General features: G+C 33.9%; 9 protein-coding genes across 12 annotated transcripts; 5 read left to right on the forward strand and 4 right to left on the reverse strand.

Moving 5' to 3' along the window:
* Positions 1-6,031: 6,031 nt before the first annotated feature.
* On the reverse strand, positions 6,032-10,556 carry LOC140981982 (phosphatidylinositol 4-phosphate 5-kinase 1-like). The gene is made up of 8 exons (XM_073448394.1): positions 8,960-10,556; positions 8,672-8,836; positions 8,293-8,458; positions 8,066-8,176; positions 7,790-7,983; positions 7,569-7,699; positions 7,364-7,454; positions 6,032-6,846 (listed from the first exon to the last, which is right to left on the reverse strand). The coding sequence occupies exons 1-8, from the start codon at positions 10,216-10,218 to the stop codon at positions 6,537-6,539; spliced, it is 2,427 nt and encodes an 808-aa protein (XP_073304495.1). The 5' UTR covers positions 10,219-10,556; the 3' UTR covers positions 6,032-6,536.
* A 4,401-nt stretch (positions 10,557-14,957) lies between these two features.
* LOC140981985 (ubiquitin-related modifier 1 homolog 1) lies at positions 14,958-17,136 on the reverse strand. The gene is made up of 4 exons (XM_073448396.1): positions 17,016-17,136; positions 15,963-16,038; positions 15,771-15,856; positions 14,958-15,244 (listed from the first exon to the last, which is right to left on the reverse strand). Exons 1-4 carry the CDS (start codon positions 17,036-17,038, stop codon positions 15,127-15,129), a joined length of 303 nt encoding a protein of 100 aa, XP_073304497.1. The 5' UTR covers positions 17,039-17,136; the 3' UTR covers positions 14,958-15,126.
* Positions 17,137-17,349: 213 nt separating this feature from the next.
* On the forward strand, positions 17,350-18,866 carry LOC140981983 (multifunctional methyltransferase subunit TRM112 homolog A-like). Its single transcript, XM_073448395.1, has 2 exons — positions 17,350-17,502; positions 18,306-18,866. The coding sequence occupies exon 2, from the start codon at positions 18,367-18,369 to the stop codon at positions 18,733-18,735; it is 369 nt and encodes a 122-aa protein (XP_073304496.1). The 5' UTR covers positions 17,350-17,502; positions 18,306-18,366; the 3' UTR covers positions 18,736-18,866.
* A 533-nt stretch (positions 18,867-19,399) lies between these two features.
* LOC140982251 (synaptonemal complex protein 1-like) lies at positions 19,400-26,957 on the forward strand. The gene is made up of 19 exons (XM_073448695.1): positions 19,400-19,915; positions 19,992-20,041; positions 20,514-20,721; positions 20,799-20,924; positions 21,053-21,151; positions 22,073-22,749; positions 22,853-23,101; positions 23,183-23,311; positions 23,403-23,471; positions 23,547-23,657; positions 24,278-24,385; positions 24,465-24,575; positions 24,646-24,732; positions 25,146-25,211; positions 25,303-25,410; positions 25,571-25,657; positions 25,750-25,812; positions 26,239-26,342; positions 26,862-26,957. Exons 1-18 carry the CDS (start codon positions 19,762-19,764, stop codon positions 26,338-26,340), a joined length of 2,604 nt encoding a protein of 867 aa, XP_073304796.1. The 5' UTR covers positions 19,400-19,761; the 3' UTR covers positions 26,341-26,342; positions 26,862-26,957.
* A 1,859-nt stretch (positions 26,958-28,816) lies between these two features.
* On the forward strand, positions 28,817-30,876 carry LOC140982318 (uncharacterized). The gene is made up of 3 exons (XM_073448794.1): positions 28,817-29,793; positions 30,005-30,370; positions 30,514-30,876. The coding sequence occupies exons 1-3, from the start codon at positions 29,028-29,030 to the stop codon at positions 30,768-30,770; spliced, it is 1,389 nt and encodes a 462-aa protein (XP_073304895.1). The 5' UTR covers positions 28,817-29,027; the 3' UTR covers positions 30,771-30,876.
* A 3,735-nt stretch (positions 30,877-34,611) lies between these two features.
* Positions 34,612-36,100, reverse strand: LOC140983638 (uncharacterized). The gene is made up of 5 exons (XM_073450764.1): positions 35,852-36,100; positions 35,559-35,633; positions 35,344-35,426; positions 35,000-35,199; positions 34,612-34,879 (listed from the first exon to the last, which is right to left on the reverse strand). The coding sequence occupies exons 1-5, from the start codon at positions 36,004-36,006 to the stop codon at positions 34,787-34,789; spliced, it is 606 nt and encodes a 201-aa protein (XP_073306865.1). The 5' UTR covers positions 36,007-36,100; the 3' UTR covers positions 34,612-34,786.
* Positions 36,101-37,110: 1,010 nt separating this feature from the next.
* On the reverse strand, positions 37,111-50,244 carry LOC140983637 (alanine--tRNA ligase-like). Of its 3 annotated transcripts, none has more exons than XM_073450762.1 (24): positions 50,127-50,244; positions 49,281-49,522; positions 48,934-49,172; positions 48,686-48,826; positions 46,183-46,329; positions 45,912-46,064; positions 45,439-45,568; positions 44,959-45,055; positions 43,763-43,883; positions 43,165-43,224; positions 42,832-42,882; positions 42,663-42,758; positions 42,361-42,462; positions 40,721-40,843; positions 40,187-40,330; positions 40,027-40,098; positions 39,856-39,931; positions 39,645-39,787; positions 39,424-39,532; positions 39,158-39,345; positions 38,846-38,935; positions 38,217-38,399; positions 37,931-38,110; positions 37,111-37,385 (listed from the first exon to the last, which is right to left on the reverse strand). In XM_073450762.1, exons 2-24 carry the CDS (start codon positions 49,426-49,428, stop codon positions 37,314-37,316), a joined length of 2,865 nt encoding a protein of 954 aa, XP_073306863.1. In that variant the 5' UTR covers positions 49,429-49,522; positions 50,127-50,244; the 3' UTR covers positions 37,111-37,313. The 3 variants fall into 3 exon arrangements, with proteins under 3 accessions (XP_073306863.1, XP_073306864.1, XP_073306862.1); XM_073450763.1 differs by having other exon boundaries at positions 50,131-50,242; XM_073450761.1 differs by lacking the exon at positions 50,127-50,244 and adding an exon at positions 49,719-49,756.
* A 1,310-nt stretch (positions 50,245-51,554) lies between these two features.
* LOC140983636 (DIS3-like exonuclease 2) lies at positions 51,555-57,039 on the forward strand. Of its 2 annotated transcripts, XM_073450759.1 has the most exons (8): positions 51,555-51,898; positions 52,300-52,656; positions 52,755-52,804; positions 52,897-52,965; positions 53,407-53,545; positions 53,660-55,632; positions 56,061-56,132; positions 56,227-57,039. In XM_073450759.1, the coding sequence occupies exons 1-8, from the start codon at positions 51,763-51,765 to the stop codon at positions 56,614-56,616; spliced, it is 3,186 nt and encodes a 1,061-aa protein (XP_073306860.1). In that variant the 5' UTR covers positions 51,555-51,762; the 3' UTR covers positions 56,617-57,039. The 2 variants fall into 2 exon arrangements, with proteins under 2 accessions (XP_073306860.1, XP_073306859.1); XM_073450758.1 differs by having other exon boundaries at positions 53,407-55,632.
* A 4,748-nt stretch (positions 57,040-61,787) lies between these two features.
* Positions 61,788-63,936, forward strand: LOC140983412 (uncharacterized). Its single transcript, XM_073450461.1, has 3 exons — positions 61,788-62,914; positions 63,293-63,521; positions 63,612-63,936. The coding sequence occupies exons 1-3, from the start codon at positions 62,013-62,015 to the stop codon at positions 63,774-63,776; spliced, it is 1,296 nt and encodes a 431-aa protein (XP_073306562.1). The 5' UTR covers positions 61,788-62,012; the 3' UTR covers positions 63,777-63,936.
* Positions 63,937-70,293: the final 6,357 nt, after the last annotated feature.

Genomic DNA, 70,293 nt, shown 5'->3' on the forward strand with positions numbered 1-70,293 from the left:
TGTTGCGGGTTTCGGTTGAAAATGCATTGGCACATCCATACTCGAGCCTCTCTACATGACATCAATGACGAGCCTGTTTGCTGATCGAATCCCTTTAATGACAACTTTGAGCAGAAAGACTTGACTGGAGAGCGATTGCAAGCAATCTGGAGTATCAGAACATCTGAACAAACAACTATTCCTTGCAAAAAATCCGTGATTTACATGCTTCGTAAGTAATGCCAACGCCATTCTTGCGATATCAGTGAATTTCACATATGCATATCAGTTCATCCAAAGCTTCGATGGTTTGAGTACAGATAACTCATTAGCAATAAATACATTTGAGGAATAATTAAACTCGGATGTATTTGAAAGTCCTATAAACTTCTCTGGGATTACTAGGTTGCCCGCCTTTTTAAACAATTCCTGATGAATGGCATTTATTAATTGTTCTCATGCACATGCAGATATCGGGTTTTATTTTTCTATTTTCACCTAACTTTATTTTTGCCCCACGTCTTCATAAAATACCAACTTTATAAATTGGCGCTTCTGTCATATATGATGGAGAATATGTTAAAAGATTGGAACTTTGAATTAACTCAATTCCAAAAGTTGGCTCAAGAGGGGGAGGATTGTCCAAGTCCATATATGCAACTCTCATGTTAGATGACAACTAACACACTCTCTCACGCCCAGGAATTAACATCTGGAGCGTGAAGTTTACAAATGACCCAATTATGGACAGAACGGGTGTCCCAACTATGGGCAATCCAACGCATAACTGTAGAACCTGAGCTCTGATACTATGTTAAGATTGGAATTTGGACCTAACTTAGCCCCAAAAGCTAGCTCAAGAGGGGAGGATTGTCCAAATCTATATATGCAACTCTCAGAGATTTTATCTAACCGACGAGGGACAACTAACAGAATAGTGTACAAAAGATTATGGAAAAACCATAAAATTGATTTATATGTTTCTTTTCTAATTTTAATTATCTTTATACCATCCAGCTATGGATATTTAAAATTTTCAAACTTTTATTATTTTTTATTATAAATGTTGACATGATCTAAAAAATGAAAAATAACAAATTAAATTAAATTTGACAATATAAACAATAAAAAACAAAAAAAAAAAACTGAAGAAGTAGTTTTCATCGAGTTTTTTTAGGTAAAAGCATCTCAAAACTGAATCTTTAATGAGATGATAATAATCAATGCACAACATATAACTAAGCCCATGTTTCCATTTCACCCCGGTTTGTCAAGAAATCATAAACCCTAGGGAGAGAATGAAAACACAGGGACAGCAGCAACTCCCCAACCCACACGCAAAATATCCAGATTAACTGCATATGTGCAGTAATCTTGAGATGTAAAACAGTAAAAGAAAACCTAGAATTCTTAGACCTAATCATGGAACTAATGTACATCGTACAACCCACAGCACCTAAAATACACAACATGGTACAGAATTATCAGTCTTTTTTGCTGGAAAAGCGGCGTTGAGGCTGTACGCTTCCAAGAACCAATGGCGGGCAAGGATTTGGGTCGGATCCATTTCGAGGTGGATCTAGAACTACAGGCAGGAAATCCCATTCGTCACAAGCAAATTCGGAGTCTTTAAATCTTCTCGTATAGACTTCTTTGCCCTAAAAAATAAAAAAAAATCAGAAAGAAAGAAAGAAAAACAAGAAGATAACTTTCTAGGAAAGCAGAAATTTTACCTGGATTCTTGTGGATTTTACCCACTTATTAAAACCTTACTTGTCTAATATTTCATTCAAATGAACAAACTCAACAAATCAAAATGCTGTAAGTCCAACAGGTTCAAAGATTTCCAATCCCGAGAAACAAAAAATGATAGAATTTCAATCAACAGTATCATATAATTTTATGGAAATGTATGTATATAAATATCTATACATGTATTATCCAGTGTGTGTACAATTTTTTACCATTATCGAGTACCTTACCGACCTTTCAATCTGTAAAAATCAATGACATGACACTCAATGCATGCTTCATAAATAGGCACGAATTTGAATAAATTAAATTTTTACAAACATCATACATAGGCACGAATTTGAATAAAATGGTATATAGTAATCTGTACCAACCCTTGGGCGGGAAATTTGGGGAGAAGGGAGTGCATTGTGAAATATTTAAAAAAAAAGATCCATAACTCAATTTACTTAAATGTCCTTGTGTTTTAAGTATAAATACATCATTAAATTTGATTACATATATACATTTATTTTAAGAAGAAAATTTCGACCACGTTTTGGTTGACACAAACATGAATCGACTATTGTTTGGTCGACCGATGATCGACCAGACCACAGCAATTTGGTCGACCAACAATTGTTTGGTCGACCAAACAAAGACCAAAACTGGTCGACCAACAATTTTTGGTCGACCAGACCAAAGCAATTTGGTCAAAGACCAAAGCAATTTGGTCGACCAACAATATGGTCGACCAAAGTGCTTTGGTCTACCATGCATGGTAGCCCAAAGCACTTTGGTCGACCATATTGTTGGTCGACCAAATTGTCAACCAAACAATGGACGATCATTTGAGGGTCGACCATTGTTGATTGTTGTGTTACTCAATATCTCAATTTGGAGAATCGTAAATTTTAATTGAGGTAAGATGTGTGTAGGCTGAGAAGAAAAAAAAAGAGAGAATTAATTAAGTTAAAAAATTTAATCGTAGTTAATGTAATAATCAAAAGCCAACTCCTTTTTTCTTAAAAAAAAAAGTCAGAGTCCTTATTTTTTAAATACTTTATATCTCACTCCTACTTTTTTAACTGACCCCTCTTGGGCTCAGTGGGCTGACAAATATGAGTTGGCACTAAACAATAATACCATTTCACGAAGAAAAAACCCTATTATTTTAAGTTAAAATAATTTTATAAATATGCCAAATTCTTCAAAAAATCGATGGTCTAGGATGATACACTCCATGTGTGATGCCATAAATCCAAGAAAATTCTTGAGTAGCTTAACATGTACGTACACGAACGAAGTGTTAATCTATACTACATTGGGAGTGTTTCTCCTCCTATTCCAATATCATTAGACGAAATAGATCATTCACATTTTTATGAAAGTTGACATATGTGTTGATGATCCAAGAACTAACGTTTGACTACATTATAGGAGAAAAAAAATACTCCAAATATAACATAGATGAGAAAGATATTACTATTATCATTTCATTTTTTTTCACGTTTAGTTGTGAATAATATAATTACTTCATGATACGAAAATATAGTAAAAATATAAAAAAAATCAAGAAAATATAATCAAATTATAGATATGTGGAATAGGAGTGGACACCAAAATTTACAAGATGTCCCGATCAGTATCTTCATGAAAAAGTCAAAACAATGCACTTCCACAAGACACAAATGCGATATATGGCACCCCATAATTCTCATTCTAAACCTCAAATTCTAAGTCATTTAGGCGTAAGATAAGTCTCTTTCACCATTTTATATGAAGGATTTAGTGGTCCAATATCTACCTATTCAAATTCCATTTATAATAACAAAATTGTAAAGAAAAGAAATACAATACTAATACATGGCGTGGATCTGATCTATGTCAAAAGGTTAGGGGGAGATGAATCAAATTTAGGATCCACATGATATTTTTCTTCTTCCAAAAATAAACATGCATATTTTCAAGGGGGTACATCCCTAAAGCATAATATCAAATTGTTAAATTTTAAAATACTATGTGATCAAAATATCTTCAAAATAAAAAAAGTTGACCTGTTTGAATCATCCTTGTAAAAAAAAATTGACGGGTTATACTCAATTTAGTTATCTAAGTTGTTATATTTTATGTTCTTGTCATCTAACTTGTCAAAATCGTGTCTTAGTATTATAACTTTGTTTTTTTTGTTGGTTTTTAGCCATATCTGTCACAATGCCGACACGAGATCATCCACGTCAGTAATTTTCCGTTTCATGTCAATATTTTTTCAACGTAACATTAGCTCTTCGACTAAATAAGATTTAAAACTTGAAAAAATCATACAACTTTTGGTTTCAAATGTTGATGGTGGCTTTGTCCACCATTGGCCGGATAAGCCTTATGTTGGACATTTTAATAAATTCTCCCAGCACATTGGCCACACATCATTCAACTCTGTAGGGTTAGCCTGGCTCCATTGAAAAAGAATCTTGAATAGTGTTTTTGTATATTTTCTGGATCACACTTTAAAAATCAAGGAAGTTGCACATAGAAGAGCCAAATTCCAAGTTGAAAGAGTTCGTTCGATTGGCTCTTTCAAAAAAATTACAAATTGGACCCAAACTAATGAATCGATTTTCATCATTAATTTAACATAATGCAATAATTAAATATATTATTGAATTGTGAATTGTCTTAGTCCGATGGAATTGGTCCTAGATAATCTAAGCCCGTATCGTTTTGATCAGAATAAAACAATTTCGAGTAATTTTACGGGTAGACATTATAATACTTGAAAATTAAATATAAAAAAGGATTAGGTTTTTTTTTTTTAAAAAAAAAAAAAACGATAGTTAGAGTTGCTGTAAAATAAGTGGTCCAAAGTATTAAAGGTTAGGGTATTTGCTATTTATATAATATTAATTTCCCTTTCAGAAATGAAGAAAGCGTACCATTATTACAAAAAAATATACTGGTTTTTCCCCTTTCAAAAGGATATATATCATGCACAGAAAATTTCATTTCCCACAAGCAATCAAAAAATAAAATTTTGACCCAGACGAGTGCCAAAATCTGCTATATTAGTACAATGTCAGAAGTCCAACGAGGCCACATTTCCAAAAGGAAAAGAAAGTAAATGAGTCAGGGTATGGTGAAATTTTAATCATAAAATTTCGAAAAATATGATCTTTAAATATTACAAGTGAGGACGGATAATGAAATGTCCGAGACTCGCGTCTTTTAAAGTTTAAGTCAAGGACCAAAGATTCAGCACCATGCATTTGGTAAATAATAAAAATAACATTTATGACAATAAAACTTGCTAATATTTTATCGGTACAAACAAAATAAATATATATTTATATGAAACTTGTTGGCCTAAGTAAGAAAGTGCGTGTCACTTTACACTAATAGTTTGTTTCCACTATATTATTTTNAGACGATGTATTTCTAAATTATATATTCAATATATGTGTGTCATTTCATCGATTTTTTCTATGTATAGAACATATTAAAATTGTAAATATATAAGAGTCCTCTAAATTATATATTCAATATATGTGTATCATTTCATCAATTTTTTCTATGTATAGAACATATTAAAATTGTAAATATATACGAGTCCTGATATGCATATTATATATTATTAAAATGAAATGTATCCATGATGTAATGAATGATGTTGCTTCAGTTAGTTCTCTGAGGGGTAATAATGATCCCAAAAGGCCATCATGAATATGATGAAGATTTAAAGTGCGCAACATAATGTTTATAATATAATTATTGACAAATTATTTTTTATTACAGTACTTGGGGAGTTGTGCAAGAAAAAAAAAAGGCTGTGGGTAGTGAGTGAGACAGAAGGATCTGAAGTAAAAGCAGATCCCCTGAGAAAAGAGCACCAAAGGTCAAAAACAAAATTGGGTACGCCTCACCCCAACCTTGACCACTGCAAGAACTTTGACCTCGAATCAAACACCAATCAATATTTTATATATATATATATATACTCACATTATTAAATTTAAAAAATCAAGTACGGTAAAAAGGAGGGGGGGCTATCAATGGGTTTCTTTTAACATTTGCTTTCTCTTCTTTTTATGCGTTTACAACTCTTCCTCTGTCCTATTAAAAAAGAAAAGCAAAGGCGCAACAAAAGCTTAGTAGTAGTTAGTACACAAACTTGAATTTCTATACAATTTAGATTGGATCAGTAATTAGTGTATTCTAAAATGTCAAATTTCTCAATTAACCAATTTCTTGTCGGAACAAAGCATTTCCACAATTCAAGTAAAACACTCGGATATATTTGTACAATTTAAAAAAGAAATGGCAAGTTCAATCATAAAATTTTTCAAAAGCAAAAAAAAATAAATAAATAAAGAGACCAAGACAAAGAGACCAGAGAGGGTGGGGGTGGGGACTCTCATAACAAGAGGAGCTTGGAAATCTCACCAAAATATCTAATAATTTCCAGCACTTTTTTTTCTGTGTTTATAAACTGTACACTTTAATTTATTCAAATCCCCCCTCTTCCGATGATTTGAATCTTTTTCTTTGGGGTAAGAACTTGCTCTGTTCACTATACCTTATCTTTTATGACAACACCCACAAAAAAAAAGGGAAAAATACCAATTTCCCTTGCGAGAATTTTGATGCACAAAACAGATTTACTTCCAATAACGGCTGATCCACAAAATTCAGCCAAATTAGAAACTGGGTTCTTCTTCCTCCGATCCCGGAATCGATGGCGAAAAACCCCGATAAGTGGGTACTCTTTTTCCCGGAGATTCAACCAAGAATCTTTAGATATCCCTCTTGGTATTGTATTGCCTGAAGTAGTGTCACCTATCTTTAATGAATATTCTCCCAATAAAATCTCGAAATCTCTTGGAATATAGTTTTGGGTCAACTGCTGAAATTGAAGTAGAGTTGACTTGTAAGGATTTGTACATGTGCTCGAGTTTCTTGCTGATATCGTAGTCTTGTAAAATGTCAATGATTCCAAAATAGAGGACCACTTCATAGATTTCACCGCTCCGGGAAGGTCTCAAATCGTTGAATCCACCCGGTGTATACTGATCAAAATCACTCCTCCGAACCACTCGTTCTGCCCGTGCTGGCATGTTGGCTCCAAGTCTGATCAATGGCTTCCTAATCAAGAACAAAATCAACCATAACCTCAGAATTCGATCATGATAAACAGAATGCAGAAACAAGAAAATATGTAAATTTGCCCCCAGAAGATGCAGAATAGCCACCCCCAACCAATATCGTGGGTCATTTCCATCAATATGTGCTATAAATGGTGTAAAACAAAATCAAAAGGACTGGACTGAGATCTTGCTCTTATCACAAAAGGCAATAATAAGGTGCCCCCACAAACAACTGTCTACTAATAAAATGACTAAACAATATTGCCACCACAGCAACATGACCTTCCAATTATTCCAACTGCCAAGCCAAAATAATTGAAAGAAAATTAAATGACTAGGAATATTGCTAATTAAAGCATTCATATCTACAGTTTTCTCGATTATATTAGAAGAAAATAATTTGGGAGGTCACAGTAGAGAGAAATATCCCTGATAAAAAATATCTAAGTCCTCGTGACAAATTTAAATACACAATTAAGACCTCAATATGTATTTAAATATGTTGAACTGCAGACCTGCCGGCTAAAACCCGATCCATGTCTTGAAGTTCTGCTTCAAGGAATCGACAGCCACGAATGAATTTCTCATTTTGATAAGAACCATTACCTGAGGAGCACGGAAACTGATATGAGCAATCTTTAAATCCCAGAAATGGTGAATAGTAACTAGTAACTACCAAAACATTAACAAGTCATAGCCAAAAAAATTATGAAAATATACCTGTTCGCAAGAAAAAAGGTGACAAACCAATTTTTTCTGCAGTATTATTGTCACGGAAATGAAGACCAACTAAAAGACTGTAATCCATGATCCCCTCAGCCTCCAAGAATTCACAATCACATTCGATTTGTCTGGAGCAATCGATTATATTGATAAAAAAAATGCCCAACTTTGTGAGATAGAGAATAATATTGTGGTAACAAGAGATGCACTATACTCACTTGATAACTTCTTGATACCAGTTGGTCTGAAGCCTAAATACAAAATTCAGGTCAAGATCTTTGAGAGTTGTGGTTTCATCTCTCTCACCCTCAGGCTTCTCGGTTGAGCGTCCATGGGATGATCCTTTCAAGTCGAACCTTCTATGTATTCGATACTCGGAACAGAACAAGTTTCCCATCACAATGAACCGAGTCTGATTCACCGATATTTGAGATAAGCTGTTTGGCAAAACACTAGTAAAGAAAACAGAATTTTTTTCATAAAAGTAAATGTACCTTGACGCCACCAACTGGTTTTACGCAATGGACACCAAAGAACTTTGTGACCAGGGAATTTTCATAGCGACATACATGCTGATAATAATTAGGAAGCATCTTAACAAGCACCTAAATAAAAAATAACCCAACATCAAATTTGCAGTGATGATTAACCAAGACATGGGTGTAATAAAAAACAATTTTAATGCTGAAAAAATAACAAGCCGAGGGGATAGGAAACTAACCTTGACTTCTGATTTTTTCACTGTTTTGATCATAAACCTATCATCTTGCGTCAGGTAAAAGAAACTTCCACTTTTCCCTGGAGAAGAAAGCTCCCTTAGAGCATCATTCCCACAAATGGCTAACATGTAATCCGCGGGATCTACTTGGAACAATCCTCTTAAATGTCTGATAATTCAAAAAAAGAATTCACAATCTTAGCATGCGGAAACAGCAAAATGTTCCAGAATCACCATAATTAGATAGAGCAACATTATTATGCAAATGAAATGAGAGCATAAAGAATATGCAAATGAGGGATACATTGAACATCTGATGGAAATAGCAAGAACTGCAATTTAAGCACGAATCCAACAACTAAATTTAAAGAGGAGCGAATACCTAAACACCACAGGACAATAATCTTTCCAACGGAACTCTACAGACTGATGGGGCGGAGTCACTTTGGACCCTTCGGAAGGGAACCTAGTCCAAAACTTCTCCTTAGGATCAAAATCACTCAGCTTAAGATCACGCACAGAGGAAGCATGCTTTCCCACAGAATATCTACCAATATAATAATAATAACAAATCATCAAAAAGTTAAATAAACCCAAGCAATTGCCTCAATATTGATAGACCAGCAGCCAAACACAAAAGACTTTCATTAATTATTAGCCTAATTCTTACCTTATGCCCACCTGGAGATTGAGCATCAAGTCATAATTCTTATGCCCTTTGGAAATTGTATGTCCGGGCTTCTTCACTTCCCCACCCCCAAAACATGGATTCTTGCGAAACTGTTTTATCAAATCTCGATCCAACGCAAACCCTTCTCTATACAACATCGATGCCTCCACGTCATCCATGATATCACAAGTTATATCCCCAGCTTCGCCATCCGATTCCCAGATACAAATCCTCGGAAAAGCTCTCTCCGTCATAACACCACCGTCCACAGACGACCTCTTCTTTCCACATCCGCCCCCGATCACCACATTTACACTCTCATCCCCCACCATCAGCAAAGGAGTGGATATCTTACTGCAAAAATACCCTTGTAAACCTTCTTCGCTCCTATTCCTGTTCTTGGAATTGTGAGCTGGGTAAAAAGTACCGTTCAAAATCTGTGCTCTGTTAGTATTTTTACTATAATCAGTAGACCAGCATCCAATGTAACAACTTCCATCAGGCCAAGTGAAAACTCCATGCCCTTTTGGAATCCCATTTTCCCAATTTCCGTCATACCTATTCCCATTGTTCCATACTAAAACGCCTCTCCCGTTAATCATCCCATTCTTCCATTCCCCAATATACTCATTCCCGTTCCTCCAAACATACCTCCCTTGGCCGTCTTGCAGATTCTTCTTCCACTGCCCTTCGTAATAATCCCCATTACTGTAATGCTTCACCCCGAAGCCATGCTTCCGATCCCCGGACCAAGAGCCTTTATACATATCTCCGTCGGATCCGATAAAAGTTCCAGTACCCTCCATCCGACCCGACTTGAATTCACCTTCAAAGTTCGCTCCAGAAGGCCAGGAAAACTTCCCCTTCCCACTCGCTTTTCCCTTCTTCCACTCGCCTTCATACATACACCCGTCTTTCCACAAGTACTTCCCGGATCCATGTGGCGTATTGTTCGAGAATGTTCCAATATATAGATCTCCATTTGGGAGATGTTTCTCGACGATATTAGCTGCGTTATTCTCTGAAATGGAGGTGGGTGTTACCCTACGGCAGGTGCCTTGTGACTTGCTTCGAGGAATAATGACAACTGATCTCGGCGTAAAAGTTGTGCTAGTATTATCAAGGAATTTCTCCGAGTCTGTATCTAAAGACTCTCCATTCATCTTCTTCTTGTCATTCTCTATAAGCTTTATGCATAACAGTGAGTCTGGCATTCTTTTCTTCTCTTCTGGAAAGCAAAATAAGAAGGTTTCCTGCATGATACTAAGAAACTCTATGTTGGGTCGTTGCACTCAGCTTCATGAACGAGAAATTTGACAAATAGCTAGGAAAGCCAGCTCCAGTAGCATTTTCCGGCCTATATCACGCTTTTTCCTCAACTCCAGAAAGAATCCAAGAGACGAACAAGATTAGTGTCAGTATTAACTTGTGATGGTAGAATAAGCTGAGAATCCAGTAAACAGTAGTGTAGAGGAGAGGTTTGGAGAGAGAGGCAGAAGAAATGAATAACAGGAATCTGAAAAGGCCGACGGAGGGAAGAAAAAGATTGGTGAGAAATAGAAATGTGTGAATAAACGACAGTGCGTGAATGCAAACAGACACGACAGCGTTTGAGGGTTGGTGTTTTTTTTTTTTTGGGGTAAAAAAATAACTTGAATGAATATGAATATTATTATTTTTTATAAGCAGGATCAAACTCGTTAGAAGTCTTCAGAAACCAATCAAAACTAAAATAAAACCAAATTGCATGATTTAGTTTGGTTTCCAAATAATCATGCTTGAATTTATTTTAAAATCCATCAAATCTTATGGATTAGTTTAAAAATAAATTCAAACTCACTACATTGATAAAAAAAATCATGTAATAAATTTTGTTAATTTAACGTGATTTTCTTGGATATATGTATATATATATTTTTTATTCTCAATTATATTATTATTGAAGTTTGTAATAGGACAATTGCAATGAAAGTTTGGTACAAATGACCAAGAGCATCTACAATCCATCTTTATTTAAGAAGAAATTTCCAAATTAGAGCATGGGTTGCTGCTCCAACCCAACTCCAAATGCAATCTCCATTTTGGAGATTGCAATAGTGATCTTCCATTTTTTGAGGGTCATTATTCATCTGAAGATCAATAAGGAGATTCCATTAAATTACTGAAATGATATCATAACAATTGCAAAATAGTCCTTTTAAATTTTTATGTATTTGTTTTGCTCCATTTTATATTTTTATATTTCAAATTATTTAATTAATTAATTTTAATGTTAAATAATTTTTATACTTAGTTAATTTATTTTAATTGTTTTATTATTTTCATGAATTAATTATAAGTCTATTGTTTATAATAATCATGAAATAGAAATAATAAACAAGATAATGATCACAAAAGTTAATAACATAATTTATTAGAAACACTTATTGTCACAATACACAAGATCCAAAGAAGAAATACTTTGCAGCACGACAAGAAAGTTGTATAAAAGATGTTGAGCGAGCATTTGTTGTACTACAATCAAAATGGGCGATAATCACTGGACCTGCACGAGTTTGGAGCAAACGAGTGCTACATGATACCATGACAACATGCATTATAATGCATAATATGATTATCGAAGATGAAATAGATGAGAATGTGTCAGTCATAGATTATCGCGAATCACCCATAGTAAATGTTGAAATGGCAAGTGATGAGCATGCCCGATTTCAAGATTTTATTGCACGTCATCGTCAAATAAAAGATAAGTCGGCTCACTATGCACTTCGAGATGTTTTTATTGACCATTTGTGGGATGAGTACAGTACTTCGGAGTATTATTATTTTTAATGATCAATTTATGTGTTGTTCTTTAAACCATATGTGTCGTTTATGTTTGTCGTGCTCTGTATTTTATGTTTATATTAAGAATGTTGTATCTTGTCGTTTATGTTTGTCGTGTCAAAAATAATGTATTATTTTAAATAAATTGAGTTTAATACATGTTTTATTGTATTATAGTTATCGAATTAATTAATTTTGGTTATATGATACATTATGTAATTATATAATTATATGTGTGTGTTTTTGATGATGAAAAAATGGAGTATTTTGTAATATTTTTAGAGGATATGGGTTTGAGAATATTTTTAAAAATAGAGATCACAGATCTCTATTTTAGAAGATAGAGAATGAAAAATAGAAGATATGAGTTGGAGATGACCTAACGTTTCCGGTTGTTTTAGGGTGGTGGTCCATCCCAAGGGTGACATTTATTTTACTGCTTTGGTGCGAACCCTTGTTCTAGTTTGTACATTAATATGCCACATTAATTATGGTAAACACTAATAAATCTCCATTTTATTTCAATTTTCACGTATCTTTGTTCTTGAAACGAATCAATCATATTCATATTTATAATAAAAACAATATTTTTGACATAAAATTAATAATTTTTTTACGTGTGACACAAATAAAATACATGTTTCACGAAATTGACACGTCAGTCTGTCTCACAAGAGTTTTTGTGATGATTTAATACTAATCGTAGACCCGACTCTAATTAATTTGGTAAATAAAGTAAAAATTCTTAGTAATTTAAGCTCTAAGTAAAAATTCTTAGTAATCTAAGCTCTAAACTAGGCTTCTTTGTTTTCTCCCTTGATTTTTGTGTGTGTCGGATATAATTTTATTTCATGTGATCCTCATAATGGATAATAACATAATTTCAGACTATTTAATTTAACTAGGCTAAAATTAGAAACATGTAAATTTATAGTTAACTTAATCAAGGAATGAGAAAGCTCAATTAGTGATTATAAATATTAAATCGAGATGATTGCTGATTGAGTGTCGAAGAGTTTTCGTCAGATAACGTTGTTTGTAACGTAAGTAATAACCCTGAATACTATCTCATCAGGAGGACCGAAAAAATGTGTGTCCACCTGTATCCACTCGTTCCACATCACATACATTTGGCAATGGTGCGATTACATAGATATAAAAACGGGCTAGCACGACCTAATTATCCCAATCTATTTTAGATTGCCATCAAATGGGCGGACTGCCAATTTGGCGAGTTGGAAAATTTGTTTGAAATCAGGGACGTTGGTGACAGATAAGTCATCGATTATTTGATATGTTTATATATTCCGAAACATTAGCATTGGCAAAACGAGCCAATTGGACAAGCCAGCCCGGGTCAATCTTGTCATTTTAACGTGTCCCAAAAATACAATCTCAACCCATCCATTTTTTATATGAAAAGTCAGACTGGTACAGCGGACCAAACCAATTTTGTACAGAATTTGGTGGAGCATGGCGTGCTAACTCCGTAACCCACCACAACCCATTATTAGACGAGATGGGGTGGACCGTCGACTGGCTCGCATTTTGACAGATTCAAATATTGTCAATCTAACCACATATTTTATGCGATGGAGCTAATCTATTTAGACAGCAAATAACTAAGTCAACAGCTACGTCGACCGTTAACATGCGTTACCCTTGTTGGTGAGTAAGTGTGGGCCTGATGGGCCCAATTACGTAATGGGTTGCGTTGTTGAAGGCCCATTATGTTAAAGCTCATAATTAGAACTGGGACAACTTACTGTAACGTCAGTATTCGTCATTTTCCATATCAAATATCATTTATTAAACAATGTGATAATAATTAATAAAAAAAGCCAATATTACTTAGTAAAACATAAATACAAAAAAATAGAATTTTAGAACCTAAATGGCAATTAACATTTAACACCACACCGATTTAACGTTTTGTGACGAATAATAGGATAAAATATATTACATTACAAAAAAATTTGAGATAAAAATTGGTTGTGGTATCAATTTTTGTTTCAGATCGAACTTTATAAATCCAGTTGGGAACTTTTAGTAAAAATGTCGGCGGGTTATCAAATCATAGTAGTTGATAAAATGTCTTCTTCTTGATTATATTATAGCAACATGAATTATATAGCAAGACTATTGTATCTAATATTTTACAATTAATCAATTTTAAGATTTTCTTTTACCACAATTATTTTATCTAATAAATGTAAATTTTCACATGATATAAATTTGTTATATGCTTAAAACTTACATCTAAAGTAATATTATATTATATTATATGAGATTTATTGTAATTAAATTGAATGAGTAATATTACTGTGATCCAATTCCAGATATGAACCACCAGTCTTCTATTGAGCTGTCTATTTTCCTGATAGATACACACTGCAGGTGGTGGATAATAGATACAAATTTAAATTTTTCCCTTTATATTTCATTAATTGCGAATGACCCCTTGCGTTTTATTAACTGGGTCAGCATTTTTAATGACTGCAACGGAAGCCNTATGAATGAACTCGGAAATCCATCAATCCAAACAAAAGAAATGCGATGCAATGGGCGTACGGAGACGAACTCATTGGGCGAAAAAAATGACCCACCATACATGTGAGCTATGGCACTACGGACATCACAAGAAATATCAATTTCATGGTAACAAAAAACTTTAGGGTTCTATACTCTACATACATAGTACCTTGTCTCGTATTTGGTTGAAGCAAGCAAGAGCTCATCCTCATGCAATCACGTGTTGGTGGCCCTCGTGGATATTTCATTGTCGTTTCGATTTCGATTTTAATTTTATCCCCTTTCTATTAGATTTTTAATTTCTGTTAATAAGAAAAATTGAATTAACCCTATCTGATACATACAAAAATCAATGTATAAACTCACGCATTAAGAATCTTGATACTGAATGCATTTCATCAAGAGTCCTAATTTGAAAGTACTTTTTTTCTTTTAATCCCATTATCTGGACGCAGAATTAATCCTTGTGAAGTAATGTTAAAAACTCATTTATTCAAAAGATAATAATTAAAAAAAAAACTCTTCTTTACTACTATATGTCTATATCCCATTACGTTGTTTCTAGCTGTCAATAAATTTTTAAATTGTAGCACCTGAATAGTAAAGTCGATAACTGTGGAATTAAAGAAAAGAAAACAAGAAAATTAACACCAAACTCGTGCATTTGGTGGGATAATATTCATGTAGGATACACCATACATCAGTGTTTGTGCCACAAGTCAATAGTGAAGATGAGTGATGAGACAATCCAAAATATTTGTATCACCTTCCTATAATAAATCACTATATTTGTAGTTGCACATACAAAATTATCCTCCGTGCAATGTTGAGATGAAAACGACGACGTCTTTCTCCTCCAAGATTGTATCAAGCTGTCCGCTGAGTTCCCAATCACAGTCATTCACGAGGACCAAAACTCCAGGTCTTCTGCATGTTCATCAGATATGAAACCAATGCATCAAATTCCAGTTATGCTTAAAAGTCATTCTAGGGAAGGTTACAAGCAATGGATAATTTTTTTCTTTGGATGAAAATGTCGAAGACATATAATCATTCTCGACCCACCTCCATGAACTCAAACTTTTGAGACAAAAGTAATTCCTTACATGAACATAGAACTAAGAGTTCAAAAGTCTAAGATTTGAATTTCACAAAAGTCGATCTTGAGTAGTTATAACTGAGACTCTACTGCCCAATACCTGATCAATATATATACAGCACCTACATATTAATTTCAGGCATATTTCTTACGTCCCTAACTCACAAGTGATGGGCATATTCAAACGTAAAATTATTGTTGGGCCACACGGATGAGCTCAAAATTTTGGGAAAAAAAATTTCTAACCGAACATTGCTTGAAAATTGAATCATCAAGGCACGACATATAAGAACTCTAAAGAAAGGACTCCTTTTTACTTTTTAGATAAACGGTTATAATGAATGAGTTACTTACACAGTATCCCCTTTCATAAACATTTCAGGCCTTTCCTTAATCAAATTGGTGCGAACCCAAGAGAGCAAGTGTTTCATAGTTAGTTGCTGAAAATCAAACAAAATACACCATAACTTCATATGGTCAACAAGCGAGAGCAAAAATTACAGATTACTGGTGAGGAAAAAGAACTCTAATTCAGAAGAGATTCACCTGGTTTTCTTCAGCCTTTAGGTCGACATTTACTTCATGAATCTTCACAGAATTGCAGAGAAGTTCCAGTCCACCACTGTTTTTCCGAGGAACGGACTTCAAAATATCAGCAAACAAGGAAGAAAAGAAAACTGTGGCAGTAAATTATAAAGTTTATATACACAGACAAGCAGTCAAAAGATCAAGCCCATTATATATTCCATATAGCATGAATCATTATCAGTTAAATAGGTCTGAAGTGAAAACGAATTAGCCAAACTTCACGTCTTCAAGCAGCTGAACAATGCCATGGCCAAATTCCAACAATAACTAAAACACGGTAATTAGTGCGTTCACGTGGTCACGTATAACTAAGAGCATTACCATAAGCAAAACATGGTATAGTTAAAAGAATTTCTATGAACATACACACATAAAAAAAAAAAGTGTGGTTTAACTACATTCCTGGACATATATATATAATTTCCAACTACCCTTTTCAAGAAGGCACTAAGGGTAAGTGTGGTTTAACTACATTCCTGGACATATATCTATATTTTCCAACTTCCCTTTTCATGAAGGCCCTAAGGGTGGCAAGGGCGAAAGAAACTTAAAAGACTGATATAGTACGTGAACAGCAAACATGAACTACCAGATTGAAACACTCCCATTATAGCATCATCTTTTGTGCTCAAAACGCAGTAAAATAAGGATCCGATACTTATGTAGCTCCTCAAATCAAGGTTTGTTTTCAAAATCCCATTTTTAGAACAAAAGGGTTGCGAACCTGCTTTCTTCAGCTGCCCATTTGATTTATAATCTTATTTTAGATCAGAATAGCAAACGAAAATGAAAAAAGCAAAGTTAAAACTCCAGTAAAGAGAACATAAGCTAGATCAAATTCAAAGCTAATTAAAGGGTCCAAATTCGTGCCCTGCTGGTAAATTACATGCGCTCACGGCTTGCAAATTTCTTCAAATGGGTTCGCAATTCTTACTCAATTTTCCAGTAACACCAACACTAACATGCAAAAAGAAATAATAGAAATTAATTTTTTTTAAAGAGAGAAATTACCCAAATTCGAGCGTGAGCTGCATAGCTTAGGAAACCCGGGAACTTGATTTGCAGAAATCCCGATTGAGGGTTTCGACTTTAGAAAACGTTCAAGCGAATCAAAACAAAATTCTGGGTTAAGTGCGATTTTAAATGATAAACGTTATGGTTAACGATTTTCAGGCCGGCAGTGCACGGAGCTTTGGTCTTGGTCTTGGTCTTGGGCTTGGTCTTGGTCTTGGGCTTAAGCTTGGGCTTGGGCTTGGTCTTGGTCTTGTGTTTGGTCTTGGACTTGGTCTTTGGACTGGGCTTCGACTTGCTCATTGGCTTGGGCTTTTTAACAAAATATAAAATAAAAACCTTATCCAAATCCAATTATTCGTAGCCCATAAAAGAAACCCTCCAAACCGAAGCTCTGCGCCAATCAAGAAAGAAACGAGGAGAAGAGAACTCGACGCTGCTGCTCTACATTCTCTCTTCAGCACCTTTCCTATTACAATAAACCGAGGTTAGTTTATCTTTTCCGTTAATAACGGTGGAACGAACTTTTTTCCGTCAAGGAACGGCCGATTTACCCTCAATTCTAATTTCCCGACGACGCCGAGCTGTGTGTGGATGCAGAAGAAGCATGTCTTAGTAGAGAGAAAATGAAATCAGTAATGGTTATGAAATTATAGAAAACTGTGTACAAAAGTTAGGATGAATTCATCTAATAAAAAACACCATGTCTTTGTGCGAATAGTTTGATAAATTCATACTTTACATATGTGATTCGAGTGCGGTAATTCAGGCGCTACATTTTGTATCAGAGCTAGACTTCATAATCTCTCATGGATTTTAGAACTAAATTATGATTGTCGAGCATATGTGCTGTCGGGGTGTAACAGTATGCATTGTTAGAGGTGGTACCCTAAGGGATAATATGGTAGCAGACCTAAGGGATATAACCTTGTAGAAACTAATTATCCGATGAGATTTCGTCATATGTAACTATATGCGTTATAGAAACTTTTGAGCAACAATAAAACAAATGTTTATCAGTCATCTTGTATTTTCGCATTACATTTACAATAAGGTGCTTTTAAAAGGCGGTGTCTCGAGCCATTAAAATGACACTTAAGTAGGGGTTTCACTCTTGAAGGCATTTGCTTCGTGGAAGAGCTGAGACTCGATCTTACTTGAGTGCACGCCGGAATAACTGTTATAATATCTTTATGATGTCTTGTTTTAATTGAGGTGGTTTAGTGGAGAACTTTTACCAAGTTGAAATTTTTCCTGCATTAATGTTGCTGATGATTTCTTTTCTCACAGAATTTTCCATAGCAAGATTTACCTGTGTGGTTGCGTTGTGGATGTAGTTGGATATCAAATCATGAGGCTCTTAACCCATAATATGTTATCATCAAATATCAAAGGTGTGACTAATGGCTTCCCATTACGGATTGAAGCAGAGAAAGTAGTAGAAAAGACGGTGGATTTCAATGCCGACTTCTTAAAGAACATGTTTGCAAAGGTTGAATGGAATGCTTTGGTGGAGGCCTCGAAAACCATGGGTTACTTTGAGCTACCCGACAATGTGGAATCCTCCATGCTTGAATCTGATGAGTTCCTTCAGAAGTTCCATCATGCCCTCCTCGAGCTTCACCTTGAAGAGGGTGCATTAATTTGTCCTGAGACGGGTCGTAAGTTTCCTGTGAGTAAGGGGATTCCTAATATGCTTCTTCATGAAGACGAGGTTTGAACGTCTCTTGAATGTGGGATCTTTCTGCGTGTCAAGAACTGAAGTTAATGTTTGTAGGATTTCAGTGTTGTTGCTTGTTGGTTATGGGAAAATCTTTTCTTCCTTGCGTATTTATAGCGAGCTACATGCATGCATAATTTCTCGTCTTTGTTCGTTTCCCCTCTTCTTTTGAACCTTTTGGAGTCATGGCAATATCGAGACCCCTACATGCTTCGATTATACCTAAATAAATATACAGTACCCACTGCCCAGTGTATCATAATCGTAATAGTTTGATTATTTTTGCGTATTGTACATTCTTATTATAATCTTGGCCAGAGAACAATACAAGTAAACATAAATTATATAATTGTGACGGGATGATGGAGAAGATTATTTATGATTTATTATAAAGTTAATATGATAAAAATATTTAATGACAAAGTGTTAGAAGTTCTAAATACATATAATCAAATGCCATTTTTTATAATCAAAATTATGTCCTATGTTACAATGAAAGAAGTATATTTTAATAGAGAACTCTGTTATTGAACAGCAACAAAAATCATAATCAAAGACCACAAATGGCGAATTTAATCTTTTTAATCATCAAATGTAAATTACTTCCCTCTCTCCAAAAAAGTTACAATGAAAGAATTAATTTCTAGGAATTCTTCAAACAGACCACCACCCTCAAAATCTATAAATAGCCATCGTTTGGCGCTAACTGTATATTTGATGCTCCCTCTCAGTTCTAACAGGCCACAACACTCTACAGGAGAGAGATTTCGATTCGTGCAGGTTTTTTGTTTCAGTTTTCTGCTCATTCCGAAAATTCTGATTTCTTTTCAAGATGAAGAGATAATCAATCAATTTCCTTGCATTTAGCCGGTTATAATTTTCACGAACTTCAATTCCGAGGTTTTCGAATAAAATTACGAAGTGCATTTCGCTTGGCTCGATAAACTGAAGCTCGAATTTGAAATTGCATGTCTTCAGATTGAAATCTAAGGATATTCAGTTCCAGATTTAATCGCGATTTACAGAATGAGTCGGATATTAGGACTGTCAGGCTTGAAAAGCTTCGAACAGTTCAAGTATCAGCCAGGTTCTAAGTCTGGAGGTGTGAAAGCGAAGACACTTCCGATCTCCTTGGACTCGGTTTCCACTAGAAGCTTCTCCAATCTGAAGAGTACTGCAGGTTGTACAATTTTTGAATTATATATTACCAAAATAAGTGCGTATCTAACACGTTACGTTGCTTTTTCTTTGTACAGAAAAGTTGGTCAAAGAACAAGCTTCTGCGAAAACTGACCTCGAACATGCAGTAAGACTAAAAATAATTCTCACATTCTTTACGCATAATTTTCTGCATGTTATAAAAGTCTTTGGAGCATGCATATATGCAGCTGTCCGTATACTTATTGCAGTTTGTGTGTTAATTTCTTCCATTCAAGATTGCATAGCTGTTTGAGACTGGTTTTGTATGACCGAAAGGAAGTAAATATGTTCTATGGATATGTTTCCACTTTCCATTATGCTTATATTAACAGGCATTGGTCCCCCCTTCCACAAGCCTAAGCTTTTTTGGGAAAGAGGCTAACTACCGGTAGATGTAAATTTGTTTATATGTTAGGTACATCTAAGCAGGGACATGTATCATGGTTTTCCATTTATTTTTTAAATGCAAAACCCGAAACTGCAGTCAGGTTACATCATTTTTTTGTGTTTTCAGGAAATTCCATTTGATTTCCTCATTTAATGGACTACACTGTGGTGTGACCTTTGATGACATGCAGAATTCTAAGCTCAAGAAACAGACAGAGCAAATTCAAGTACTAGAAGAGAAATTGCAAACTGCACTCAATGAAAACGCAAAGCTAAAAGTGAAGCAGAAAGAAGATGAGAAGCTCTGGAAAGGACTTGACTCTAAGTTCTTTTTGACAAAGACGTTGTGCGATCAACTCGATGAAACATTGCAGCAATTAACTGTTCAGGTTCACGATGGTATGTGTCCTGTACAGCAAGGGATGCTCATTTCAGTTTTAAAGATATTTTATCGCCCTGAATCTAAACTCTTGCAGCTGAGAAAGATAAGGCATATTTTGAAGATAAACTGTCTGAAACATCAGTTTCCCTTGATAAATTACATGAGCAGATGAAGTCTATGTCCTTGAGGTTGGACTCTTCGGAAGAAACAGTTAAAATTCGTGAGTATCTAACTCCAGTAGTTCATCATTGAGAATAGAAGTGATATCAAATAATTGAACTTGATTCTTTTTGTTTTTATTTCTGTGGTTCTTTTATGACAATGACATGCTTTTTACGATAAATCTAGGGGGCCAAGAACTTGTGCAACTTCGTCTTGCTAAGGAACAAATGGAGAAATCTTTCCTGGATGACAAGAATAAGACAACCATCCAGCTTGAGGAGAAAGGTAATGCTGATCAAGTAAATTTTGAATAATTAAATTAATGCACAATTCATTGTTCTGGGATGCTGCATATTAGTTTTCCCAACTCTTGTAAGTTCAATGAAGGAAAGATTCATAAGAACATCCAAAAATATTTGTTTTACCTTTTATTCATCAAGTATACTGTTAACACCACTAGTCAAATTATTTGGTATTTTAATTAATATAACTCAGCAAAGTCATTCACACACCTTTTGTCATTGAAAATGACTACAGTTATCATTATTCGTTATTAGGACGATAATCAACAGTCTATTTTCCTGTAGCTGTAATTTCGTTTCAGTTTGTGAGCCAGCATACTTTATCAGCTCATAGCTATTCATGGTAAGTAGTAATCCCATCACATTGTTTGGTTTAGTGAGAGGATTTGTGGTTTTGTTAAATAAGTGGAGCTAAATAACCCTCAAGATTTCAATTGGCCCTGATTGAAAAGAAACCAATTAATTTGCACATTTGAGTTTTATTTACATTATTTGATAGTTTTACCCACTTCAGTTTGCATTTAGTTATGATGCTAGGAGCTGGATGGATACATTAAAATCTGAAAAAGATACAGATTATATTTTTTTCATTTTACTAGAAGACAAGTCAAACAACTGAAATATATAGGTAACTGGTCGTTAATAGACATCAGTGGTTCTTGACATGCACTTTGCACCTTTGCTCGTGCCATTACCTTGTGTAATGAGAACTAAGGTGCAATCCCAGGATTTTGGTATTTCCACTTCTATAAGAGACTTTTGCTCCAACTGATATTCCATCATTCTCTCTTTTGAACCAGACAACAAGATTAAACTAAGGTGCAATCCCAGGATTTTGGTATTTCCACTTTTATAAGATACTTCTGCTCCAAATGATGTTCCATCATTTTCTCTTTTGAACCAGATAACAAGATTAAACAATTGGAAGAAGCTAATGACTGTAATCAGCTGGCTTTGAAAAGTTTGACCTCTAAGTTGGAAGAGTTGCAAGTTGAATTGAGAGTAAAAGAAGAAGACCTGCTACATTTGAGAAACTCCCAAGAAAAATTGGTGAAAGATAACATGGATATACTATCTAGCAAAAACGACTTTGCTAACAGGTTAGAAACAGCAGTCATGGAGCTCAAGAATCTTGAAGATTTTGTCAATTTGCTTGTTGAGAGGGTTACAGAATTGGAGAGTCAAAGCCTAACCTTTTACGAAAAAGTCATCCAGCTTAATGTTTTATATGATTCGTGTCTTGAGCTAGCTAAGAAAGAGAAAGAACTTGCTGCTCTGAGTGCTCAACAAAAGTTTGATCAGATCCTCTACCAATCTATATGTGTCACATCAGAGAAAAATACTTTACAATTGGTTAATCAGGAATTGAATGGTAAAGTCCTTGAGTTTCAGAAAGATCAGGAATTCGCAATGGTGCGGCATGCAGAAGATTGCCGGTTGGCAGAAGAGAAAATCCGGAAATTGGAATCCGAAGCAGAAGTACTTTTATCTAAGCAGACTGAAATGCAAGCCTTCATAGCCCAATTAGAGGATACTGTGAAGATTTCATTAGAAAACTCAAGATTGTCTGAGAAAGAAATGGTGAAAGCTAATTTTAATTAACCATGTGCCTTTGCAAAACAATATATGATGATGTTCAAGCTTTTATTTGTTTACCTATTTGTTTTAATCCTGTGCCATGCAGAAAGATTTGTTGCTGAAACTTTCCAAGGTAGAGAATGATAGTAATAATCTTATCAAAGGGTTAAAGGCAGACATCCTAGAAAAGCAAGAAGAAATCGATCTTTCGAAGAAGGATATTGAGAAAAATGAAGAAAATTTAGTATCACTTGAAAAAAGAGTCAGTGAGCTTGATATTGCGTTGGAGGAGAAGGACCACTTAATTTTGGAACTCAAGACGAGAGAAAAACAGTTGGAAGATCAGAAAGAAGAGGTTATTCCACAAGTTTTTTAGTTTATTATGTGTAGAATAGCCTCTTGAAGGGGTCAGATATGATTTGGCTGTCTATTTTAGATCAAGGAATCACTGACTGATGCTGTAAATAACCTAGAAGAAGCGAAGAATCAATACGAACAGTTGTTCGAAAGTAAACAAATAGAGTTGTCAAAGCATTTGAAAGAAATATCTCTGAGAAATGACCAGGTACTCTCTTTCACCATCAACTACAGCAGCTCATAACCGCAAATCTCTTCTTTTTGTGATGTGTGCAATTGACTGGTTGGAGTTTGATCAGGCAATTAATGATATACGAAAGAAGTATGAGGTGGAGAAGCAGGAGAGTGTTAATCATGAAAAAGAAAAGGTTTTGATACTCACTTTTCATTTTGAGTTTCTGTTTCACTTTGATTAAGTACTATTACCTGTGTCAATTTTTTAGGCCGATAGAGCTATCAGGGATATGGAAAAGCAACTGGATGAAAAGATAGCGGAAAATAAAAAAGAATCTCGAGAATACTTGGTTTGTGTACAAGAAGAACATGCTGCATTGGTATGATACTGTACAGAGGCCATCTTAACCTAATAATATTTTAGTCTAACTATACAGTTAAAATTAATTTCATTGAGTTTTATTCTTCTGGTTGTATTTGATTTGAGTAAAAAAGAACATTTGTGAAACTGCCATAGGAAGAATTTTTTAATTGCCTTCTAATTCCACTTGCTCGGTATGAGTGAAATTTGTTATTGTTCTTTAGCATAAAACAAACAAGAATAGAGAATTTCAGCTAATTTTGGCTTTTGTCCCCCATTCCAAGTTTGGGTGAATTTTTTCCTTTATTTGAGGTCACAAAGATTTTCTCCCGCAATAATACTCTCTATTTCTCTACCGGAGATAACTCAGGAATTGAAGTGAGAACATTGCAGTTGGCAGTTGCCACTGATAAGCTGCCATATGTGGTCATATGATTTGATGCATTTGGAAATTTGAGAATTTATGGGCTAATATGAATGAGGAGCTGTTGGTCGTGGATTCTTTGAGAATGAACATAAGGATATTACCAGGGAACTTTTTTATTGTATTATTTTGTTGCTGGCTTTATTTTTGTGAGAATCTATAAAAAAAATTCTGAACAGCGATTAGATGGTGAGATTAATGTGTTGTCGATGTAGATTGGCCGCATTCAGCAGGAATACAGTAGCAAAGAAATGACCCTCATATCTAAGCACTGTGAAGAACTAAGACGCTCCCAAATTCAAGCTGAAACTGAGCTCAGAGAGGTTTGTCACTGTAACTCTTAATTCGAAAACAATTGTAACAAATGATCATACATTTTAATGATAATTATATTTTCTGTAGAAAACAGCGTCACTTAGGTCTGACCATGAGGCTCAGCTACGAGCTTTGAGGTGTGAGCACCAAGACGAGTCCAGAAGACTCGAGGAGGAGTTGGATATTCTGAAAACCAAGGTAATTCACATAATTGCATCATAGTCGTGCTACCACTACCTTAATGTGGTCATGGATTGTTATATCTTAGGAAGAGCGGCAGAGGGCATTACTGCAACTGCAATGGAAAGTAATGGGTGACAACCCACAAGGCGACCAGGAAGTGAACTCTAAAAAGGTCTGCCTGTAACACCTTGATACTCCCCTCCATTATCCCCACACTGACGGAAATCAATAAGTATTTGTGTTATAATTTCCGTCATGAATTGATGTACATGATAATGACAAACATTCATGAGGTTTCGGAAAACTTATCTAATATAGCTCATGACTCAATTATTATTTTTCTTTATCTGCATGCATTACATTACCATTGCATAAAGCTTCTCCTTAATTCACAAGCTGCTAGAGGAAGAAATAGTCTTGACTTTGAAATATTGTCATAAAAAATACATAAGTACCAAATCTTGTCAGTTGGAAGCATATTATTGATTAGTTTGTATGAGTTGAACAGAGTCCTTCGCCTTTTCTGTTCTTCACCACTTTTCATAGTCGAGGTCATATTTACATATTCAATTTTTGTCAACCAAGACGAGAAAATCTGGCAGTGGCAAGAGAATTAAGCATGATCTGGACAGAACAAAAGGCGATGAAAAGGTGAAAGTTGAAGGAAAGTTGTTATTTTCTTTCACGGTAGATTCACAAACTGGTGTTATGATTGGCCTGAATTTCAATGGTTTTTTCGCAGGATTCCCCCTACCAGAAAGAATCTCAAACACCAGTGTCAAATTTGTTGAAAAGGGTGGAAAAAGAAAACCAGGGAAGCGTAATGAGTCTTCCTAAGCATAGTAGGAAGGTAAGATCACTTCACTTGCTGTTGTGCATGATATCTCATGTATACCGACCTCTGTGTGCGTTTCCTGTGGTGTGTGCTCATTTTAGTCTTGTACACGTTAAACCAAGATCCTGATATTAGTATCACCTGTCTTTTGATGATTACTTATTGTCAATGGCAGGTCACTCACCATGAATATGAAATTGAAACATCAAATGGAAGAACAATCACAAAGCGTAGAAAAACCAAGAGCACAGTAATGTTTGGGGTTTGTATTTACATAACAGTTCATTATAGCTTTTGCTTAATGTTTTTGTAGGTTTATAGTTGAACACTTGATTCACATTCTTTAACTTTCAGGACCCAAGAAAGCACGGGAATAGAGCTACGCCAAAAGCTAAGACTCCCAATCAAGCAACTAAGGTAAGTAGACACTAACAAATCCTTAAACGTCTTTCTGTCTTTGCGGTAATTGCACCTGTCGTTTATGACCCTTTTATATTGTCTGAGTTTAAGCAGTAGACCCACAGGCTACTATTTTTGTGAGTTAACCAAGTTCTTACAAGAAGTAATCTGACAATAACTACCGCATCCGTGCTCGGGTAAAGTAGACCCAAGTTTATTAGTTATAAACTAGTAATTTTAGAGAACAGGGTAAGAAGTGTATGTGCTGATTGCTCTTGTTTCATGTACCTGTCAAATGGCTGATGTGATGCAAAAGAAAGCTTCTTCTTGTAAACTAGCGGCTGTCTGCTGATTATTCCCACAACACACACATATAAACAGATTCAGAGACTGCAAGAACTGCAATATCTATAGTTCATCGTGATATTCATTCATTTATTGCAGGGAACTAAAGGTGGAGGCCAACAAAATCCTTCCAAGTTAGGCGATTTGTTCTCAGAAGGATCTCTTAATCCTTATGCTGATGATCCCTATGCATTTGATTAGAGGTATTCCCATTTCATTGGACATCTTTTTCTAAAAAATTCTGAAAGAACTTTTAGGCATCCATTGATGGTTATAATTTATTAATTTATTTTTAATCAAAATAGTTTGGAGCTGCTTAGCATTTATTCAAATGAACTTGATCTTCATGCGGCTGGCCATTAAACCCAAAAAAATAAAGACAGAAAACTGAACGATTTTGTTGACAGTATGTTTCTTTCTTAGAAAGGTTTGATAATCAGGCCGTGTTAAACGAATGCAGTAGCGTCAATCTGATGTTAAAAGAAACCGATTTTTATGTTACTCATATGTTTATTTTCTTCATTTTTAGTCATTGCTTTTAAAATTCACACCGACCACTAAAATAGTTGTTGTTCAATAGATAAGCAAGTCTTAATCTCATCTTAGGTGCCTGAGTTTGGTCTAACTTTACTTATTTCTATCATAAACAATTCATGGGAACAGCCAAATTAGCTACAAGGATAGCAAGTTGAATTCTCTAATACTTTCTGTTTTCATTGTAGGCTTCCAAAGGCATTTCTGCTACAAAACTATCAGGAAAACGAATTTTGGCTGTGGCTCCATAAAGATTGTTGTTGTCTGGATGCTTCATCCATTTGTGACATCTGAAAAAAAATTCGCATGCGCAATTTTACTTCTAGCAAGTGGAAAGAAAGGTTTGCTTTATCATATGCTTTTCGAATTGCTACGAATGCTAGAATGTTTGTTTTTGCGATGCAATGTGAAGACTCTGATATGTTTGGAACACCATTCGAATTCTGGAAGATTCCTTGATTTTTGTCTCGTAGAATCATATCCATGACACACTTTTATATGGTATACACATCATACTGATTACTGATGCATATGTTCTCATTTTATGGAAAAGATTTAGTGGAACTGAAACAGTGTTTGGGTGTGTTTCTTTGGTGTCCTTTGCTGCGGACTGAAAAAAAAAAACACATACACACACAGAGATCTTGGTCTTTTTAGGATGGAGGTTCTCACATGATCATAAATTCATAATATTATGGTGGTTCTATTACATGTCTTCTTGCAACGGCTGTCATGATTCTACATTTTTCCAAAAGTAAAAAATTTGAACTGTTAGAAGTTCCTACTTACAAGATTGAACCAAATGATACTAAAAGAAATTAGCTAGAAATTGAGTGGAACAATATGAATTTTTAAGTTAATGAAAGTACCAAACTTTATGACCGATCACGTGTCTTAAATGATTTGAGGCAAATGGAATCAAACCAGCTGACTGAAGCAGCAGCACCATGATGTAATTACTGTCATCCTTGTTCCTACCAATACTACCATAAACGGCGTGCCCACTAAATTACTTTTGAGCAAAACCATGAAAGTTTTTATTTTTTTTAGTCAGTTTGTTTTTTCGAAAAACATAAATTTATTCTTAAAAAGATTATGAAATTTGTGTTTACCGGAAGCAGGGGGGAATACATGAAAGAGAATGGTTCACCACATTTGTAAACTAGTACTAGAAAGTAGCATTTCCTCGTTATCCGGATGTCCTATCTTAAACATTGAAAACATTGCAATTAATGAGTTCATTATTTAATAATTTTGCTTTTGGCCTTGGAGTTAACATCAAGTACGTGAATTATGTATTTAAGATCGGAATCTTTTTGCACCCTTATATATAGAGTTTTTAATGATTTACACATGTGGATTGTCAGTGAATAGATGACGCCTCCCTTCTCCATCCTTCCTTGTTTAAGATGCATTGATTGTCTATTTTATAGTAAAACTAATAGTAATATAATAGAATAAAATATATATGACCATCCCACCCTTTTCTATCAACTTTATTATCGTCCCTTGTTCGAATATAAAACAGGTAATAAAATTATGTCAATATATGATATACATATAAAAATACAACAAATAATGTAGAGTATTTTTTAATACAAATTCAAATTTTATTTGTTTTAATAAATTTCATATTCAAATAACTATCAGACATTTTTTAATCTAAAAACCATATTTCATTCTGAAAAAACCAGTTTGGCAAAAGTTAATATTTTCTTCCTAAACAATGCTTAATAATTGGATTCTAATATACTTAGATTAAATTTTTAAGTTTATTATTACTTAAATACGATAAAAAAAATTATTTTTATAGGATGATCGTGAGTGTGCATATGCCTATGCAATTATACGTTAATAATTAAATATTTTGAAAATATTATACTCGGACATCTTATAAATCCAATATAAAACCAATTTCATGAAAACTTTAATAATAATAAAATTGTTTCAAACGATGGTATAATTATATTAAACTTTAATCAAATCAAACTAAAATCATGATGTTTTTTTTAAAAAAGGTTATAATAAATTTTATGAATTTTTTGATAATTCTTTTACAATTTTAATTATATGGTTCGTTTTTGTTTCTTATTTATCCAATAATGATATATATTATGGTGATATTGTTTCTAAGTATGTAGCTCCCAAATCCAGTCTCAAACTCTCGAAGCCAACTCCTTTAATTTTACATATTTACATATACCTATATGTCATTCCCATGGCAACTATCCTCTCTCTGTAAAAGTCTCTCTTTGTCTCACTTTCTTCACTGCCACTATCAATTATATATCTGCTGCTTATTTGCACAAAACTGGAAATAATTACACCAAATTATCTTCAACCTCGCTTCTCTAATGGCGGCTAAAAGAAGAAATCCTAGAAATAAATCCAAGGAGATACAGCCAAACAAGTACCACCGCCGTCATTCTCAGATCAAACATCAGGATCCTGATGATCAGAAACCACATTCCTGGGCCGCTGTAAGGAGCCTCTTCATGACCTGCAAGTATCTTCAAGCACAGCAACAAGAACAGCAACAAATAAAGCAGAATCCAAACCAGAAGCTTAAACATACTCATGGAGAAGAGAAAGTGATTCAAGGCAAGCAAAATTACATATCAAAGCAGGCAAAGAAAGAAAAAACCCTCGAAGAAACTCACAAGAAAACCAAGAAAACGAGATGCTCGGGTTCACTCTGCAGCAACACGAAAGTGACGCAAAGGCCCGAGAACTCAGTAGAACAGAAGAAGAGGAGTACTGTTCTGTTAATGGTCTCATCCTGCACTGAGAACGACGCTAACTCTTCAAACAGATCCATGAAAATCAATAATTCTTTGTACGGGTCAGCTGTGGGTTCAATTAATTCTGCTTCGACTTCTTCTTCAGCTTCTTCTTCACTCACTGTTCCTACGCGCTCTCCTAATTCCATTCCTGGGTCCTTCAGAAACATGGGTTTCAGGAAATTATCTGGATGCTATGAGTGTAGGATGGTTGTGGATCCTGTTCTTGGAATGACCAGGGATCCTTCTTTGAGAGCTACTATATTTCCATGCCCTGAATGCGGTGAAATTTTCGTGAAAGCTGAGAATTTGGAGCTTCATAAGTCTGTCAGGCATGCCGGTAATTTTTTTTCGCTTCCCTTAAGCATCTTTTTTTAACACTTCTTACATTGTTTTTTTCTAAGTCGAACTTTTTGCTGCAAAGTTTGGAAGCGTGTACTCCAATGCGTAGAAGTGTTCATCAAGAAAGTCTCAAATAATTACATGTAAATACTTGTCCAAATCCTAAAATTAGTGACTAATATATACACATATATGTGAATATTCAACAGTATGTGAATTGGGTCCGGAAGACACAAGCAAGAACATAGTGGAGATCATATTTCAGTCAAGCTGGCTCAAGAGAGAGGGCCCGGTGTGCAAAATAGACCGCATACTGAAAGTCCAAAATACCCCTAGAACCATATCGAAATTTGAGGATTACAGGGACACCATCAAGACCAGAGCTACTGGATTGCCCAAGAAACACCCGCGTTGCCTCGCCGATGGCAACGAGCTTCTGCGGTTCCATTGCACCACTCTGATGTGCTCACTTGGCCTAAATGGATCCTCCAACTTATGCAACTCCATCCCCACCTGCAGCGTGTGCAGTATCATTCGAAACGGGTTCAAAGTCGCAACCGACGTCTCTACAAAAGGTATAAGTTACGTTTCTGCCAAATCATACTATTTTCATGATGATTATATATGATCAACAATTACCTCAGTGTAAAAATCGAAACTTATCACTGGTCGCTGTACATATTATGATTCATCACTTTTTATCTTATTTATTTGATAGGTATATTAACAACTGCTACCAGTGGTAAAGCACACGACAGTGCAAATGTGTTGTTAGATAGAGGGAAGAGAGCAATGCTCGTGTGTCGGGTGATAGCGGGTCGGGTGAAGAGGAACGTCGAGCTGGCTGCCCTGAGTGTCGACGATTACGACTCGGTGGCCGGGGACAGCGGAGTCTATTCGAATTTGGACGAGTTGCATGTTTTCAATCCTAGGGCTATATTGCCTTGCTTTGTTGTGATCTATGGTGGTTTCTAATGTGAATTTTGGTGCAATATTTTGATTGCATCCGTATCATGAATTGGACTACAACATTTCTAATTTTAAGTTCAATGTATTTAATTATTACACATATTTAGTTTTACTTCTTTCTTTTGTAACTTTTTTTTTTAAAAAAAAAGGCACGTGCACTGACACACGAGGCACGTGATTAGCTGATTAAAGATGTTTTTACCCTTTTAATGTAACACATTTCATTAAAAAAAGTTATAAATTCCCAAAAAATTTAAATTAAAAGATTGCATAATTAAGAAAATAACACATTACAAATTTAAAATCACAAAAATTCTTGTGAGACGATATCACGGATTAATTTCGTGGGTCGAATCTCTTATTTGGGTCATCCATTAAAAATTATTATTTTTTATGCTAAGATTATTATTTTTTATTGTAAATATCAATAAGGTTGACTCGTCTCATAGATAAAAATTCGTGCGACAAAGACTTAGTCATTTAAAATATTCATGATCTATATGTTTCTCACGCGTGTTATTGTTTTTATATCATTAAATCTTTCTTTCATCCTCAAATATGTCTTTTTTTTTTTAATACAATTTTTTTAATCTAAATAGATACACATTCAACGTTGGCGGTGATATTTGAACTACCTCATCTTCGTCATTAAGGCAAATGGTCCTTGCCAACTGGGTGTTTTACCTTAAAAGTAAGAAATAAAAAAATAGCATGAACATACAAGTGTGTTGAGTATATATACTACATTGACCGTGGAAATTCTCTACAATTAAAACTTGAAATAAATCTGACGATAATTAATTTTGGGACTCTTTTTGAGTTTGTTTTTTAGCCTGAATCAATGGTCGCGCATGAGTTTTTGATATGCGTCGAGTTACGATCCCTTTGTATCCCATTATGCATGGTGTAAGCTCCTCCGTTAATTTTTACTACCTAAAGTCAAGCACAATGGAATGGGTTTTCTATTACATATTTATTTTATTTTATTTTGTTGAAGAACTCCAAAACAGATAATATAATTAACCCATCTTTGTTTAACATTAAATTTGAAACTCAAACGAGTAAGACAAACTAAACAACGTTGGTTTGGGCACCATTACACCAATTGGCCCCAACTCCTACAACCCCTCTTCGACACACAAATCAATTAACTATAAACTCCAACAATTTGAAATTCTAAATACATTATAATATATAAGAAGATTTTAGCTCAAGATTATTTCTTTAGTTTCTCAATTAATTTGTTACTTTTATTTTTTTAAAACTATATATATATATATATATATATATATATATATAGACATACACACACAAGTCTAACTTAATGTGGATAATTACTCGTTGGTTTAGAAAATACTTCTTGATACTTTAATATTCGGATAGATCGATGGAGTTGAAATTGACTAATGAATTTCAAATGATTCTATTTTTGTGGTCCGAACTTATAAATGATGAGTAAAAAATAGATCACAAAAACTAATTTTTTGGCTCGAATTTGGGGTTTTTTTTTTTTTTTTTTTAGTACAACTTGGGGTGGGATGGGGTGGAGGGAGGGGTGTAATTTTTGTTTTTACTAGGATCATGTAATTTTTGTGTAGAATCGAAGGACGAACATAGGTTTCAATTTCAAATAACATCATGAGACGCTTAGCCCCACAAGACTAGATTATTTTATGATGCTCGACTATTTCAGCCAATTAAATAAAATCTTCAATTATTTTGAAAAATAGCTAAACTCATTCGTACAAAAAACTTACAATTAAGGAAAAAAAAAAAAGCATCCCCAAAATAATTTTAATAAAACACTTAACAATGTCGTTAGCTAGCGTCGCAAGTGTATTTGTGTGCATTTTTTAAATTCTATTTTATATTATCCGATTTCTCTCATACGTGAATATTACAAATAATACGAAAAAATATTATTTTATTCAGAGTAAATATTATTACATGCATGTTAATATAATAAGAGTAAATGATCAATAAATCCCCAAGAGTATAGTTGTATTTGTGTTTAATTTCTGTCGGACCAAAAAAATTTCTACAGCATTTGATTTATATAAAAAAATGTTTATGCACTCTCTGAGCTCCCAATTTTTTTTATGAGATCAAATTAGATACAAAGTATTGAAAATCTGATACTAATATATGATATTTGAATACAAAATATTTCAGATTTGACACTGATATATGACTTTTGGGTACTCAAACTATTGTTATTAACGATATATATTTTCTCGGATGAAAATGGATACAAAACATTTAAAATATTGTTATAATTAATGATATTGAAATACAAAATATTTCAGAGCCGATATTAATATATGATTTATGAGTATTCAAACATATTTAACAAATATTGATATTACATGTCTTTTCGGATGAAAATCGGTACAAAATATTAAAATATTGTATTAATATATGATATTTGAATATCAATTCTTTTAAATCTGATACTAATATATAATATTTAAATATACAAACAAGTATAGCAAGTGTTAATATAACATAGTTTTTCCAATTTTATATTCAAACTTTTTTTTTTTTTAAGGGCAAACATTTATTTTTTATATCATACTAAAACAATTAATACTAAAATATCATATATGAGCTCCAAATTTTTCAATGTTTTGTATCAAAATTTACCCGAAAAACACATGTGGACATAAAAAAATGCAAATAATTTTTTTTTTATAATTTTAAAAATTATATATATTGGAAAGAGATACCTTGGTGGAAAAAAAAAAAGCATGACAACGTGGTCAGATAGCCACCAATCACAAACGACAAAACTGGCCAAATTTAGTTAGCACTGATATATATATATATATGTATGTATATATATACACACACATATATAATGGCAATTTATTATCCCCAGCACATGTTTGGCCTGTTTTTGCGTCAAATTGAATCGACGTGGTGAAAAGACAGACATGAAATGAAAGGTGCAAAAATAATATTAATTTCAAACGTTGTTATATATCATCCACATACATTATTACATAGAAATTAGAATAGACAGATACATAAAAAAATTGCTATTTATACACCAATTAATGAAAGTTACAACATAATAGTTATTAAATTATATATCCACTCTCAAATTCTAATTTTAATATTATACATTACAAATTAATATATGTATATTAGGTCCAAGCTTCAATCTTAACATGATATCAGAGCTCAAGTTCCATCGTTATGTGTTGAATTGCCTATAGTTAGGCCACTCGTTTTAATTATAATTGGGTTATTTGTAAACACCATGTTCTATTCCTAGACGTGAGGAAGGGGGTGTGTTAGTTGTCCCATATCAGTCGGATAAAATACCTGAAAATTGCATATATGAACTTAGACAATTTCCCCCCTTGAACTAACTTTTGTGGTTGAGTTATGTCTAAATTCTAATATTAACAAATTTATACTTTTTTCCCGTCCAATAAATATATATATATACACATATATAGCTCGATTTCNAATTAAATATTTATGGGCTTTAGAATAATTGAGAGTTGTAGGATATTTTAATTAATTAATTAATTAATACATGAATTATTGCAAATTTTGGAGAGAATAAAACCCTAAGCCAGTCGCACGCCGCTCCGATCCCACCAAACAGCTAGCAAAGCATATCGTAGGTGGATGATCTCTATGTAGCCAATTTCACTTATTTTCAAGGGTAATTTTCATTTTTTTATTTTAATGTAAGAAAAGCTTTTTTTTTTTTGTGATTTTGATGTGTAATAATCGATCAGGTGTGTCTGTCTGTATTTTCTAAAGTTTTAGGTTTAATATATTTTTATTCTATTAATTCTGTCTCAAGCATTCAGCATAGATTGTTACAATTAAGTAGCTAAAAAATTATAAATCTAATTAAAATTTTCGAACAATAAATGATTCAGAATAAGTAATCTTCCACGGAAACGATGAACATATATATATGTACAAAATTGCAAGTGTGACATATTCCAGCTTATTAAATTAAAAAAAATTAAAGAATTTATAGACTAAACATTTTGTAATAATCAATTGTCTTCCGTTGCTTGTTTAGGAGAACTTTTGACTTCCTTATCGCTAGATTCGACTATGCCCTTCACCTTTTCTTCCGTTTCTTGAACCTGAATTTTCACATCGATAATTAGCCTCAAATAAACTGAAAATAGATTTTATATTCAAAAAATAATATTGGATCACCTTTAAGACAAAAAAATATCGAATTCTAAATTTTTTTTGTATACCTTGTCAATAAGATCATCGACAGAATCAGCAGTTTTAGCTGTTTTTTCAGCCATATTTTCAACATAGTCCACCATTTCCTTTAATTTTCCTTCGGGAAGATCATCCGATATGTCTTCGGAAATCTTCTCTACTTCTTCCGCCACTTTCTCAACCACTTCCACGATATCTTCCACTGTTTGCACTGCATTTACAATCCTCTCTGCACTCCACAAGATTCATCCGATGAGTCGCGCATAGAAAATTCCGAGGACACTTGAAAATTATATGATAATTTTATTTGTAGAATTCTTTCTGTCATATGAAAAAGAAGAAGAAAAACTTAAATTTGGGAAGATTTCCTTACTTTCAAGAACCCATAATGGTCCCCATTTGTGAGAGAAGAAGGGCAATATCAGTGATACCACCAATCCAAGAATCCAACTTTTGCTGCAATTTGGTGAATAAAATCATGCATGTTATTAGTCAAGATTGATTAATGAAATTAAAATCATCATACTTCAAGAATACACACACACACACACACACACACACATATATTATATGAGCAAATTAATTTACATTGATCCGGAAGGTGGAGGGGTAGAAGGCAATGGAGCAGCCGGTACAGTATTAGCATAAACGGTTAAAGATCTCCTGCAATGCAAAGAAACATATATATAATCCATTATTCCACTCTAGCAAAACAAAACCATGAAATAAATTTCCTATTACATAGTAATTATCGCATCAAATCTAAAAAAAAAAAAAAAAACCATCGACTCATCTGCACTTGTAACAGGCAGAACTTTGTACGTAGTACAAATTTTATGACAATAAAAGAACTAAACCTATTTATACATATACATACATACCTTTTGAGTTTACTACCAAATTGCTCCCTTGATCTGTTGCCCTCAAACCTGGTCTTGAAACTTGAGATACCCAAGTTGGAGACTGCAGGCTTCCAATGGAACCGAGTCGTCGACTTGTGCCCAATAACAACGTTAGAACTTGAAATAATCGACATATTTAGTTTTAGCACAAAGAAAGAAAGAAGATGCTTCTTATTTTGGATTCAAAGTTCGAAATATACTCAAGAAAGATGGTATTTCAGACTCTACCTCGAAAGGGTGGATCATATTTATAGGAGCAAGAATTGAGACTTTGAATGGATAGTCAACAAGGGTTTTTTGGGTAATTCATAAAACTCCAGCAGACATGTTGTAAATTTAAAAATAGTTAAAGTCGTGCTAAAATAATTTAGCCTAACAAGGCGTGAAACAGTCAATTCTGACAACCCATTTCACTTTTGCTTTTTACGTATTTCGTATTTTCTGATTATTAAATAAAACAAACTAATTATATTTTGTACGACTCCTTGGTCGTCCAAACTTGTTAGAAATATCTAGGAAATAAAGAATCTCGAAAGAAAAACGTGTTGAATTCTTTTCTAATGTATAGATATTATGAAAAAACATTTAATATTTAATCAGACATCACATTAAAATTGATCTATTTTTCTATCTTGTGAATTTAAATTAAACAAGGACTGCTTTAATTTCTCTCACACACGAAAATAATTTAATTTCGTGCGCCGCTTAAACACGTTTTCAATTATTATATATAAAAAGTTAATTGATAGTCAAAATTTTAAATGTATTAATTGAATACTTGACTAAAATTAAATAATAACGTGAATTTTGAGATGGTCCGTACAATCACTGATCAAATACTATAGAAAATATGCAATATTTATGTCCAAACGACTAATCTACTACAAAAATCAGTCAAGCAAAATCGTATTCTCCACGATTAATTGTTTCACTTTCAGCAAATGTATATATAAGAATTTTCAGAGTTTTAAATCTTTACAATACAAAAATATAACTCGTATCTGCACATGCACAATTTGTTCACTTATGCTTAAGAGACAAATAACATTTCACGTTTCAAAGAGGAACTATCACTATTCACCTGAAATGAAGCAAAGAATGAATGGTCCACTGAAATTCCGGCCTTCCTAAGCGGAAAAGTAAGGCTCCACACCATCGACGATTCATGTTGCAAATAAGAATCGTGATGCGCATGTGATTCCACACTGTGGTTCTTAAAAAATGAAAGCACAACTGCGTGCACGAAACTGAACAAGAAAATGAAAAATGAGAAGAAAAATGCAGTACACATTTTAATAATCCAGTAAAGGTTGACTCTGGAATTCACTTAAAACTTCTAATCCACGAAAACTTCAAGTTATTATAAATACAGATAAACAATAACTTGTTTAGCAAAAAAATTGAAACGAAGTCGATTACGAGTTGGATATTGCCCTTTGCATCAATTCAACTTCATGGCAGCAAAGGATTCTGCCACATCCATTGCAGTTGTCATATGGGATGAATCACTTGCCTGGATGAAAGAAACGAGGAATCTAAATAAAACTATGATGAGCAGCTAGCATAGAGTAAGCATAGAATGAATCAAACAACAATATGCATGCGCACTCAAACTCATTTGCTCAAACAAGTGAAAAGCGAAATTTTCTACACTTCTTACCATTTGAAGCACACAAGCGCTGGGATCAAGAGTTTGTAAATCATTTTTAGCTAAGTAACCACTTTTTCGAGAGCAAAGGCACCCATGAACAAAGAATGGTAGTAAACTTTAAATGCCTCTATCAGATCAATTGATAAGCATCATACTAGCTTTTGGGGAAAGGTCTCATCGACAAAGAGCTTCTTTCCATGTATAAAAATAAAAACCTACTCCGTAAAAGAGCATTAACACTTTTTATACGCATGGCTGATTTGGTAGTACTGAAACACAAGGGAGAAGAATCCCGAAGACTATGATCTTTTTTTGACAAAAATGCACGCAAACTTCAAAGCTATTAGGTCGATGAACAATTTAGTGCAGCTATGATTGTGATAAGCAATAAAAGTAACATTCCAAACCTGGCCTTGTGCAAGACCCCCTTTTCCGCCACCACCCTTTCCACCAATCGGATCCAAAACTTTTTTCAACCACTCTGTGACATTTAATTGCTTGTAATTGGCATCTTTCTCTGGTACACCAGCACACACAAAGGCCTTGTTCGCTGTTTCATCCTTGCTGAAGACCATAATCGCCATACCCTATTCATCCACCAACAAAATTAAGAAGGCCAGCGTAATTTCATGTAACTTATGAATCAGAGTTCAGAACAGTAGGTAACAAGATGAGTTGGGAACAGCTTAAAACCTTCTTCTCCATGACTTTGACAACTGCTTCCCTGATGGCAGTAGTATCTGAACCAACATTGACATGTGAGATGCAGTAGGCTTTTCCATTTGAAGAAGCAGCTTCAGCCATTTGCACAGCATTATCAATGGCTTTCTGCATGTTCTCTTCAGCGATTTTCTTTTTGGCTTTAATCACTTGACTCTGACAAAAATCTTGGAGTTAGTTTTGAATACCTTTCCTACAACATGGTCTCAATCCACATTAACACTAGTCTGATCCAGTTCCTCTACCACGAACTGTAGTCAGATGCAGGCATGCAGTCATCTTTAGTTAATGGGAGAAACCAATGTTTCCTTGACATTCAAGTCAATTCTGTTAGTCATAATTTTTATTGAAGAAAAATTATTCCTAACCTCGATTCTACTTACGTCGGACGGGACATTTTTTGGAAATTCTAGTTATCCATTCACTCATGAAGAAATTTACACAGGTAATCCAAGTTAATTTGCCATTTCTCATCACTCGAACAATAAAACAAAAATAAAAAAAGAGGAAGCATGGCATCTCCATGTATGATTTTTGAATCCAAAAACAGCTAAATGAGCCTCTGTTGACAAATATCACCACAAAGAATTTACAGAAAGCACCTGGAGCTCGGAGATTTTGGCCTTGAGATCAGCTTTCTTCGCAGAAGGGATAGATGCTCCTTCCACACGGCCATTTAAAGAGGTTACTTTCTGATATCAGGGGCAAGAAAAATTAATCATAAGAAAATATGTCACTGATGGAACAAAGTCAGAAAAATTCCTTCTTGAATAAGGACAAGAACATGAATCAGTGCCCGAGGATATATGATATTTCTTCTTGTAGGAAAGAAGATAGGGCAGGTTTCAATCTTTATACTAAAAATAAATATAGCAATCCATGACCCATGCAATCCAGATGACAAGTGTAAGAACCTGTTCCAGAATGGTTCCTTCAGTCCTGGATGCGTTGTTTATTTCTTGTTCAAGGGAGGATGCCAGTTCCATGGCTCTGAAAGCATAATCTAACGTCACTGCCGTAACTCTACGGACTCCCTTAGCAATCCCTTCCTCGGACAAGAGAGCAAATGCTTTGGCTTCCCTCGTGTTTGACATATGTGTACCTGTAGACATGAACAAATGGCTTTAGAATCCTAAAAAGTTCCACCTTTAGATAGCAATTAAATTTCCATTATATTTACCCCCGCAGAGCTCAGCAGAGATTGACAACCATTCTTCATTATCAGGATTAGTAAGTAGATCCTCCACTTTCTTACCAATTGAAACTACCCTGACAGGGTCAGGATACACCTGCATCAACAGAAGTGAGCACTTGCGTTAACATTTAAAAGTAGAAAATATAGAAATTCAATCCTTTGTTTGGATAACTCAAACTAAAGAGAAATTGTTTGGAGAAGCTTACTTCCCCGAAAACAGCTCTTAGACCTTTTATACTCTTTGCATCAGCCAGCCTGGTCTCCTTTGAGAATACATCCAGCCCTTCTTGTATTTGTTCATTTACAATTGACTCAATTTTTCGCAGCTCCTCGGGCTTTACAGGTTTTCCTGTTTCAGGTGTAAAAACAATTGGAATACTCGTAATCCGTATGGTCAAACAACAACAATAAGCTTACCATGAGAAAAATCATATCTCAATTTTTCAGGAAGAACGATGGAACCTTTCTGGTCAACATGATCCCCAAGTACTTGCTGCACTTAAGGCAATTAGTCAAAGACTACACTTGAGATATAATTAAAAATTCACTAGTATTAGAAACTTCCATGAACTTTATTCACGAGCATACCCTTAGAGCAAAATTCAACATGTGTGTGCATGTATGATTCGGAGCAATCATTGTCCGTCTATCATAGTTAACCTGCTCAACCCAAAATAAAGAAAATTGCAATTAGTATGGCATGTTGAATGACATGGCTCATCTATGATAGCAAGAAGGAATATTTTACCTTACAAATAGCTTTATCTCCAATAAACAATCGGCCAGTTTTTCCACGAAATGAGCCAATATGAACAACAAATCCACCATAGATCTGAACGTTAATAACTTCAAAAACTCCATCATGACCTACTAGCAAGCCGGTATCATATATCTACAAGGAAATGAACTCAGTCAACTCTATCACATATGAAAGTACGTCATCACACGCACATGCAATCATACCAAGGGACTTAAAAATATATAAAAGGAGCTGCTTTACTGTTTGACTTTAAAACAAACAAAAACAATGTAGACCAATATGGAGTGCAGAAAATGAAAGAGCTTAGTAAGATACATAAACTTAATCAAGCATAATTCATTGTATATCTTTAGCTTAAAAGAGGAGAGTAATTCTTCTATGCCTGAAAATCCAGCTCCTAATCCAAGTTCTTCTTTATTCATTGACTTCATTCCATAGTTAAAGTACCTTTTAAACTATAAAATTATGTACGGCACTTATAGTCAAATGCACTATAGATCCTTATCAAAACAAAATATTCACCTGACCACCTTGCTCAGCATAGAAGCTGGTAGTTTCCAGGATAATGCCAACCTCTTCATCATGAGCAACACTTTCCAAAAACTCACTTCCAGTGTAAATAGCCTTTATCACACTTTCATGATCCTAGAATTATGAGCCATGTAAAAGCATAGATCTTCAAGTTAAAATTCATTGTTTCATCAAAAAAGAAGTTATAACAGATTTGCATGACTAAGTTCAGATGGAACCAACTTCTTAGGAAGAAAATAAGTAAATAATTCAACTTCATATACCTAACAAAAAGTAAGAAACTTGATCTAATTTTTGCAGCTTTAAAGAAGTGGTTGGTCAGATACCTGGTCAATTCGAGGTCATTTGGTCTAGCCAATCAATTGAGATCAGCATAACTCTCATTTCAAAATTATAGCAATAATAATAACGATGAATTAAAAGCATGTCATTACACTCAACAGGAGAGGCAAATAACAATCCCTCACTAGAATAATCAACCATATGTATAATACCAAAAATTAAGTTAGAAATCAATTTTCAACAAAAGAAACAGTCACCATCGGGTTTTCAACAAAAAAAACTGGGTTCGGGAACAATGTTGCAAATGATAAACCGAAGAGGTTCAAAGAGCAATACATAGCAGGCAAAATGTGTGACCACTAGAATGCTCAAGTCTATAGAGAAAAAAGCCAATAAAGACCTTCACTCCAGACTCACAGGATTCCACAAATAGGTGAATGGCAAAATAGATTTCAATCATTAATTCAGTTGTGGATGGGCACAAATGGCACTTTATAGAACTTACAAGAATAGAACTGTTCTCACATTGACATTAACAGTCATCAATCAATATGCGACAATATTGACATTAACAGTCATCAATCTCTATGCGACAACAAAACTAATCGATCGAGCTGACTAGTATTTAGAAGATTTTTCAGAAAATGAAATGTGATGATATACAAATGACAGACTGAAGCATACTCGAATACAAGTACAACCAAACAAATGCCCAAGAAGACCAAATTGACCCGGTAAAAATTTTGAAACCACTGTCCCGTCGTAAATAGCTATCTGGTTATTTTGCACAAAGGGCTATGCCTCATAAATGGGTTGATCCATCCCAAACTATTCACTGAAGTCTGAACAAAGCCAATTGTCACGTAAAAAGTGTTCCGCTTTTTTTAGCTCTATTTCGGTTAGAAGAAAAGGTTAATGGGATGATTGGGTAATTTGATAGTAAAATTTAAATGTGGTCTCGATAATTAGGAACAGGCCAAGAGCCAACCCAAAATTACCACATGAAAAGCATAGTTGAATCAAGTTGATTTTTAAGATCCAACTGACATGTCGCCAAAATTGAGCGCATTAATGTAAAAATAACCGAAAAACAAAAAGGATTGAATCCATCAAGTAGGTAAAAATACAAAAGTTTACGATATGTTCATACAAATAGAGATTAAATTTAAAAGAAACTAAAAAGCCATAAATAGGCATACCCATAATAAGCAACTAAATCAGGAAGGTGATTTACATCAAATCATAAAATAGTTGCTAGTGTTAATAAACTGACAATGTGTGAAATGGATTCAAATAATTACAAAATCATGGAAAAACCCCAGAAAATACAAATCCATCAAGGCACAAACCTGAAACCAAGTAAACTTAAACGAGTCATCTGTGGCACCAACTCCTTTTTTGTGCAACACAGATGTCGCATCAGCATCCATGGCTATAACACCACCAGCTTGCTGTTAAATCATAAAAAAGAACGCTCCAAAAATTAATATAGATCATATTCACAAACAATACCCGTCAATTTTGAATGGAATTTATTATTGCCAATTTTTCATCCACCAACATCAAAATTTCACTTTGAACAAGAAGCAGTAAATTAACGACATTTAACGTCATGTATCTATACGAACAAGTAGAAACACAAATCTCACACCTTATTCTGAGCATTCCTTGACCTTTCTCTTGCCTTGTCCATAGCCACATTGAAACCTTCTATGTCAACAGACAGGCCTCTTTCTTCTGCCATCAACTGTGAGACATAAGATGTTAGTATTTTACGAAAAATTTATTTGTTCATGCTCAAAAGATGGTTGCATAGTCACCTGTGTTAAATCCAGAGGAAATCCATACGTGTCCCATAAGTCGAAAGCATCCTGCATTCATTTGAATAACTGCAGTGAGACAAAGCACCAGAAAATCAACGAGCACCAATGGCCAGCTGGAGTAGCACAATTATTTTAACAATTAAATTGTGCAATGTGACAATTATAAATCTATAGAAAATTACATTTGAGTACCAGTAAGAACAATATATTATAGGGAACTAGTAAAATATTAATTTAGAACTGATATTGACCATAGTACACATAAGAGTATAAAACATACAAGAATAAGATTAAGTTGAAACACAACAATAGCTAACAAGAACCCCTTGCCTGCCCACTGAGGGTTGTCCCTTGGACTTCTTGAGCAGCCTTCTTAAATTTTTCGATTCCCTGAACAGGTCAAGCAATGTGGGAAGTGGGTGGTTACCAAATGAACACAGAACTAACACAATTAATGGAAATATAATACATATTTTGATAATACTAGTATGGAAGCAAAATAAGCTTTGCAGTTTATACCATAGAGCACGGATAGGTTAAGCCAGTGTCATCAATAAGACAAACAAAATCACACATAGTCCAGGAGCACTTATGTATCCACTTAGCTACAGAGTGATTTAACATATAGAATATTCATCAATACTCCACCTATTATTGAATATCTTAAAAATGAATGAAGTAAATTTATAAACATTTCATTACCAATAACTTTTAGATTCTGATAACGTGGATAAGGTTAAAAATCAGTGTCGCCCATAGCTTAAGAAGTTTTTAGAGAACACTATCTTGCAATTGAATGCTTTTGGTGAGCAAACGCTCTAAAGGAATCTATACTGGTCAAAACATGCAAGTTATACTCTTGAAACATCCCTGCTGAACCCAAAGTAAAGCCAAACAAATGATAAGGAAGAAAAAATAGTATACATACTTTAACCAGAGTCCTGCCAAAGCTGGCTTCTTCATCTGCAATTATCTCCTGAATTTTTATCTTGTGTTGCTTCAGCTCGGGGAAAATATCTCCCATGACATCCACCACCACATCTACCAGCCTGTTTTCGTAATGATATAATCATGGGAAGACAATACAATTACACAGCATTGAACAGATCCATTGATTTTATGTCAGCAAACTAATAAATACGAATTTAGCTTAAATTTTTTTTATTAATGACCGAACTGGACCAAACAAAAACCATCAAATAACTGGGCAGTAAACAGCTGAGAAATTCCCAGCACAAAACCTGCTAACATATACAATCCAGGCCCAATGCGAGAATTTGTCTACCACTTAAAGGGATGGAGCTGTTTAATTTGTTATTAAAAAAACATCATCTATATAACAAAAATAATCAAATTTCATCAAGTACAATACTTCAAGATGAACTCATGTGGTCTTGGAATCTAAAAATATTTACAATTTAAAATTGTTAAGTTAAAAACCAAATCCACCTAAACGGTACAAAATTTTATGAAGTTGATGTCAATCATTTTAAAGTATAGATGGCCATTAGACCCATTACAAAATCTCATTGATTGTAACACAAATTTAATATGCATTCATGTAAAAATGTGAATTTTGATCAGCTGAAAACAACCTCAAGTGTACACAATCATCTAAAAATACATTAATTTTCTTAAAGAAAGCCCAACTCAAATTTAGACATTAATCCAAGCAAATACCTTCTTGAAATTAAATTGCTTAATAATTCTTTAAATCGCAACCAATCCAATAGCCCAAATATGAATTGGGAAGCGCCCAAATAAATTGAATGTGGTCTTGAATTATGTAAGTAGAATAGGAGATAAAAAGTTAAAAGTAACGAAAAATTATATAAAACTTTAGTCAGAAAAAAAAGAGATGCATAAAAATTATTAACAAAAACTGATCAGGGTATTATAGGATTTTGTTAAGTAATATAATATATATGAAAAAATAAACAGATGCACACACACATAAATATATGTGTAAATAAATGCATGCATGCATGCATATACTGATATACACCTGCTCCACCTACATTTCATTCTGGTGGATATCTAGTTCAAAGCACTACTCGTCTTTTCAATGTGTATGAGTAAATATAATAAAATATTACTATAAAAAACAAACATGTCGTTTTGTACCCATTGAAGAAGCCTTGTTGTGCTTTTAGGACTTCAGTACCATATCGCACAGCTCGACGAAGAATGCGCCTTAGTACATACTCACGCCCCTCATTGCCTGCAAATTACCAAATCAAGATGAACTCCAAGTACATGTTTTAACAACCAATATTGAGCATGTTACTTAAGGTATGAAAGGTAATATCAGAAAACATGAAATCTCAACATTATGACAGAGAACTTTGAAGGCCTTCTCATGCACAAATAAACAAAATGCCAACAGCTTAATTGCTTCAGTCACATCTGTTAGATAAATATATTAACTTTTTTCAAAAAATGTAAAATTAACCAAACTTGATCTCACTGGGAGAGAGAGAGAGAGAGAGAGAGAGAGAGAGAGAGAGAGAGAGATGTCCACACTTACTAATGCATTTTGCTAGTTGAAGATAACCACAGAACTATGGATTAAATTGATCTCCAAGACTAAGTACAGTACTTTACCAGGACACGAGCCATCAGCAATGGCAAATGAAATCGTTCTAATATGATCAGCCACTACCCTGTATGCCATGTCAACTTTATCCACGTCATCAGAACCAACTTTTCCAGTATACGGCCGGCATCCAGTAGCCTGTTGGAAGGTCAGATTTCAGAAACTACTCAAACAACTTGATACCGTGACGCAATATTGCATGAGACCACAGTAGAGAGTATGGAAAATAAAATTACTATGCTAGCAAACACCTTAACACCGCATAGTTGAACTCTAAAATAATAAAGTAGAGATGAAAAACTACTTTGCCAACTGAAACAATCTAAATCTAAAGTACATAATCATGTCTTAAATAAAAAAATATATATTTAAAATTGCATTGTTATTTATTCTTGATTCTTCGACCAGTAAATTAGCAACAAGAGTAACATTTGCAATAATTCGAAGGACAGGACTTAATAAATTTTGAATTGAAGTTTACCTTCTGTATTGCATCAAAGATGGGTAAGAACACATCGGTATCATAATTGCTCATCTTATTTTGGAGAATAGAAGTCAGCCTCTCGAAACCCATTCCAGTGTCAACATGTTTTGCAGGTAAAGATTTCAATGAGCCATCAGATTCCCTGTTAAACTGCAAATAGATATCAACGAACAAAAGTATATCAATAATCTGAGAGAATCTATGATAACTAGTCACATTGCGACTTGAAATAAGCAGTTTAAGAGCCCCTAAACAATGATGAGTTGACCTGAATAAACACAAGATTCCATATTTCAATTGCTGTAGGATCATCATTGTTCACTAGGGAGGAAGCATCACGACTGCCGATCCTGTCAAAATGAATTTCAGTGCAGGGGCCACAAGGTCCAGTATCTCCCATCTCCCAGAAATTGTCCTATTCAAAGCAGCATATAATTAATTTTAAAAAAAAAATAGAAAGAAACTAACAATGTTCTAAATGGCGGTTGCCTAGGCTAGGTGGCCCTTGACCACCCCGTCTTTACATAAGGTGGCCCTAACCCATCTGGCGGTCGAGGCGGGCGGCAGGCAGCTGAGGTGGTCAATAATTTTATAACTCCAATCAAGTCAATTAATTTTAAAAACCTAGTTAAAAGTCAACAAATTTTAAAAACCCTAATTATAAAAACACAACCCTTTGTTTTTATTTTAGGTATTGTATATTTAACATATTTTTACATAATATTCCAGATTTTGTTTCAAAATTCAAACTCTTTTTTTCTTTTTATTAATTATTGAAAATTAACGACGGAAAAAAATAAACAATGAGTAATTGGAATTTAAGCCAAGTCTAATGATATTGTTTGGGATTATGGGGTGTTGTATAATAAAGATAAAAGGGATTGGATCATATGCAAGTTGTGTAAGAGCTTATTAAAGGAGGAGTTTATAGGATGAAACATCATGTTGCGGATATTGTAGGACAAGTTGAAGCATGTCATAAAGCATCCGATGAGGACAAAAAAAGAGCGAAAGCCTATCTTGAAAATAACAAGAATAAGAAGCGAGAAAGGGTGGAAGAACTAAAGGAAAAGAGAGCGGATGTAAACATATGTGTTGATGCAGAAGATGATGATTGTCAGGTGGTGGGAAATTCTTCAAGAAAGAATTCAAAAGACCACGTGCTTATTGATAAGTTGACATCTGCAATCGATCCAACAAAGGCAAGACAACAAAACATAATTGATGCCATGAAGTTAAAGTTAACAAATGATGTGCATGAGTACTTGCTAGATGGATTTATGAAGCGGAGATTCCTTTCATGCAATTGACAATCAAAGCTTTAGAAAACTTGTACAGGCGGTTGGCCAATTCGATCCGGGCTACAAACTTCCAAGTCAATATCTTTTAAGAGAGCCACTCTTGAAGCAAGAAGTTGAGATAACCAAATTATCTCTAAAAAAATGAAGAAGAGTGGATGAAAAATGGAGGTTCAATAATGACCGATGCATAGACCGATCACAAGAAAAGAAGCATTATGAATATATGTGTTAATTGCAAGCTAGGCACTTCACTCCTTGGTTCTATTGAAGAATCCATGGAAGCACACACCGAGGTTTATATCTTTGAGTTTGTTGAAAAATATATTATTGAGATTGGCCTGCAACATGTTGTTCAAGTAGTTATGGACAACGCCACAAACAATATGGTGGCGGCAGATTTAGTGAAAGTTAGACAACCTCAAATTTTTTGGACCTCTTGTGCGACTCATGCAATCAACCTCATGTTTGAAGCAATTGGAAAGCGGATGAAGTGCTACAACCAAGGAGGAGTGCAAGGAACATCCTCATTAAAAAACTTGATGAGAATTTAGATACATTGGAAGAGGAGAAAGAAGATGTTGATTTTGAGTCCGATGATGAGAGGATTATGAATGCAGTTGATGGTGCATATGTAGATAATTTAGAAGATTAGTTATGTTTTGTCTAGTACTTGTATCATAGTGGATTGAAACTTTGAATTTTAAACCTAGTTTTTTGGTATTTAATTACACGTCTTACATTAAAAAATGATGAATATGATGACTATTTGTGATTACACTGCATGATTATATATGATTACCTATAAAAAAAATGTTTAAAAAAATTCAATGATTATATATGATTACCAATAAAAAATGTTTAAAAAAATTCAACCGCCTAGGCGGTCGAGGAGGTAGACGGTCACTAATCGCCCCGCCACCGCCTCCCGCCGTTTACAACACTGGAAAGTAGTGTATACATAACACACAGTATGATTTAAACAGCCAGCTAGCTACCTAGAGTTTGCATGCTGAGAACGTGTAACTATGTGAGTATCAAATATATCCATAAATAAATTGAACACATACGTAGATGACAACTCACAAGACTTTACAAAGCTAAAAATTATATCAAATGTATTTATTGCTTCTCTTCGTACTCTGCCCATGCTCATACAATATTCCAGTTAGCAGAGCATTGGTCTATCAATCACCACGTTTTTTATCAGACTTATTTCTTCTGCTCAAGCATTTCCTTGTAATACTGTGTATTGTGAGGTGACAAAACAATTCTGGCCTACAAGGCTTTATGGTAATAAAAAGCAGCAACAGTCTCACAATATTTGAGAAGGTGAAAACCCTAATACCAACTTAAATCAAGGCTATAGAAATGTTCATGCAGCTCTGAGCACAATTAAGAAGCCAGATCTTTTCTTAATATGGGACTAGTTCACGCATATATATGGAAGTTGAACATGAAGAATGGACATACTTTACATCCAAAAGGTAACACGTGCCCAGGAGGGAGAAATTTGAGCCAATTTTCCATGGCTTCAGTATCAGGTGGAAGACCAAGTTTTTCGTCACCTCCAAAATAGGTGGCATATATTCGATCACAAGGTAATTTATACACCTGAAAGAAATAAAATAATTAAACAGGAAAAAGGCAAACACTGATGAAATATATACTCTTTCTTTCCATCTTAGTCATAATGATTGGTAATATATGAGCGGGCTTACCTTAGTGAGAAGCTCCCAAGCCCATTCAATGGCTTCCTTCTTGAAGTAGTCCCCAAATGACCAATTTCCGAGCATCTCAAAGAAAGTGTGGTGGTAAGTGTCCTTGCCCACATCATCGAGATCGTTGTGTTTACCACCAGCACGGATACACTTTTGGGTGTTGCAAGCACAGGTCAGTTTGCTCAACTCAGTGTTGGGGTCGGCAGTGCCTAGAAATATGGGTTTGAACTGATTCATCCCTGTTCCCCAAATATTACAAGCATCAGTATTCGGTACAACACAAGAACTCTCACACAGCTGCTACATCATATTAAAAGCAGGGAAGGGAAGGGAGGAAAATACAACACCGGCATTTGCAAAGAGAAGAGTTGGATCATTGAGAGGAACAACTGGACTTGATTTCCAATGAACATGCGCTTTGTCTTCAAAGAATTTGACAAAGGTATCCCTTACTCTGTTGGCAGGCCATTCAACTTCACTCGCCTGAGATCCCATCAACGGCCGAGATGCTACTTGTATTGGTAGAAACGACAGTGGTGCAGGTGATTTACTTGATGTGATTAGACGTCTGTGGAATAGGAACGTACTTCTGACAATTACAAAAATTAACATCCAAATTAATTTAAAACAATCGAGCAACTTTACTTTCGGAGGTAATTATTTCTCACCCGTTTAAAATCTCTTAACGCGCATATTACATTACTATAATGACAAAACAAGTTACAACTAAGATCATAAGCAGTTGATTGACAAGAACAAAAACACGAGCTTAATAAACAATTTACCTTAACAAGAGAACAATAGTCATTATCAATAACAAAACTGGAACCCAACAAACACTTATCAAGGAAAAGTCAAACTTCAGCAAGTTGAGCTTATTAGAAAACAGAAACTTATTTGAGTTAACTAAGATGACGAAGCAATTGATCAAGTCAATCCAGAAGTCCGCAATAAAGATTTTGAGAAAAAAATTTCGATTTTCTCTCTGCACTTGTCAAGTTTGGAACTTTAAGCAATTTTGTGAACTTCGACGGATTCCTGTTTCAATTATGTAACTATCAGCCATCTGTCACATGCACGAAAAATTATCATGTTCCTCCAATAAATTTTATCTGATTTCAATGGATTACGAGTTGAATTAGAAGAAATCAATTCAGGGTCATAAGAAAAATTCAACCGAATAGAAAAGTTACTCGCCGGAAACAAGCTAACGAGGCCGTTACGAGGGCCGCCACCAGTGCCGTTTCCTTAGTGCAGCTAGTAGCGTCGAAGTGCAGTCTTGTCAGTAAATCACGTGAGGGTTTTAGAACATTCACATTTTTTCAAGGACATAGTGATTTACGGGCTTGGGTCATAGCAATGGTTAATTGGGCTTATCGAATGGAGCCCAAAGAATGAAATTCTATTGTCGTATTCTCCAGCTCCAATATCCATCAAAATCAGCAGATCCATAAATCGGATTTTTCTACTAAATTTTGAATTTGGTAGAGTAACTTTTATTTTATTTGGCTTTTACTCTTAATTAATCAGAATGTTGACTTAACATCGATAATATTGACATGACCAACGTCATATATGCAACCGGACCAAAACAATGGAAATTAAAAAATAGACTTTTCTCATGTGAGACGTTATCACGGATTTATATTCGTGAAACGCGGTAACTCGATCCATATTCACACACACACAAAAACTAATTTTAGCATAAAAAATAATATTTTTCACTGACTGGATCCGCGATTCGTATCATGAAGCCAAGTGAGACAATATCGAATGAGTTTTTGTAATAAAATAATAGTGCACTACTATATGAGAGTAATTTTTCATGTGTCTCAATACAATTAGATCATATGAGTTCTTCATATTTTAATATAAGTTGACATCATATGTCGATGATCCACGTATTAAAATTTCACCACATTATACATAGAAAAATCAGATAATATGGTAAGAAGTCGATTTAACTAAACATTTATAATATGAAATTCATAATTTCTATTAACGGACATTAGGATTTTATCCCAATGGATTTGTTATTTTCTTTCTTGAATCGATAATTCTCTTTTATTTTGTTTTCTGCTTGCAAAATATAAACCGCATTGCTTTTCCTTGTTTCGAAAATCTGTTCAGTGGTAATGTTAGTGTAATGTTGTTGGTGATCATTTTAATTTTAAGTCAGGAAAATATTTTTCGAACTATTATGATAGTAGAAGTATAAGGCGAAATTTTATAAAAAATTTTTCAAATAAAATCCATGAAACATTTTACGAACTGGAACATATGTCGTATTTGTAAATCTATATTTTTTTTTTTACAAATAAAAACACACAAGTGTGTAATAATCTATTCGCAATCGTGTTCATCGTCAAATTAGATTAATTAAAGTTTTTCTTAAAAAAAATTCAAGTATATTACATAGATCTTGAAATATATTGTATTTAAGATGCGTTCAACATCTCGGTTCGAGACGATGTCCGAGTTCTATATCTAATTGTAATAAATCTCAGGGAAAAACGAAAAATGGAGTGGAAAAATAAAATTAAAATAATGGAAAATGGATTGAGAAGAGCGTCAATTTTGTTGAATTTATGATGATAATAATAATAATNTTATAGACACATCTCTTTGGTGCTACGGCTCTGCAGTTCTCTTCAATTTTTTTTTTTAAATTCTACTACATCTATTGGGTTCTTCTTCCGTCGATTTTTTGGGAAAACGGAAGACCCGTTAATCTGGATTTTTAACATATTTTTAATTTAAATTTGATTTTTTTGTGCTGTTTTGATCGGATTTCCTCTCTGTATCTGGTTTTAGATTTATCCGAAAACTATGGGTGGTGTTATTGTTGAATCAAGCAGGGTTACTACTCATACCGAAGATTTTGTGGTTGAGGGGGGGTTTAAAGATAGTAATAAGAAAAAGAAGCGTCGATCGAGAAGGTCCAAGGCAAACTACTCGCTTTCTGGTAATTTAATTTGCTCTTTTGATTGTGTTTTGGATAAGTGGGTTGTTTCGGAAAATTTCTCCTGCTTCTGTTGTAATGGTGATTTCAACTCTTAGTTAACTGGGATTTGGACACGAGCTTTTTTCGAATTTGAAACTAGCGTTTGTCGATGTGAGATTTCTTGAATTGTGGGTAGAATTGAAACGATTCGAGTCAAATTTGATTGGAGATGCGGTCATTGTTTCTTGCCCTTAATCACTTGCTATTGTTTTTTACATCGATTTACGAAGTTCATAAAGTGCATATGGTTCCGCAATTACGCAGGACATATTTGTCCTTGTATCCTGACACGTGGTACATTTTCTTGCCCTTAATCTCTTAGTTGGCTCTGATCTTTCTATTACTTGTTGATTTTGACGCAGCTTGTAGTTCTGTAAGTGAAATATTCGTCGATGAGTCAACTTTACCTGGAGGTATCTCATCAAGTCAGCAGGCTTCATCCGGGAATCAACTTTTGCTGGCTGATGATAATTTTGTTTGCAGCCCAATTTCCACAATGCATTTGAATGAAGAAACTGCAAATGGGGATATACTGAATCAGCCCTTGATTTCACATGATTTAGAGGAATCCATAATTTCCAAATCAGTCAATGAGGGTTTAGTAAGCAAGGAGACCGATGGGCTTGTTTTGATAACCCGTCGTGTCAATTCTCATGCTGGGCCAACATATTTTCCTCCACATTTGTATGCAGAAGCAGTTAGTAAGGCGTTGGAGGCAAGTTTAAATCCAGCACATGTAGATATTTTATTATGTCAGATTTGGGTGCAATAATCTTATTTTCTGTCATAATATCATTTTTTTTCAATATGCAGAAAGGTGAATTATTGAGAGCCTTATTTCGTGTCAATGCTCATAACAGACTAGAGGTGGGCTATCATAGTTTTTTTTTTTTTTTTGCATTCATTGGACCCCTATGTATTTGATTGTAAATTGTAAGTACTAAACTTGATTTTTTTAGGCCTACTGCAAGGTTGATGGAGTACAAACTGATGTTCTCATCAGTGGAGTGATGGCTCAGAATAGAGCTGTAAGTGTTCTCTTGTTTGATTACTGATTTTTCTGGATGCTTACTACATTCTGGCACATATTTTCTTCCATTCGCTTTGCACTATGACAACAAGCATATGATTTCTGCATTCCACATTTTGAATTTCGTTTTCTTGGACATAACGTTTGTAGGATTCCTGGTTCCTGGATATATCCGCTTGAAAGTTTATGTATATCTGCATTGGTATACTGTAACAGATTACCGTTGAGAATTGTTCATTTATGCACAATGAGTTTGGGGGAGCGTGTGTACGCATGCATGAGTTTTGTCATGTAGTGCTGTGGTCTAACTGACATGAATTCCAAGTTTATCTGATGATTGAAATGTGATCTGATGCGCATACGCATGAGTAATTATTTTGAACATGTGTTTTAACATTGGTTAATAATCCTTTTGATTTGGTGAATCTGATTCTTGTAGTTTGAAGGTGACACTGTAGCTATTGTCATTGATCCTCCTTCCTTGTGGCCAAAGATGAAAGGTTCGAATGAAATTCTCAATGAGAGTGCTTGTCGAACAAGTTGTTTGGAGCAAAGTGAAGCACTTATGTTTTGTCGAGGTAGCTCGAAAGAAAAAAGCAAATTAAAACTGGATTTTGAACACGTGTGTTCTGGTGATTACTTGGGTTTTTCCGAAGATGGTACTCGTAACGAAACTGGTTCTTCTTCTGCAGCAATGGCTGATAATAGGTATGTGAATGGAATGTTGGATAATGGCTATCAGCCATCCATACACGATTCTACCAAACCATGCTATGGTGATGACTACAACCTTTTGAATATTTTTGAGAAGTTGTGCTACTTGGTGAGTTTATTTCCGTTCAGGCGACCCACTGGTAGAGTTGTTTCCATCATTGCAAGGTCTTCTCGGCAGGACCGTATTGTTGGTTTTTTGAGTGTAAAGCAGTGGCTTTGCAGCAGAGACGTGAAAAGAAAGGACTCTAAGAAATCCAAACATCAGTATAATCTGAATCAAGGATACATTCTGTTGACACCAACTGATCCCAAATTTACCAAAATGACCGTCCCTGTTGTAAATTTGCCTATAAGCATCAAGAAACGGTTGGAAGTGGGTGATTTGACAGTGGAGAATGACATAGTTGCAGCCAAAGTTGTTGATTGGGCTGAAGATAGTTATATTCCAGAAGCCTGTGTGATACAAATTTTTGGAAGTGGTAGTGATGTAGAAGCACTGATTGCTGCAATTTTATTAGAAAATGCAATTATTACTTCTGAATTTTCCCCTGAAACGCTTACCTATCTTCCACATCTTCCGTTGGAGCTGCCCCCCAAAGAATTACAGAGTAGAAGGGACTTGAGAAATTTGTGTATTTTCACCATGGATCCGGCTACTGCTAGTGATCTTGATGATGCACTATCTGTTGAAAATTTGTCGAACGGTGATTTCAGGGTGGGGGTCCACATAGCTGATGTTTCGTATTTTGTTCTACCCGATACATCTTTAGACTTGGATGCTCAAATTCGATCAACAAGTGTTTACTTGTTGCAACATAAAATACCAATGCTTCCCCCAGTGCTTTCAGATAACTTAGCATCCTTGAAACCTGGAGTGGACAGGCTTGCATTCTCTATTTTTTGGCGCATTAATTCTATGGGTGAAGTTCTAGACCACTGGATAGACCGTACAATTATACGGTCTTGTTGCAAGCTCTCTTATGAGCATGCTCAGGAAATCATTGACGGAGCCTTCGACAATCAGGATTCTAGTCATTGCAGAAATCACCGCCATGAATTGTATGGCCAATTTGAATGGTGTGATGTAACTAAATCTGTAAAAATCCTTAATGTCCTTTCAAATATGTTGAAGTTAAAGAGGTTCAAGGGTGGGGCTCTGTCATTGGAGAGCCCAAACATAGAATTCTTGTTCGATGAAGAAGGCATGCCATATGATACTGTGCTTTCTGGGAGAAAGGACTCAAATTTTCTGGTGGAAGAGTTTATGTTGTTGGCCAATTTGACTGCTGCAGAAGTGATAACTAGAGCTTATCCATCTTGTGCTTTACTTAGAAGGCATACAGAACCTAATTCGCGGAAACTTCAAGACTTTGAATCCTTTTGTAGCAAACATGGTTTAGCATTGAATACTTCATCCTCTGCGCACCTTCATCGGTCGTTAGAGCATATCAGGAAGGAACTTAAGAACGACCCTGTCTTGTTGGATATTTTGATGTCTTATGCCACAAGACCAATGCAGTTAGCTGAGTACTTTTGCACTGGAAATTTAAAGTACGCTGACACGGATTGGGGTCACTATGCTCTGGCTGTTCCGTGCTACACTCATTTCACTTCGCCATTGCGTCGATATCCTGATATTGTGGTACATCGTATGCTGGCTGCAGTTATTGAGGCTGAAAGTATCTATTTGGAGGGGAAAAGTACTTTTGAAGACCCAATTAGAAATGAAATGTTAAGGCGATGCTTTACTGGTTTGTGCTTCAACGAAGATGAAATTAGATCGGTTAAAGCTCAAGAAGCTCTATCCATTTCAGCGTCTAAGTATAAACTTCCGTGTTCTGAAACTCTTGCTGATGTGGCTGCTCATTGCAATGAGAGGAAGCTGGCCGCTAGACGCGTAAAAGATGCCACCATTAAGCTCTATATGTGGCTTTATTTGAAAAAGAAAGAGGTACATGTACTTCCACTTTGGTTTATTAATTTTGTACTTGGTTTGAGCCGAATAATTTGGTACTTTTGCGATTTTCTTTCTTGAGAAAGATGTTCGGTACACTCTACAGATGAAGTGTCAACTTTTCAAAATTGACCTTCAGGATTTATCTACACTTGTACAATCTCTTTTGACGATCTTATGACGTTATGTTCTATTAAATTTCTGCTCTGCTCATTAAACAATCATAAAATCCTCCTGTGGAAGCTGATTCAGTTAATTGGTTTACAGTGTATGCCATAGATGATCTATTTATCTATGACTTTGTGCCAACACTTACTATTGTAATATATTTACTCTTTTGTCTTCTGTGCAAGTGTTATCCTTTTTAACTCCATACTTTCTCCTGCTGCATTTTAAGCATAATTTGGAACTTTCCCTTTCTGCAGATATTATTTTCAGAGGCTAGAGTTCTTGGTCTTGGACCAAGGTTTATGTCTCTATATATTTCCAAACTAGCTGTAAGTGTTTATAATTGACTTGTTCCCCTTCCGAAATTATCATATTTATACAACAGGAGCATGTGATTTATGCTCACTGACTGTTTTAATGTAGATTGAGCGTCGCATATATTATGATGAAACTGAAGGTCTGACAGTAGAGTGGCTGGAATCAACCTCAACCTTGATACTCAGCCATTCCATTCGTAAACGCTCAAACAGAAAAAATAGCCCAGGTAAGTGCAAGGTGCTTGAAGAAGTTGCTTTGCTGATAAATCCAACTGATTTGAAGCTAGACTTGGATTTTCTGGGACATTGCGGGAAAAAACATGGAGACTCACAAAAAAATGAGATAATCAATCACAATATCCGTCACCAGCCTGCTGTTTTTCCACTCACAGTGAATCTGCTATCAAAAATCCCCGTTGCTCTGCATGCTGTGGGTGGGGATGATGGGCCCATCGATATTGTGGCTAGGCTGTATATAAACTCATACTTCCATTAATAGTTACATGACTTTTAATGTCTTGGACAGTAGAAGATGGTACAAGGAGCTCGAGTGGAAGTTTTAGGACGTTGTGAATTGAGATATTGTCTATATTGGATGGCAATTTCATGAGGAGGGATGGTGTAAATGGGGGGAGTGTCACCTTATTCGATGCGTAGTGGTTGTGTTTTGTTATAGCCACTTTGGTCGCAGGAATGAAGGGTCTATTTTTGTTGGCCGGCTTCATCCTTTTTAACTTATGTCTGCACCTCAGTTCTGATAACAGCTTCTAGCGTTTCATGCCAAGAAATACTTCAACTAAACTGGATTGATTACTGGGGTTTAATGATTTGACTTGAACTTTTTTCTTTCAAGTGTACATTCTGGTACCAGATTGGACAAAGACATCTTTTACTAATGAACCAATCGCCTTTCTTGATCAACTTGTCTTTTACTGCCTTGCTTGGAGCATGTAAACGCTATCTTTGAGTATGTATGAGTTAACCACTATGTATTACAACAAGCTCTCATTTAATATTGATATACATAGTCTATATATATATAGACTAACGGAGACTGGGTATGATCTAAAACAATGATTTTGTGCTCCTTTTTCTGAGGATAACATATCGTGATTGCCGAATTATAGCACTCAACAATGGTCTTAATTTTGATCATATCACAATCAATTATTATCCTTACCCTTTGTGATGGCAATAATGTGAATATCAATAATAAATAGAAAATAAATCATCATATTATAATGATAATTATTATAACAATTAACATAATAATACATAGGTATAGCAATCGTGATTAAAATCAGTCTTTTGCGATTATAATTAGATATAAACATTTTTTCTGTCTTGGGATTTTTTTTATGGAGAAAACTATATTTTTAATCATATATTCATTTTTTGACAGTTTTCTTATTTTCAAATGAAATGTTGATGCGACAATGCAAATGTCAACATCGCATTAGTTCCATTACATACTAAAAATGACTAAAAAAAGAAGAAAGAAAGTAAAGAGAACATATTAAAACTAAAATCTGACAATATGGTATATTACAAACTCGCAAAAATGTAAATATATATAACAAAAAAATACAATTTTCTCTTTTTATATATCCAAAAACAAATTACCACAAGTTGGATCCTTCACCTATTTAAATTATATAAACAATAAATAATAGAAAAAAATGTTTTTTCATCTCTCAAATAGAATCAACCATAATCACACACTGAAAAAAGGAAACCATTAATCAGACACTGGTATAATATTATCACATGCACTCAATTTTAGGTTAGAAACCAAATGAGATGTGGAGTTAGCAGAACGAACTCATCGTCCTTAATGTTGGATTGCCAGAACCAATAATACTTGACTAACTCAATATTGATGTTTTTACTTATTGTTTTTGTTTTTTGTTTCGTCTTATCATATAAACATTATTAATAATTTCCAACTCACTGAATAATAATGTTTTTTATTATTTTTCTTTGCTATCGAACAACAACTTTAGCAATAAAAAATTACTTAGTTATCATAAAAAAAATTATAAACTAGAGGCACATCATGAATCTACTTGTGTAAAAATTATAATTTTAATACGAATATGTGATAAAATTGTTTTTTTTTAATTTTTTTAAGAAAAGAATCATTTATATTGCATTTGGATGGATAAATTCGAAACTAAAAATGTCAATGAATGATGTGAAATGTGGGTGAAATAAAATTTGAATGATATATCATTCATTCATTAAATAAAATATAGAGATGCGTGCGTTTTACTGTCATGGGATGAAAAATATAGTCAATTAACGGAGTCAGATTTATTATTATTATTATTATTATTATTATTATTATTGTTTTTGTGAAATATTATTATTGTTTTTTTATTGAAAAGAAGTGTTTGTTATAATTGAGTCTTGAAATCAATACTATATTCTAAATTTGGGACTTTAGTGCCATATAAGAACTATAATTCGTCTACATTTCGTAGAAGGACTGTGACTGAATTTGAAAAATAAAGTATATATTTTATTTAAAAGGATTGAGATAGTCATTCAATTATCGTAACAAATATTTTCATAACCAGACTGATAATCAAACTGTTCTACTTTATAGAAACGATTCAATCGGTAAGACAATCAGATCGAAAACTATTATATTATGTAAAATAACAACAAGTATAGTAAAAATATATTTTAAATTTTAAAAATGTTAAATATGTATATAAATAATAAAAATATATTCATCAAAATTTAAAATCTAAACAACATACATATGATCAAATATAATCATATATATGTATATATATTTTTAAATAAATAAACTCTAATACTACTAAAATAATATATTATATTCTTAACCGGTTTTGATCGTTCCGATTGATTTGATTGTAAAACAATTTTTAGACTAGGTTCGGACGGAGAACCAGACAACTAACAACCTGAACCCGTTATCAGTTCTCGGTCGAACCGACTAGTACAGTCCGGTTTACAAAAAGAATGATGGTAACATCCTAGTGTTTATTAATTAAAAGTGCAAAAGTAAAACATTTATTGAAACAAATTATTAAATGCATTAGAGATAACAAATTGAATGAGTAAATTGACTAACTGAGCCAACAATAAATGGAGGGCTTCCTGAATCTTCATAATTTTGACTTGTCAGATATTTCCATGTCAAAACTCACTAAAACTAAACTAACAAAGATTCCCATCACACAATATCTTTTATATAAATTTTTTTTACAATATATAATTATGATTCCTTTAATGAGGCCATGAAGATAAATTTAAATGGGTGAAAATTGTATTTTTCAATCCCATCACCTTCATTTGATGTCATACGTTTACATGTCCAAGAAAGGCCTTTTCCTCCTCCTCTTTAATGGCATATTACATTATTGACAAATTTACAGGAATATTTAAAATCTTTGGTACTTTAGATCAAAATATTAAGACGATCAGATCAAATAGAACAAATTTACATTGAAAATATAATTTAAATTTTCGGATGAAATTCGTTAGTTTAAATGGTTTGTACTCGGGAATGAAATAAAGTAATTAAATCACTCCACGAAACAATAATAATAATAATAACAATCAACCTAATAATATATTTATTGTTCACACCAAATTTATTCATAAATTCAAATATTTGTCGAAATAAAATATTCAAATTGAATAAGGCCACAATAAATAACCAGAATAATGACAAAAACTTGTGTGAGACGGTCTCACGGGTCGTATTTATGAGACGGATATCTTATTTGAGTCATTCATGAAAAAATATTACTTTTTATGCTAAAAGTATTATCTTTTATTGTGAATATGAATAAAGTTGACTCGTCTCATATGAGACTCACCCTCAGATAATATTGTTTGTTATATAATATCAGACAGGGCATCAACATGTGGTCTTGGCTGACTGGCGAAACTTGTCCCCCATTCTTTGTTCCACAAACGAAATAAATTAATGCATACCCAACTATTGATCCAAAAGTAACCTCGAGAGTTTGTACGGTTTTATGAAAAAAATTATATTTTATTTAAAACATGATACATTTATGGTTAAAAAATGAAAGAGAAATTCTATGTAGGACAACACGTTTGATTTTTTACTAAAAAATTATAGCTAGTGATAACAATATAATTAAAATATTTTAAAACGTACACCAGCTCAAAAATAACATTTTGATCGCTCTAACCCTGGTCAAAACAATGTGGTTATGACAAATATACAAATAGATCAGCATCTCAGCGACTGAATGCAGGGGCCAAAACTTGGGCTAAATTTAGTATAAAATCCATGATGAACAACTATATTGGGCCTTTTTAAACTTGGGTTCAGTCCAATAACCTTCAAGGCCCAGAATTTTGGCCTGGAACTTTTTCATTTTTACAAGCCCTCATTGAAAGTGAGCATTTTCAAAAGTTACAGCACATGTATAAAACACTTTGTAGAGCCCAAAATTAATTGGGCTTCTGATACGAAATATTTTAAACGTTTGAATTTGGGTTCAGTATTACCGTTAGTTAAGGTTGAAATTTGGATACAATTTAATCCATACGTTTTGAAAAGTAATATATAAAATTATTTTTTAAAGTTGAATTTGGAAATAAAGACCAAGAGTTGATGTCGTGATTCAGATGGAAGAGCTCTCCAACAAATACCATATTTTCAAACACAAAAACTCATATGATATCATCTCACGATTTAATTTCACTATACGAATCTCTAGTATTATCATATCCATAAAAAATATTATTTTTAAGTCAAAAATATAATTTTTCTGTGTATATATATAGACCAAGCCAACCCGTCTCACATGAGACTTATTCATTATTTCAATAGATAATTGTTTTTTAGAAGGTTTAAAAAAGCTAAAAATGTAAAAAAAAATACGAGCAGTATTCTGTTTACTATTTCTACTTTAAAATTTGATAAAATCATAACGCGTATAATTAAAAAAAATGGATATATTAGCATTCGTACTTAATGAAAATCATTTGGAATTTCAAAATAAATTAGATTCAAAATGGGGAAAGAAAGGCACAGGCAATGGAATGTCAACAATTCGAGTGTGAATGGCACTAAATTTAAATTTGCCTAATAATATACAAAGTTTGAACTTTGGATATGCCACCCTTTAGTCTTTTTTTACACCGGGAAACAAATAAAATTATGAATAAAAAAATAATAATTAATGGAATTCTGAGAGAATCTAGGAAGGAACGATTGAGATAAATGATATATCATTTTAGAATTTGGCAAAAACTTGTATGAGAAGGTCTCACGGGTCGTATTTGTGAGACGGATATCTTATTTGGGTCATTCATGAAAAAATATTACTTTTTATGCTAATAGTATTACTTTTTATTGTGAATATGGGTAGGGTTGACCCGTCTCACAGATTAAGATAAGTGGAATTTACAATTTTTCCGGGAATTTTTTTGGAAATGTCAGATTCTAAATTTATGGTTTATTTTTATTTTTGTTTTTTAAAAAGTTAGCATCGCGTGGAGCACGTGCCGAACGTCCACAAAGGCCAAAGGACAATCCGACGACCATAGATTCCCGCCAACACTGTGATCTTTCAATCCAACGGACAAGAACTGCACCAATCTCAACCGTAGATGTTTGTGCAAATATACCCCAATCAGTCTCCAGTTTCCAGATATAAATTAACCCCCCAATCCCATGCTGAACTATTCCGAGACGACTTATTTTCCTTTCCTTCCTCTAAACTGTAAACTGCGCATTTGCGTCACTGGTTATCCTGCGCAACGCCGGAGATGAAACCGGCGTCGGAGTTCTCGATAAGAGTACAGAAAAGGGGCCGAACACTAGAAGAAGGCTAAGATTCTGCGGCTGAGATTGGATTAGAGGACCTTAGTTTTCACATGGACGGTCAGATAAGCCCGACGAATCTTACTAGGACCAATTCTTCACTCCTCAGGTCCTCCCCCACCGTTAAATCTTCGATTAAGAGCTTATCTTCGTTTAACGAGATAACACCTGATCAAGAAGAAGAAGCGGTAGACCTTGAGGAGCAGAAGCCGCACAAGAGAACCGGGCCAATGGTTCAATCCGTTTTTCCGCGTTCGGGACCGGTTCTCTCGATCCTTTTGCTGTCTGTTTACACCCTTTTCGCCTTTTTCCATAGGGGTGATATACCCACATCGGAGAATTTACTTTTTGCCTTGATTTTCGTGGCCGTTTTACTGTTCTTTGTCTCCAGAAACAGAGCATTAGTTAACAAAAAACTCAACTTTTGCAAGCAATTGTGCGAAGAATGCGCTAAAAGATACGGATTTTCCTTCTTTACCTTCAAGAATCAGGCAAAACCAGTGCAATGGTTCATAGGGGAATCGAACATGAGCCAATTTAACCGGAAGAAGCTTAACAAAAAGCAGGGTAGTATTGGAAAGATTGTGAGAGAAGGGGTGGAGTTTTACAGTAATGGCGATTTTTACGAAGGGGAGTTTCACAAGGGCAGGTGCAATGGGAGTGGAGTGTATAATTACTTTGTGAATGGCCGGTATGAAGGGGATTGGATTGATGGAAAGTATGATGGTTACGGGATAGAGAGTTGGGCAAGAGGGAGTAGATTTAGAGGGCAGTACAGGCAAGGATTAAGGAATGGGTATGGGGTTTACAAGTTCTACACTGGGGATACATATGCTGGAGAGTGGTGTAATGGGCAGAGTCATGGGGTCGGAGTGCAGACTTGTGCTGATGGGAGCTCTTTTGTTGGGGAATTTAAGTGCGGAGTTAAACATGGCCTTGGTTGTTACCATTTCAGGTGATTATAATTTTGATTCATTAATATCTTTTGTTAAGCTATTTGAGTTTCTTGAATTTGGTTGTAGGCGATCAAGATGGAAACTTTTAATTTTTCTTTAAAAAGTTGTTCATTAAATATCTTAACTGGGCTGAATCGAGTTCTTGGATTTCTTGACTTAGCCTACTGAAATAATTTTGCGGACAGTAGAAGTTAAAAATCAGTATTTTCTGTAAACTTATCGGACTTTTTGTTTTTGTACCACAAGTTCACCTTTGTAGGAATATTGGATAATAGCTTTCAACGATAATCATTGCGTGGAGTATGGATTTGTATCTCTTGTCCGGTCGTTTGATGAGTTGGGCAACATAATCTCACGAGAATTTGACTGTGCTGTAGGAATGGAGATAAATATGCTGGTGAGTATTTTGGAGACAAAGTCCATGGTTTTGGCGTGTACAACTTTGCAAATGGTCACTGCTACGAGGGATCTTGGCACGAGGGGCGTAAGCAAGGATATGGCATGTATACTTTTCGTAACGGCGACACCAAGTGTGGCGAATGGGACAATGGCAATCTTACAACGCCTATTCCCCGTCTAAACGACTCAGTTCTTCGAGCCGTTGAGGTGACAACATCAGCATACCTTGAATAATCGAACTCTTTAAAACATCAACATATCAAATTTTGGTAATTTCTACTGGTGCATATTTTGCAGGCTGCAAGAAAAACAGCCAGAAATGCGTTTCGCATACACCGAGTAGACGAACAAGTTAACAAGGCCGTGATAGCTGCAAACCGGGCTGCAACAGCCTCGAGGGTTGCTGCCGTGAAAGCCGTCCAGAATAGGATCCATGGAAAATTTTGCGATACTAACACTTAAGAGTGGAAATTGTAGGCAACTGTAAATTTACCAATTCCCTTAAACTTTGTAGTAAACCGACCGGTTGAGCTTTGGTTAACCATGCTGTAACCTAGTACATAGATCTATGTATACATTAATGGAAAGATTAATTTTCAGCAGGCAAACACTTTTTGTTCCAGTACATTTGTTATCACGCTCTGTGTCTTATTTTCTGGGGGGGATCGAACCAATGGGTTCAATTATTGTGTTGTGTACTTTACTATTAAATCAGCATCTTACCTTGATTTTCGGTGCTATCATTTGGTCAATATCATATGCTTCGAGAAGCAGCAAACATTTTATATCGAGAATTTGGATGATGGCGTGACTAAAAATTTATTAAAATTTAGAAAAAAAATATTCCCATTAATTTATTTAATTTTTCTTTAAAAATAACCAAGTGTGCTACATGTTTCAGAATCCTACGGTAACACATTCATCAATCATCACTTAAACGGATTTTTTTAAAAAAAAAAAAAAGCGAGCTTATTGTTTATCATATACTGTGCATGATTTACATTATCTTCAAGAAAGTGCTAGTTTTGTGAAATGACCGAGGAAATAAATAATAATGAATATCCAAAGACTGTTTTTAAAGGGAAATATTGAATGGTTCAATAATACCCAGTTCGTATATTTTTCATTCGTCTCAAATATATAGTCCAATAATTATATTTAGTATTATTTCTCAATTCTTTTATGTTCCAATTTACTCAAAATCATTAAATTTCATAAGGCATTTCCAACCAGTTTTAATATCATATTAAAATATTCATTAACTAAGAGTCAATTCTTTTATTTTCCAATTTTCTAATATATTTTTTTTCATATAGATAAATCTAAATATAGGGAACGGAGAGATTATATGTTAAGATGAGCTTTTGGCCTAGCTAGTAAATTGCTCCATTCGTTGAAAACAAATAAATTTGTGTAGTTGAACAAACTCAGAGTGTCTTGTTAGATTTGTCATACGTGCAACTTGGGAGATCCTCACTATGCAACTAGCTCTCTAGCTAAGGTCCATGTCTTTCCCATACCCACCCCACTATATGTAACAAAATTTGAGTAGAACAAGTCATTTTTTATAAAGTATAGTTATATATATAGATATAAATTAACTAGGAGTAGGTATCTTGTGAGACGGTCTCACGAATCTTTATACAATAAAAAGTAATACGTTTATCATAAAAAGTAATAATTTTTCATGGATGACCCAAATTAGAGATTCGTCTCACAAAATACGATATGTGAGACAGTCGCACACAAATTTTTGCCAACTAACTAGAGTATTCGTGTATATTTTTGGAATTTGCAAAAAGATTATAAAAATTTCCCAACTTTTTTCCTACCAATAAATGGTGTATCTTGTAAAGTTGTGTTTATTTCATAAGTCTCAATAAACCCATCCCATGATTGATGACAAATCGAAATGAATTTTCAAGCTAAGCAAAACTCAAAACATGTATTTTCAACTTTTTAAATATGGGATCCTATTTCGTGAAAAGTATCATGTGGCCTTTACTAATCTTTAATTTGAATAAATAATTCATCATCATTTTTAAGTGGAGGCACAAGTTGTATCTGTGGTGGGCTTTCTAGGTAAAATATCTGCAACATGCGTGCTTTTTATCTTGACAAAAACTTATGTAAGATGGTCTCACATGTTGTATTTTGTGAGACGGATCTCTTATTTGGATCATCTATTAAAAAATATTATTTTTTATGCTAAGAGTATTACTTTTTATTGTGAATATTGATAGGGTTTAGCTGTGTCACAGATAAAGATTCGTGAGACTGTCTCACAAGAGACATACTTTTTTATCTAAGTCGACTCATCTCACATGAAACTTACTTTTATATCTAAGACATACTCTATTGAAGATCATATTTATGCTTTCATTTTAATAAGATCTCTTCTTTCTTTTGATAAATGTTTATGAAAATTTTCTTGGAAAAATGGTAATAAGGTAATAGAAAATCAATAAATTTGTGAATCTTGTTAAAATTTCAAACTTGACGGGAGCATTTTTGAAGAAGAAAATAAGTGGCAAAAAAAGGCAAAAACTTTTGATTCTTTCAAATTTTATAATCAAAGCCTGTTGAGATTCTTGTTCCTTTCTTTCATTTTGCTTTACACATTCAACCACCCCCACATGACATGCATCTTCATATCCATAATTAATGAGATTTCATTATTTTTATTTTATTTTATTTACAGAATCAATTATTTCCTCTTGTTTGATTACTAGTGGATCTATTTGGCTGAAAAGCTTGTTTAGTCAAAAGCATGAAAGTGTTAAATCTATCGATTCTCGCAAAAATATATATATATATAGTTTTGTTACAATTTGGTTAATTTTTCACATTATTAGAAGTGGGATGTTGTGTTTTTTATTTGTTTGTTTTGGAAAAGTGTAGCATGTAAATTGAACTGGAAAAATTAGTTCATTATTAATTTATTTGTTTTGTTCTGTGTGGACTGAAAACTCCCATTATCCCTAGGGGGCTCTTTCTATTTTATATTTCTGGGATTTTGTAAAATTTCTTGAATCTCTAATCTACTCTATATCTAAAGATAGCTCTTAAATATTGAGAAATAAATCAAGATCTATCTTTAGATGTAGACTAGAGTAGAGATTCGATAATTTTTTTTAAAAAAAAATCACATGGCAAGAATGGGTTTAATTCACATCAAATTAAGTTTTGTAATTTTTAGTTATCTTAGATACTTAAATTGTTAAAATAATTAAAATATCACTTAATAAATAGTTCACTGGAGAGAGAAGGTTGAACATTGATAGAAACTCCGATTATACATAAGACAAAAGCTTGTGTGAGACGGTCTCACGGGTCGTATTTGTGAGACAGATCTTTTATTTGGGTCATCCATGAAAAAATATTACTTTTTATGTTAATAGTATTACTTTTTGTTGTGAATATGGGTAGGGTTGACCCGTCTCACAGATTAGGATCCGTGAGACGGTCTCACATGAAACCCACTCTATACATAAATAAATTTTAAAAAATCAATGTCTAAGTGACTAAATCTATTAAAATTATGAACTTTGATTTAATCCACATCACAAAAAGACCTCGAATATCAAGAACTTAATCGAGTCGATGTGGTACATCTAAAATACCTCACGCGTGAGAATGAATAACTGGAAATAAATCTAATCTTTTGTAAAAATTGGCTTGAAAGAATAAAAAAGCCAATGCCAAATGCTCGGTAGAATGAGAATTTTGTTGTACATTTATATTTTTTATTGACAAAAACTTGTGTGAGACGATCTCACAGGTCGTATTTTGTGAGACAGATCTATTATTTGGGTCATCCGTGAAAAAATATTATATTTTATACCAAGAGTATTACTTTTTATTGTGAATATCGGTAAGATTGACCCGTCTCACAGATAAAGATTCGTGAGACCGTCTCACAAAAGACCTATTCTTTTTTATTTAAAAAATAATATTTGACTAAAAAAGGTTATCGACTACAGAAAAAAAACATTTCTGAGTACTATTGGGGAGACATTGGCATAAATAATGTTTATATATATATGGATCCATTATTAAAATATTTTAAAATTGTATGATTGGGGAAGCATAATTAATGCGATGGATTGAATATTGAATATGAAATTGGCCGTTCCACTTCCACCCTCCCCCGGTCGTTTATCGGCGACATCGCGAAACATATTGTTCATGGTAGAATCAGAATAAGGGATACTGTTTTTAAATTATCATCAGTATAATTATATTTGTGTTCAATCTGTGAACTCTGTCAGATCAAAAAATTATGCTGTTCTTGATTCACATAAAAATATTTTTTTACTCTTTAGACCAACATGTGTGTTTTCGGATGAAATTAGATACAAAGTATTAAAAATCTGGAACTAATATATGGTATTTGAGTACTTGATGTTTTAGATTCGATACGAGATATTATATTTTGAATATAAAATTGAAACAACTATATTATATCAATACTTGGTATACTTGTTTGTGTACTCAAATATTGCATATTAGTACGTATCTGAAAAAATGAATACTGAAATATCATATATCAGTACTATATTTTTAATGTTTTGTGTCGATTTTCATCCGAAAAATATGTGTGTCATTAATATCAGTAATTGTTATACATGTTTGGATACTCAAAAATCATATATTAATATTACATTTGAAACATTTTGTATTTGAATATAATTTATTAGTATCATATTTTTAATGTTTTGTACTGATTTTAATGGGAGAAAAGACACGTTATTAATAGCAATACTTGGTATACAAGTTCGAATACTCAAAAATCATATATTAATGTTAGACTTGAAACATTTAGTATTCAAATATTATAATATCGTGTTTTAATGTTTTGTGTCTAATTTCATCCCAGAAAACAATTGGAGACTCGGAGATCACACAAAATATTTTTTGAATGAATTAAGGACCGGAGAAAATGTTTTGGTCTGACAAAAACTAAACACAAATACAATTATATTGTTGAAGATTTATTTACCATTTAGTCATTTACTCTAAAATTAATTGCTTTGAAAGTGATATACTAAATTTTTGAATAGGTCAACAATGATGGCATTTTCTTAACTTTTTTTATAATAACGAATTAAGTGGTCCGGTAATTTATTTTGAAAGTTTTGGCTGAAAAGTTATGTTTTGTTATTTTATTTATTATGATATTATTTTATATATAAAAATCAAAACTAAATCGTTATATATTTTTTCTTTTACACGAAAATTCTTCTGAGATAGTTTCACATTTTAATTTTGTGATAAAAATATCCAATCAGACCTGATTTATAGAAAAATATTATTTTTTATGTCAAAATATCATTTTTTTTTTATAAATATAGATAATGTCAATCTATATCACATATATAGATTTGTGAAACCGTATAGTTACTCTTATTTTATTAGAAGAGTAGATCTCTTGTGAGACGGCCTCACGAATCTTTATCTGTGAGATGAGACAGTCCTATCGATATTCACAATAAAAAGTAATACATAAAAAGTAATATTTTTTCATAAATGACTCAAATAAGAAATCATTCTCACTAAATACGACCACTGAGACCGTCTCACCTAAGTTTTTGACTTATTATTTAGAAAAACAACAATACCTACTTATCTGAACTGCTACAAATCAATTGAAATAGAAAAAAATCAGATCATCAAATAGATACGGTTTTTACCTCTCGAAAATTTGATGTCGATAAACACAAGAACGTCAGTTACAAGAAACCCAATGGCAAACTTTGAGCTTAAATAATAATTGTAATTGTTAGCAAGAAAAACTACCTTTTTTGCGTAAATAATTAAAATGTGACGTTGGAGTATGATATATTTCAAAATATTTGAGTTATATAATTATGTATCATATTCTATAATTTTTTTTATAAAAGGACGAGAGTTCGATGTTATGCTAATAATAATAATAATATAATAAGTGAAGGTAGGGCGCTAATAATGAACGTGGTAAGTCACCTAATTCGGTGTAATTCATTGACTTGGTTGGCAATGTCGGTCTAATGGAGAGATAGATATTTAGTAATAAATGAATAAATGGTCGCACAATCACCTTCCTAAGTTCTCCCCACCTTCGTACTAATAATTTGATGGATCTTGGGAAGAAATTTCTTTTGAATTTAAAACTATCTGATTTTATGCATAATTCTCTTTTAAATATTACGGAAAAAACATTACTTTTTATTTTGAGTATGGATCGAATTGACCTATTTCAGAGATATAGATTCGTGAGACCGTTTCGAATCAATTAAAACCAAACTTCCAATCCCAAAATTTGAAACTGATGAGTATAAAACCAGCCCCTAGCTAGATTTGTACATTGTAATTAAACTAAAAATTGAATGGGATTTAGGGCAGTTGAGTAGAGTTTATAAATATTTAAAAATTTGCTAATTTTTTTCAAAGCATGTGGTGGCAATTATTAATGGCTTCATATCTTCTAACTACACAACCACATGAATATTATGGTCCTAAGGATCCATACGATTGACTTTCAAAAACCACTTTATTTTGAGAGAAATTGAAATCCATTATAACGACAGATATCATTCAAAAACACCAAACAAGTACAATGGATTTAGAATACGAAATTAAAATCATTTGATTTAAAACACTTCAATCCAAACATATCCTTACTTGGCATGATTGTGGGCTTCATCCAGCAATATTTGGGTAGTTTACGCTAAAGAACACCTTTCAGCTCAAGCCAGCTTTCAGAAAGCCCAACACTGTAACATGACTGGGCCATAAATTAAGCAAATTTTTTTATTTTTTAATTACAATTACTCCATTACAATTACAACTGCTTTTCGAGTAATTTGGATAATGAAATGTTTTATTACCTAGATTTGAAATATGTCGCTGCATCACATCATGAGTAATTGTTCGAGTTAGTTTAAAGAATATATAGAGAACCTGTGGTGGTTATAAATTAAAATTGATGTTCCTAAAC

Source organism: Primulina huaijiensis, chromosome 8 (genome assembly GCF_012295235.1).
Source record: "Primulina huaijiensis isolate GDHJ02 chromosome 8, ASM1229523v2, whole genome shotgun sequence".
Taxonomy (NCBI): domain Eukaryota; kingdom Viridiplantae; phylum Streptophyta; class Magnoliopsida; order Lamiales; family Gesneriaceae; genus Primulina; species Primulina huaijiensis.

Coding starts and splice junctions, on each gene's coding strand:
- LOC140983636 (XM_073450758.1), top strand. CDS start 51,763: ATGGGTGGTGTTATTGTTGAATCAAGCAGGGTTACTACTCATACCGAA. Junction 52,657..52,754: donor TAGTAAGGCGTTGGAGGCAA/GTTTAAATCCAG, acceptor ATATGCAGAAAG/GTGAATTATTGAGAGCCTTA. Junction 56,133..56,226: donor TATATATTTCCAAACTAGCT/GTAAGTGTTTAT, acceptor GTTTTAATGTAG/ATTGAGCGTCGCATATATTA.
- LOC140982251 (XM_073448695.1), top strand. CDS start 19,762: ATGAGTCGGATATTAGGACTGTCAGGCTTGAAAAGCTTCGAACAGTTC. Junction 23,102..23,182: donor TGGAAGATCAGAAAGAAGAG/GTTATTCCACAA, acceptor TGTCTATTTTAG/ATCAAGGAATCACTGACTGA. Junction 23,312..23,402: donor TATCTCTGAGAAATGACCAG/GTACTCTCTTTC, acceptor GAGTTTGATCAG/GCAATTAATGATATACGAAA.
- LOC140983412 (XM_073450461.1), top strand. CDS start 62,013: ATGGACGGTCAGATAAGCCCGACGAATCTTACTAGGACCAATTCTTCA. Junction 62,915..63,292: donor CTTGGTTGTTACCATTTCAG/GTGATTATAATT, acceptor ACTGTGCTGTAG/GAATGGAGATAAATATGCTG. Junction 63,522..63,611: donor CAGTTCTTCGAGCCGTTGAG/GTGACAACATCA, acceptor CATATTTTGCAG/GCTGCAAGAAAAACAGCCAG.
- LOC140983638 (XM_073450764.1), bottom strand. CDS start 36,006: ATGTCGATTATTTCAAGTTCTAACGTTGTTATTGGGCACAAGTCGACG. Junction 35,634..35,851: donor TTTGGTAGTAAACTCAAAAG/GTATGTATGTAT, acceptor TTTGCATTGCAG/GAGATCTTTAACCGTTTATG. Junction 34,880..34,999: donor TCGATGATCTTATTGACAAG/GTATACAAAAAA, acceptor GTGAAAATTCAG/GTTCAAGAAACGGAAGAAAA.
- LOC140981982 (XM_073448394.1), bottom strand. CDS start 10,218: ATGCAGGAAACCTTCTTATTTTGCTTTCCAGAAGAGAAGAAAAGAATG. Junction 8,459..8,671: donor TATTGTCCTGTGGTGTTTAG/GTATTCGCTCCT, acceptor TTGAATTATCAG/ACATTTAAGAGGATTGTTCC. Junction 7,700..7,789: donor TGGTATCAAGAAGTTATCAA/GTGAGTATAGTG, acceptor CGATTGCTCCAG/ACAAATCGAATGTGATTGTG.
- LOC140981983 (XM_073448395.1), top strand. CDS start 18,367: ATGAGGCTCTTAACCCATAATATGTTATCATCAAATATCAAAGGTGTG.
- LOC140982318 (XM_073448794.1), top strand. CDS start 29,028: ATGGCGGCTAAAAGAAGAAATCCTAGAAATAAATCCAAGGAGATACAG. Junction 29,794..30,004: donor TAAGTCTGTCAGGCATGCCG/GTAATTTTTTTT, acceptor AATATTCAACAG/TATGTGAATTGGGTCCGGAA. Junction 30,371..30,513: donor AACCGACGTCTCTACAAAAG/GTATAAGTTACG, acceptor TTTATTTGATAG/GTATATTAACAACTGCTACC.
- LOC140981985 (XM_073448396.1), bottom strand. CDS start 17,038: ATGCAGCTCACGCTCGAATTTGG. Junction 15,857..15,962: donor TAAAGGCTGAAGAAAACCAG/GTGAATCTCTTC, acceptor TTTGATTTTCAG/CAACTAACTATGAAACACTT. Junction 15,245..15,770: donor TTTATGAAAGGGGATACTGT/GTAAGTAACTCA, acceptor ATGAACATGCAG/AAGACCTGGAGTTTTGGTCC.
- LOC140983637 (XM_073450761.1), bottom strand. CDS start 49,741: ATGACTATTGTTCTCTTGTTAAG. Junction 43,225..43,762: donor TTGGCAGGACTCTGGTTAAA/GTATGTATACTA, acceptor TGACCTGTTCAG/GGAATCGAAAAATTTAAGAA. Junction 38,936..39,157: donor AAGGAACCATTCTGGAACAG/GTTCTTACACTT, acceptor CCCTGATATCAG/AAAGTAACCTCTTTAAATGG.